This window comes from Lissotriton helveticus, chromosome 7 (genome assembly GCF_964261635.1).
Source record: "Lissotriton helveticus chromosome 7, aLisHel1.1, whole genome shotgun sequence".
Taxonomy (NCBI): Eukaryota; Metazoa; Chordata; class Amphibia; order Caudata; family Salamandridae; genus Lissotriton; species Lissotriton helveticus.
The window spans coordinates 898,399,242-898,471,330 of record NC_136068.1 but is presented as its reverse complement, the minus strand read 5'-3'; the positions used below and the strand labels follow the sequence as shown (position 1 = coordinate 898,471,330).

General features: G+C 44.6%; 1 protein-coding gene across 2 annotated transcripts; it reads left to right on the top strand.

Annotated features, from left to right (window-relative positions):
- The first annotated feature begins 16,962 nt into the window (after positions 1 to 16,962).
- Positions 16,963 to 56,998, top strand: CCNG1 (cyclin G1). Of its 2 annotated transcripts, XM_078653405.1 has the most exons (8): positions 16,963 to 17,205; positions 21,856 to 21,960; positions 22,070 to 22,333; positions 43,416 to 43,669; positions 44,244 to 44,322; positions 45,926 to 46,024; positions 53,414 to 53,625; positions 55,550 to 56,998. In XM_078653405.1, the coding sequence occupies exons 3-7, from the start codon at positions 22,070 to 22,072 to the stop codon at positions 53,603 to 53,605; spliced, it is 888 nt and encodes a 295-aa protein (XP_078509531.1). In that variant the 5' UTR covers positions 16,963 to 17,205; positions 21,856 to 21,960; the 3' UTR covers positions 53,606 to 53,625; positions 55,550 to 56,998. The 2 variants fall into 2 exon arrangements, with proteins under 2 accessions (XP_078509531.1, XP_078509532.1); XM_078653406.1 differs by lacking the exon at positions 21,856 to 21,960 and having other exon boundaries at positions 16,979 to 17,205.
- The last annotated feature ends 15,091 nt before the right edge of the window (positions 56,999 to 72,089 follow it).

The following is a 72,089-nucleotide window of genomic DNA, read 5'->3' as shown; positions in this document are numbered from 1 at the left end:
CCTTTTGTACTGCTTTGGCCGCCATAAGTGTGGCAGGGTATGCTCAGACGTGAGTCCCTTGCTCACTTTGCCACTGGATTCAAGCAAGCTGGGCTGAAGACGGCTGTAATGCCAGAAACCGGTCCTCGGAAGCTTGTTTCCGGTCCAGGGAAGGCATGGCTTGGCAGTTCGGGCTGGACTGTTCCTGTCAAGGTTCGGCTTTAGACTTCCTCGGGGCTGAGTTGAGAGTCCAATACCCGGCCCTACTAAACTACCCCAATGCTCGATATGCAACGACACGAACAAATGAAGTAATTCAACGGGGCGCGGGAAAGGAAGGGAACAGCGGGGAGGGAGATCTGCAACGACAAAGAACACCAGATTAGCACACCCTATCTCCCTCACTCTAACAAGTATTCACAGTGCCCTTTACTAAAACAGTGTACTTCTCTTTATGCTTGAATAATACCTGTAAAGGAAAATACACAAGGCTTTATTCCTAGCGGAGACACTGCTGTGGAGGAGGTATGAGGACTTGTACCCAGCTGGAAAACAAAACATACACGGTATAACATATACTGGTGTAAGGTAACCTGATTAACTGTGGTATACCAGTAAATACCCTACACATACCCTGAATACTGTTTTATATCAGATTGTATGGGTATTACACAAGCCCCTCTCTCATGACCTCTCCTGTCTCCTGCAGAAATGAAAAGAATAGAAGAACCATAAATTTTGCTTCTTGTGGAACCTCCCTTGAATGCACCAAGATACAGGCTCCTATTTCTTGTACGGAACGCAGTGTTGACTTCACACCGCGATCCCCCCGAGTTATTGTGCCCTGTCTCAATAAAGGAGTCGTAGTTATACTCCTACAGGGCTAATGGAATAGCGAGGCTCAGAGTCCTGGTGTAAGTGAGTCCCTTCGCTTTTCCTTGTTCTCAGAATATACAGATATATGCAATAATGTTTGGCTACACAGCAGCGCCAGGTTATTGCTGCTCCAAACTGCCCTTGAAATGACAAACAGGGCTCAGAAACATTGGCTACGCAGCAGCGCCAGGTTATTGCCTCTCCAACCTGCCCTTGAAATGACAAACAGGGCTCAGAAACATTTATCACTGCTGGGAGCTGTCGGAGGCGGCCGGCCGGTGTGCTGTTGGGATCGATGGAACCAACGCCTCACACCGCCGCCTTAAAGCCCCTTACTCACGGTTCTGACGGACTATGAAAACAAGTCAGACACTGCCAAAAGGACCGTAGCTCCGCACTCTCTTCTGGGACTTCGGAATTATCGGCGTTGCACGGCCGTTAGTTCCGCTTCTTTATTTCCTGGCATGCGTGCGCACATGACGTCCTGCGTGCATTACGCGCAGCATGCCGGGAACTGTAGTTTTCGTGCTTCCGTCTCCAGCCCGGGACCCGTGCACACTGATTTACATCGCGGGACATGACAGTACATCCCCCTTCACAAAGGGGACCCACCCGCCTTGGGCTTCGCAGGAAACAACCGATGGAACTGAGCCACCAACCTGGGAGCCCGAACTGCCCTGGCCGGCTCCCAGGAATCCTCCTCCGGCCCATACCCCTTCCAGGACAGCAAGTACTGCAAACGACCCCTCACCCATCTAGAGTCCAGCACCTTCCGCACCTCATACTCCTTATCCTGATGCACCCAGATAGGCTGAGGCGATCTGCGCACAGGACACCTAGAGGGTTTCAAAAGCGACACATGAAAAACCGGATGGATCCGCATCTGCGCCGGCAGACGTAAACGCACAGCCACAGGGTTCACATGTTCCACCACTCGGTAAGGACCGATGAACCGGGGGTTAAACACGCTGGGCCTCTTAAACTTGATGTTACGAGTGGACAACCACACCAGATCCCCTTTCCGATAGACTGGATTGGGTCTCCTGTGCCTGTCGGCCTGTTGTTTGTACCTAGCTTTGGCCTTTGTAAGATTCCTGCGCGTATCCAAGAGAATTTGGCGCACACGCAGCAATCTCTCCCTCACCTCAGGTAATTTCACATTATCAGATGGTAACAGCATGGGGGTGAACCGGGGATGATGCCCATAGGAACAATAGAAAGGTGAGTGGAGAGTGGATGCGTGTTGGGTGCTATTGTAGGCCACCTCTGCCACCCACAACCAAGTTACCCAGGAATCGCTGCTTTCTTGAACATAACAACGGAGATACTGTTTTAGGGATTGGTTTACTCTCTCCGTCTGTCCATCTGTTTGCGGATGGAAGCTTGTGGACACAGACGAGGTGATGTGTAAGGCGGTGCACCATGTTTTCCAGAATCTGGCTGTAAACTGAGCCCCGCGATCAGATACGATATCACGGGGTAGTCCATGTAGCCTTACAACGTTCACCAGTAGGAGTTGAGCCAATTGGCCCGCAGAGGGCACCTGATCACAGGCTATGAAGTGACCCATCTTTGTTAGGAAGTCCACCACAACCACTATAGCCGTTTTGCCTTGGTCTTTTGGGAGTCCTACAATGAAGTCCACTGAGAATCTTTCCCATGGAAGGGTAGGAGTGAGAAGCGGTTGTAACAACCCTTGCGGTTGTTGTCGGTTTGATTTCATCTGATTGCAGGTGACACACTCCGCCACCCATCGGATCAAATCTGGTCTAATGGAAGGCCACCAGAATTGTCTTTGGGTCTTTTCCAACGTTTTAATGAATCCCATATGTCCCGCACACGGGGCGTTGTGACACCAGGAGAAAACCGTCTTCCGCAATGCAGCCGTAGGTATAAGAACCTGTGTTCCTCTCATGGGGATACCTTGTTTCATCTTCCACTCAGGATGATGCCGAAGCCAAGTGCGCCACACACAGGTTTGGGCTCCTCTCCGTACACCCGTAAGGAAATCGTTGGTGTGTGTTACTCCTATCACCTGTCCGGGTTCAATGATAGATCGAACAGGTTTCTCCAAAGGGAGTAGGTGGTTTTCTCTTCGTGTCAGTGCATCAGCTTTTCTGTTGTTGGTGCCGGGCCTGAACGTCACCATGAAACGGTATTCTTCGAAGAACAACATCCACCGAAGCTGTCTGGGGGTCAGATGTCTTGCCGCTCTTAAAAACTGTAGATTGCGATGGTCAGTATACACCGTGATCTGGTGTTTTGCTCCCATCAGCCAATGTCGCCAGGTCAAGAAAGCGTCTCTAATGGCAAGCAGTTCTTTTTCCGCTATAGTATAATTTACTTCTGCAGGGCTGAGTTTCCTCGACATATAGGCGATTGGGTGTAGAACACCCGAGGTACCCTCTTTTTGGGACAAAACTGCCCCCAAAGCTATCTCAGAGGCATCTGCCTCTACGATGAACGGGAGATCCGGATTGGCATGCGTCAACACCGGGGCAGAGGAAAATGCAGTTTTTAATGCGTTGAACGCACGCTCTGCTTCCTGGTCCCACACGAACTGGGTGTTCTTCTTTGTAAGTTTCGTGAGGGGTGCCACCATTCCTGAGAACCCTGCTATGAATCTCCTGTAGAAGTTTGCAAAACCCAACAGGCTCTGTATGTCCTTGACATTCTTGGGTACAGGCCATTCCACTATGGCCTTCACTTTTCTTTCTGCCATCACTTGTCCCGAGGGCGTCAGTATCACACCCAGAAATTCCACTGTTGTGACATGGAATTCACATTTAGTGATTTTACAAAAGAGATGGTGTTCCTTAAGAGCCTGTAATACCGATTTAACATGGGTTATGTGCTCCTCAGTTGAATTTGAATAGACCAGAATGTCGTCTATGTAAACGACCACATGACGGTCCAAAAAGTCTCGAAGCACTTCGTTGAGAAAGAATTGAAACGCGGCCGGGGCGTTGCAAAGCCCAAAGGGCATCACCAAATACTCATAGAGCCCATACCGCGTTTTAAAGGCCGTTTTCCACTCATCACCCTGCCTAATGCGTACAAGGTGGTATGCCCCACGCAGATCCAACTTGGTATAGATACGTGCTGCACGGACTTGTTCCAGGAGTACCGGGATCAAGGGCAAAGGGTATTGATTTTTTACCGTGATGGCGTTAAGCGCGCGATAGTCAATGCAGCACCTTTTTTCTCCGTTTGCTTTCGGAATGAAGAATAAGGGAGACGCTGCAGGGGATCTGGAAGGTCTAATAAATCCTAGAGCCAAATATTTCTCAAGATACTCTCTCAGGGTTTCTGTTTCTGGCAACGTCAGCGCGTAGATCCTCCCGTTAGGAATCTCAGAGCCTGGGAGGAGATCGATGCGACAATCATAGGTTCTGTGAGGTGGAAGTTCTTCTGCTTCTTTGTCGCTAAAGACCGCCCCGAACTCTGCATAACAAGGAGGCAACGTCACGTCTTTTTCTGCAGCTGTGGCTATGGTTTGCATAGAAGCTAAGGCGGAAGCAGGGTTCCAAGGCTTCATCATACAGTGTTCGCTGCAGTATGGAGAAAGAAACTGGACCGTTTTAGTGGTCCACCGTATATCGGGGTCGTGTTTCTGTAACCATGGGAGACCCAGTATGATGCCATACTGTGGGGCTTCTATGATATTGTACACCAGCATTTCCTGATGATGATTATCATAAACCAGTTCATACTCCTGCGTGTGGTAACGTATGGGTCCTGCGTGTAGTTCGTTTCCATCTACGGCGTAGACCGTCTCTGGTGTGTTTTTTGGTACTAGCGTCACTCCTAGTCTCCGTGCTTCAGTGGCATCCATAAAACAACCCGTAGCACCTGAGTCGATCATCACACGTACATCCTGTTGTACTCCATCTATCGTCATGGTCATGTACAGAAACAAATGAGTTTTTTCTGCTTCTGTGCTTGGGGAGAGCGAAGGGATAACATGCGAGCTTGAGGGCTTCCCTTCCTCCGCCTTCAAGCCGTGTAGTTTCCCGACTCTTTTTCTGTTACTCCGGCGAGGCTTTGGCCTCCCTTGTATCTATTACCTTTTGGTTTCACCGGACATTCACGCAGGAAGTGGCCTTTCTTGCCACAATAGAGACATAACCCTTGTTTGCGCCTGTGGTCTCTTTCGCTCGTGGTCAATGAGGCTCGCACTGCCCCTACCTCCATTGCTTCGTTATGAGTAGACTGTTTCTCACCACTACCAGTTTGTTCATAGGGCATCACGGTCTTGTCCTTTTTCTTATGTTCTCCCTTTCTTTCTTTCATACGATGGTCCAATCGCAAGGAGAGCTCTATAAGTGCAGTGCATGTACGTGGTTGAGGATCGATCTGTGCCAGCACGTCCTTCATTTCCTCGCTAAGACCTTGATAGAACAACGCGGTTCTCTTGGCTTCTGGCCAATCTGTTTCTGCCACGAGTCGTCTAAAGTTGTTGAGATATGTGACAAGATCGGCATCCCCCTGTTTCAGCTTCAGCAGCTCACGATCTGCCGTGAAGGTTTCAGCCCTCCTATCGAATGTTTTTTCGAATTCTTCTCTAAAATTGTCCCAGTGATACAGAAGGGGGTCATCCCTTCTGACTATCGGAACCGCCCATTGAGCAGCTTCCCCTCCTAAATACGATATAAGGAAAGCCACCCTTGCCTGATGTGTGGAAAACATTTTTGGTTTGCACATAAAGTGCATTTGAACCTGCGTCATAAACACCTGCACCTTTTTAATGTCCCCATGGTATCGTTCCGGTGGAGCCAGGGGTATTTGGGCAGGCATCTCAACCACCACAGACGTGGTAGGGGAAGAGCCACCGGTAGCTCCCTGGGTTGTGGAGGTTTGCGGCAATCTATCCACCCTAGCCCGCAATTGGGCATTCTCTGCCCTCGAGGCGGCTACCTCTCTGTGGGACGCGGCCAACTCTACTTGTACTAAGGCCAAAGCAGCCAGAACATCCTCTAAGGTTGTCATGGCGGCTCTCAACGCAGCCAAGAGGAGGTAAAATCCTTGGGCCGATAATTCTGTCAAGGTTCGGCTTTAGACTTCCTCGGGGCTGAGTTGAGAGTCCAATACCCGGCCCTACTAAACTACCCCAATGCTCGATATGCAACGACACGAACAAATGAAGTAATTCAACGGGGCGCGGGAAAGGAAGGGAACAGCGGGGAGGGAGATCTGCAACGACAAAGAACACCAGATTAGCACACCCTATCTCCCTCACTCTAACAAGTATTCACAGTGCCCTTTACTAAAACAGTGTACTTCTCTTTATGCTTGAATAATACCTGTAAAGGAAAATACACAAGGCTTTATTCCTAGCGGAGACACTGCTGTGGAGGAGGTATGAGGACTTGTACCCAGCTGGAAAACAAAACATACACGGTATAACATATACTGGTGTAAGGTAACCTGATTAACTGTGGTATACCAGTAAATACCCTACACATACCCTGAATACTGTTTTATATCAGATTGTATGGGTATTACACAAGCCCCTCTCTCATGACCTCTCCTGTCTCCTGCAGAAATGAAAAGAATAGAAGAACCATAAATTTTGCTTCTTGTGGAACCTCCCTTGAATGCACCAAGATACAGGCTCCTATTTCTTGTACGGAACGCAGTGTTGACTTCACACCGCGATCCCCCCGAGTTATTGTGCCCTGTCTCAATAAAGGAGTCGTAGTTATACTCCTACAGGGCTAATGGAATAGCGAGGCTCAGAGTCCTGGTGTAAGTGAGTCCCTTCGCTTTTCCTTGTTCTCAGAATATACAGATATATGCAATAATGTTTGGCTACACAGCAGCGCCAGGTTATTGCTGCTCCAAACTGCCCTTGAAATGACAAACAGGGCTCAGAAACATTGGCTACGCAGCAGCGCCAGGTTATTGCCTCTCCAACCTGCCCTTGAAATGACAAACAGGGCTCAGAAACATTTATCACTGCTGGGAGCTGTCGGAGGCGGCCGGCCGGTGTGCTGTTGGGATCGATGGAACCAACGCCTCACACCGCCGCCTTAAAGCCCCTTACTCACGGTTCTGACGGACTATGAAAACAAGTCAGACACTGCCAAAAGGACCGTAGCTCCGCACTCTCTTCTGGGACTTCGGAATTATCGGCGTTGCACGGCCGTTAGTTCCGCTTCTTTATTTCCTGGCATGCGTGCGCACATGACGTCCTGCGTGCATTACGCGCAGCATGCCGGGAACTGTAGTTTTCGTGCTTCCGTCTCCAGCCCGGGACCCGTGCACACTGATTTACATCGCGGGACATGACAGTTCCCATGAGGCACAGGGTCAGACTGATTTGCATATAGCCATGTCTGAACTGGGGTGGCAGAGTGGGCTAAAGAACGGTGATGGATCAAACCCAGATCTTTTGACTGGGTGTGAGTGTTTGATTGGTTCAGATGCTCCGTCCATCACCACCCCCTTTTGTACCGCTTCTTGCAACATTCAGCACACCACGATGTGGGTGGTGACATGGGTGGAATCCACATGGATTTAGTCGCAACCCTGAAGGATTCCTTTTATAAAGCAGTCACCACTAAAAAAAAAAAGCGGCAGGACACAAACCCGTGGTTCACCAGGGGATGTAGGGTTGCCAAGAGTGCACTTCTTAAAGCCCTTAAGCAAGGCGAAAAGGCATGTGTCATAGATGGCAAGCATATAAGAAAATCATTCATAACGCAAAATCAGAATGGGAAATTGAACAATGGCAAGCCATTAGGGATGCGTTCATCAAAAAAGATCCAAGGACCTTCTGGAATCTCGTCCACAGCTGGAAACCGGAGGGTAAATCCTCGATCGATCCAAACATTCCTGAAGAATCATGGGCTCTTTATTTTAAAGAGCTCTACTCTATTACCCAGATTAAGAATAGTGAACCCCTGTCCACCTTATTGACCACTGATTGACATGGGGCACGCCCCCCTGTACGCTAACGGAAGTTCAACTGGCACTAAAAAGCCTACAACAGAATACAGCGCCAGGCTTAGACCGGATCCCAGGCGATCTGTTCAAAGATGAACAGATCTTATGGGCACCTTACTTGCTACTACTATTTAATGATATCTGACAGGGCTCACCATTACCACCTACCTGGACAGTTGCGGAGATAATCCCCATATATAAAAAGGGTTCACCGCTTGAACCGTCCAATTATAGGCCCATCAGCCTTATCGACGTGAGCCAGAAAATCTTTGCTCGGATTCTACTACAACGTTTGCAGGCCTGGATTCAATTCCAATACTACTAATTGCCCCCACCCCATGATGGAGGGCAAGCCTTTGGATAGGGTCCACACCTTTGAGTATCTAGGTCTAACGCTGAACGACAAAATGGGGTGGGCTCCCCAAAAAGTAAAGGCAAACTTGAAACTAATGCAAGCTGCAGGGGGTATTTTAAAAGTACAAAAAAAAGTGTTGAAAAAACAATAAGTGCCCCTCTTGAAATTATAAGTGTTCAGGCAAGGTCCTCGTCCCTTTATGGGGCGGAACTCTGGGGTCATACAACATCAAATGACCTAACTTGTACAGAAAATAAGTTTATCAGGCAAATCATGTCCCTCCCAAAAAATACGCCGCTCGTGCCGCTAAGGCTGGACCTATATATACGTCCAATTTCCGATGTCATAGCCTCGCAGCCCTTGCTGTACTGGAGGAGACTTTGGAGTACCCCGGAGTTGGCGAGCTATAAGCACGAACTAATAGTAGTTCTAGGATCTTTAAGTGCTGACAAGATTCCCTGGCTATCATTTGTTAGGCACTCTTTGATCTCGATCGGGCTAGAGAACCTCTGGACCAACCCCGTGGACTCTAGCTCGGTTATTTCTAAGAAAACACTAGCCTTAATAATAAAAGATTACAATCTTACCAAAGTTCTTGGTGCCGCCAAAACTCCAAGCCTAACCTATGAGTTCCTTGAATTTAAGCCCCACTATGGCTTCTTGACTGAGTTAGATGTTCAAGTCCAGCCCAGGTTTTGCGGAGAGCGGAGAGCGCCTGAGCGCGCGAAAGGAAAAAGAACCAGCAGCAGGACGGTAGCGGTCGGCGGAGCTCACGCCACGGACCGCGAGGAAAAAAGGGGAGACCTGCAACCACTAGCAGAACTACGAGCTGAACTCCGGATTTAGTGATCTGCAGGAGGTTCGCAGAAGCCGCAGGCAGAGCGGAGGGGAGCCGAGAGAAAAGCGGAGAGCACATAAGGACTCACGGAGAAGAAAGAAGTGTGCGGTGAGCGAAGAGAGCGGGTGGGGCCACTGGGGGGGGCGATTAAAACTAGCCAGTTTTGCTGCCGTTCCTTGAGTGCCCCACTCGCGCGCCCCCCCCCCCTTCCCGCCTCACACTTTCCCTGCTCCGCTCTGATGCATGCTCTGCCCAATCTGGGCACCACCCCGGCAGCCATACAGATTATCACACAAACCAGGATTTAGGCACCAGAACAGAGCGCAGATCAGAGAGCAGCGAACAGCGCACAGCAAGCTGCAAGTAGTGTGCCGAGGTTCCAAGGACAGCTCAAACATCAGCGGCACTCCTCAGGCATTGAAACACAAGCTGTGCAGTGGTACTTCTGTCAAGGACTGTGGCTCTAGGCACAAAAACCATCTAGTGATAAAAGCGGAAAGTGGAAGAGGAGGATAGAGCCAGACCCCTGCCTGAACCTGGGAAGCGGGAAGTGGGAAAATGACTAAGGGAATTTTGATTAAATCAAGGAGGCTGGGCCCTGATGAAGACACACCCAAAAATTATACAAGGGTTACAAGAAGCGCAGCCCAGCACTCTAGACAAGAATCTCACTCAGTGAGCCCCCCTCCGCAACCCCCCCACCAAGGGCTCATTACTCACTACTTCCAGACGCCGGGCAATTCACCACTGTCACTGCCTCTGCTAGGAATGCCAGTGGGGGGAGGGGCAGTAGAGTACCCTGAGACCACGGAGCGCAATCCTCGGTCACCGCGGCACGATCAAGGGACAATTGAGCCCCCCGTCTGCAAAAATCCCTCATCTGGAGGAGGAAGTCATTTGAGGCCCGAAGAAGGAGATCAGGATCGGGTGCAAGTGCAGGAACCAGGGGCTCAGGGAGGCCCCCCAAGCGGGCGCAATGAGGGGCACAGCAAAACACAAAATGTATGGAACAGCGACATCGACTCAATGAGGGATACTGCAGACAAACTAGAGCAGCACATAGCAGCGGCAGGGATCTCATGGAGGCCCGCTGAAGAGACACAAAGCCCACTTTCAACGAAAGCCCTGATCCACTGGCACCAGGAGGAGGAAACACCTGTCAAGCCAAAAGTCATCGAGGATAAATATGCGCACTGCACCAGCCAGAAATCCTTTCTAGGAACAAGTACAACGGTCACTGCAAAGGAGCTTCAGAAATTTGAGTCGCCAGAGACAGGAGATCTCACCGACTCGTTCCTAGAAAAACTAGAGCGAACAATTGAAAGAACCTTGGACCTCACCCCCAATCTCATCGGCAGAGGGGTTGCGGCAGACAACCATGCCACAGATCGATCAGGAATACTCTCACCATCAGGCCAGAAGGACCCAGTTGAACAAGAAGACACCCCCCAATTGATAACCATCAGAGAAGCGCAAAAGTCAATCGCCAAGGCCCTGATATGGCAGGCAACCAAAATGGAGGTCCAAGTTGATCTACTTCAAACAATAGCCCAATGCTTGGGGAATCAGGGCCGCAAGCTGGAAGAACTGGAGGCAACCATCAAGCATAATCAGGCCATCATAGCTCGCACAAGCACATGTGCCGAGATAATAGAGAAGTGGGCAGAACTGCCGGTAATACTGGGGGACATAGTGGCCCTAACCAAAAGTAGAGGTACATCACCAAAGATCAAAAAAATGAATGAACAAACAGCAGAGGGCAATCATGAAGAGGTGACCAATGGAGCACGCAGCCAAAAGCGGGAATTGGAAATCAAATCCAGAGAAAATGAATCCAATAACCCGGAGTTTCCGGCCGCCCCAGGAAACATGGAGGCAAAAGAACTCTCAGCAAGTCCAGCCATGAAGGGAATCGAAGGGCCGAAAACGCCCACGGAAGGGGAAACAGGAGCTAAAACAGAAGCCCCTTTAACACGAAGGGAGAAGAAAAAACTTAAGAAACAGCAGAAGAGAGCAAAGCAGAAACGCAGATCCATTTTGCCAATAGCGCAGAATAGTCATAGAGCTAATGAGACAAGAAACTTATTGCCATCCTATCCGATTTTTAATTTCAAACGGAAGCCTAAGAATAAATGCTCACTGATAGAAAAAGAAATGGACAAAGAAAGGGCAAGAGACGGCATCCCGCAACAAGACTCTGTTCAAGAGGATCAGGAGAACCAGGCGGTTCAGGAGTCACCACCATACCCAGCAGGGTTACCATCAACCACCGCACAGGTGACACCCAACAGGGCTTGAAGGGGCAAGGAGGACGCATCCACACAAATAAGGCCCGATGACCCTTTGGAACAAGAGGACCACAAGGGCAACACGGAACAAATTACATCATGGCCATTGGAGCAAAAACGCTCAGCGAGTAGGCTGGGAACCAACAACATGGCAGAAATCGAACAACATTGGCGATCACCGAATAACCCCCCCCACAGCTTGAGAGTATGCAACCAGTGTAACGAGGGGTCCACACAAATGAAAAACCTCGAGGAAACACCCACATTTTATGAGGTCTTGCTAACTCCCAGGTACCACATGGAAGGCACCCATGACATCTTAAACAGAAATAACACTCTCCGGCTTTTTGCCCACATCAATTCCTTGTGTCAGATAACATCGGAAAACATAGAGTGGGTAAAGTTCAAAAGATTACCAGGTGACAGTCACGGGGACTCAACGTTACTGGGCTTCAAGGATCAAGCACTCCAACGGGCTGTTCTGGGAGAAGCGCAACAACTCGCAAGCTGGGGCATTGATACATCAGAACCTAAACAACCCAACTATCCCTTTGTGCTTAAACCCCAAAATAGGGGCCAGGGAGCCACATCAATTCTGAAAGGCACCAGCAATAATAGAAAACATGGGGAACACATCAATGAACGCCTTATCACTCCCATAATCATTTCTGTCCTTCAAAGCAACAATCTGCGTCGAGTACTAATTGGCCAACCAAAACATGCTGTAAGTGGGGCCAATTGGCTTCAGCAACCCTAGCCAAACTCTAGTACTCAACAATGAAGGAAGGGTAAAGCTGGTGCAGGCAGACCAATACAAAGGGCAAAAACCTAACTCTCCTCAGGAATTAACCCTCATATCATGGAATATATCAGGGTTAAACAAAAAAGTAGGGAACAAGGAAGTACAGGACTACCTCGCTAAAGGGGATATAATATGTTGCCAAGAAACCTGGTCAATGACATCAACCCCCCTAGAGGGCTTCCACGAACATCGGAAAAATGCAACAAAAATAAACATCTTTGGACGCCCATCTGGGGGTCTTTCCATCTTCATAAGTCATGCGCACAAACTTAGAACGACGGAAATAAGCGTAAATTCCTCAGACATGCAAGCAATGACGATCACCGGTTTAAGGGAAGGTCACCGACCGCTCAACCTGCTGCTCATAAACTGTTATATCAATCCAGCAATGACAGCCGCCAGCATAGAATCTTTCACCAACATGCTGGAAGATTTAATCCTAAAATATGAACATTTCCATGTAATCGTCGCAGGTGATTTCAACCTGAGAAGTCTGGAAGGAGCTTCCAGCACACCAAAGAAAGGGCACAAGGCGTGTCCACTGAGCTGCCTTCTCAAAAATGTCAAATTCAAATCAACCCACTTCACGATGAAATCACGCTCACCCTCTTGGTGCCCAAAACCATCATTTCGAAACATATCTACCATCGACTACATCTTAACCAACGAGAAATTGGCTGACAAATTGAAAGATTTTCAGGTCGATGAAAGAGGAGAAAGCGATCATAGGCCTTTACGTGCCACATTCGATATAGGAATGGAAACAGCAGAGCTCCAGAAATTGATGGGAGAAACCACAGGGGAGGAACAATATAGAGCCATCAAAAGAATAAAATGGACAATCAAACTTGAGGGGAAAATGCAGGAGTGGGCAGCAACGCAGGAAGTCAGAGGACCGAGGGAGATTAACCACAACACTCTTGGGCACTGGGAAGCACTTACGGAAGACCTGTGGCAGAAACTGGGTAAAGAGCAAGTCAGAAAAAAACCTTCCTGCAAGGCAAAACAGATACCAAAAAGCATAAGACAACGCAAAGGCACCCTAATGAAGGCACTAAGGAAAAGGAAAAATAAAGGCTCACCGGAAGAGGGGGCCAACATCAGCAAACTGAGAGCTGCCTACAGGAGGGAAGTAGGCGCACACAAGAGGACAGAAATGGAACAAAAATGGCTGACAGTATTTGCCCTGTTAAAGGAAAAGAACAACGCCAAATTATGGAGGTACATAAACCATCTGAGCTCTCAGCCCATAGGCAAGGCCAACAACATTGGAAGCTACGAATGGGAAGAGTATGTAAGGGGCTTATATAATAAAGAAACACCAACCTCAGAGCAAACCCCTCCTAAGAACACCTGGGAAACAAAGATCGACACAGACACTCTCCCCGGGAATATAGACGAAGCAGGATCAATGATACCTGGGAGAAAAGGCTTCACAGAGACTGAAATAACAAGGGAAATAAAGAACATGAGGAATGACGGGGCGCCAGGCCCAAATGGCATACCAGCCCTGGTATTTAAAACAGCTCGATCATTCTTCTCCTCAATTCTCACCCCTCTCTATAATTACACATACTCAACAGCATTAATCCCACAAACATGGAAAGGTTCAATCCTTTTTCCAATCCACAAGAAAGGCGACCACTGCAATCCCGCCAATTACAGGTTAGTGGCCCTGCTGGATGTAGAAGCCAAAGCCTATGCTAAACTATTATTGAGGGAATTAGAAGACTGGGCCAACAACAACGAAATACTACCATTCTATCAGACCGGCTTCAGGGCTAACAGTGCAACCATTGACAACATCATGACCCTGTCCTACCTCTCGAAACGTGCAGTGAAAGACAGGCATATGCCACTGTTTTGCTGTTTCATCGACTACAGCACAGCTTTTGATAGAGTGGACAGGGGCAAACTCTGGGGAAAACTGTCAGGTTGGGGAGTTCCATCAAAGCTACTGAAAGCCATCATATCCCTCTACGAGGGGACCTGGGTACAAGTTAAGCTAAGCCCCACAGCGTTATCTGCAAGAGTGCAAACCAACAACGGTCTGAAGCAGGGCTGTGTTTTAGCCCCTCTACTATTCAATCTTTACACTGCCGACATGGGGGGAGCCCTGAAAGAGGCAAGCCTAGTTCCACCTAAAGTGGGAACGGTAAGACTGGCAATCCTTCAGTATGCAGACGACACCGTAGTGATGGATCACACAAGGGTGGGCCTCCAAAGAGCACTAAAAGAGCTGGGGAAGTACAATAAGGAAAATCATTTAACGGTCAACCAAAGCAAAACAAAGATAATGGTATTCGGCAGATACCCTCACAAAAAGCAGGCGCGCTGGACCTTGGGTGATCTTCAAATTGGCACTACCACAGCCTATAACTATCTTGGGGTTTGGCTGCATGAGAGGGCAACATCGTCAACTCAAGCTAAACATCTAAATGTCAAAACCAAGAGCGTACTCTTATCAATGAGACGCCTCATCCAACGTCTAACTAGCCCTACAGCGGAACCCATGCTGAAGGTCCTTAAGGCTAAACTAATCCCGGCCATCAATTACGGGCATCTGGCATTCCCAGGAGACCTTGACAAACTCATATCAGCAGCGCAGGTCAAAGCACACAAAATCGTGCTGCAAACACCAAGGTATGCAAGGAACATTAGATTACGGCTGGAACTAGGGCTCAGCAGACCAGAGCTGGCACTACAGGGGGACCTAATTAAGTACTACATTAGAGTCCTGAAAGCACCCCAAGACTCCCTTAAACATCATTTGGAACCAATCTTTAGAGAAAAGGACTCCCCCTGGCACATCAAGCTGGGTATAGCAATAGAGACCCTTAACATTGAACCACAAAGCCTGTGCCTAACAGAAATCCCGCATAAGACCTGGTCAAACATCATGAGACGGCAGGTTCGCTCTATTTCGTTCGAACTGGATCTAAACGCTCTTCGCCAGAACACCCTTACTAAGGCACTGAACGAATCTTATATCATGGGGAAAGCCCAACCATATCTAAATGAAGCACTAGGGACCCAGGCCCGTCGGAAAATTCTTTTCATGAGACTAGTGGCCTTAAGAACAGCGGACCTCAATCCTGAATGGGCACGCATAGCTGGTGCTTCCTCTTGTCGCCTCTGCAATTACCAAATGGAATCCTGGTTCCACTTACTATGTTGCTGCCCCAAATTAATCAACGAGCGACAAAGGATGCTTCGCCCTATCTTCAGAAACCTTGGCATTAGGACATGCAGGGAGGCATCAGACTGGTGCTTCTCAGAAACAACAACCCACTCCCTCGCCAGAGCAGGAAAATTCATTCATCACATCAGACTGGCCCTAGGTGCGAGTGCCTCACCACAAGTACGAACAATATAGAGCCAGAAACAGGCAAATGATGTGCTTCAGCAATAATGCAAAGTCACTGAGGAGCCAGCCCGATGATCTTCGGACGAAGCAAAATCAAGCTCCAAGAGCTTAAGGCAAAAAGGGACCTGGCAATACAGGACCGGACTGCCAGAAACAGGGTTTGAAAGGCACGCAGTTCGGTGGGGGTGGGAGGCGACAGGGGAGGGCAAAATATTGGGGGGGGTGGGAGCCAACTTTTTTTTTTTTTTTTTTATTACTTTTTTTTTTTTTTTTTTAGCATTTTACTTTATTTTTACTGTAATGATTTTAAATAATTGAACAGTCAACAATAAAAACTACTGTTTCAAACTACGACTGAGTTAGATGTTATACAACCTACTCTAGCCAAGAAGCTATTTTTACAATTCAGATATGGGACACTCCCTCTACATGCTTTTACTGATAGGTGGATGGGAGGCCCCCACCGTCCATGCCCTGGTTGCAGGAAGGAGGAGGAATCTCCTCTTCATGTCTTACTTTTCTGCCCCGCATATGCTGTAATTCGGAAGAAGTGGGTCATTCAGTTATGTACAAATCTGGGCATTAGAAACTACCTTGCTTTTTACAGGATTCTGAGAACTGATACTAGTCCTGTGATAGTCGCTGTAGTTGCAAAGTTCCTGTTCTTAATGTGGCAAATGCAAAGGAAATTGACTAGCTGAGCTATATAATCCTTCTGTATTAACTGATCTCGGGAATGAATTTGTGTAAACATGTAATTTTTTATGCTCTTTTAATGATATTTAGACTTAATTTAAAATTTTACAAATCTTAAGTTCTCCTTTCCCATTTCTGATACACCGTTGTGTTGATGTATTTTAAACTAAAAGGATTGTGAGGAAATGTATTTCTGATTTTAAAAAATATGATGATTGACTATCTGGAATAAGTATCCTTTTTAACCCCTCCCATGCTGGTGACGAACCCCAGCCGTCACGCCCCGCGGTGGGCGTGTGCGGATGACGGCTGGGGTTCGTCACGGCCCCGCCCTGTTCTTTTGTTTACCGCACAGCGGAAAAATCGCGGCCGCAGCGAAGGGGTTAACATGTATGTGCTATTATGGTTATATCCAACCAAAATAAAGCTTTTTGGAATGGAATGGAATTACCAAAACAGATAAATAAAAGGCATTGTCATTTACAATGCCAATAGCCTAAACTCTCTGCCCTATTGTATTGCAAATGCTTGTTTTTATTGCACTTCGTCTGCTGATCGTTATTATACAACATGAGACCTAAGGTTTTCAAGTGAAGTGCTCTGCCCCCATTTTGCACAGCTTCACAGTAACCTTACATGTGCTTTAATGCACTTCGATCGCTGGTCGTGGGTATTTACACAACATGAGACCACTGGCTTTACAGCTAAGTCCGTGGGGAGCTCCATTCCAAGATGGCCACTCTGCAATGTAGCTATACTGCTTGCCTGTTGTAGTCTGTTTTCTATTTCGATGCCCCGCCCTCCAATATAACCTTCCTGACACGGCCCTCCCTTTCCCTGTCAACAGCAGGGCTGACAAGAAGGTCCGAAGGGGAGGTGGCTGGAGAGGATCAAAGAAGGATTTTTTTTTAGTTTGTTTTTTTAATTCGCAGTTTGTTTTAACAGCTTTTTTTTAACCCTTTTGAAGAATTAAGCTACTTGTATTTCTGCTCTCGGATTCGAATCTCCATCTGAAACCGAACGGCAGCTGTCAAGAAATCTCCGCTTCGTAACAAGGTATGTGATTTCTCACCAGTGATTTGGATTCAGGGTGGTCCCTTCGTCTTTACCGAGGGCGAAGTAATTATGGGCTATCTCAGTTGTTTCAATTTCAGAGGAGTAAAGGCTCTTATCCACTAAGACCTGCAAGTGCCGCCCCGCCCACCATTTTTGATGATACTGCTCACCAGTTATGTTTTATGTTTTGACATCTCCCCTCCCAACCCGCGTTATCCTTTATACCCCCGTTATGTTGTATCTCTTCGAGTGAGCGTTCGCGTTATTCTGTTTGTGCTGGGTGTTGTCCCCTTTTGAGGGAGTTGGGTTGGGGGCATCGTTCTCCACTGTTCCTCAATTGGGTAATTGGATATTCCCTGGACTAGCAGCGCTCTTCTGTGAAATTATGACAATCAGCCTGCCAGGGCAATTTAACTTCTTATACAGACAGTTCATATGAATGGCTATTTTTTCTTAGTCGCAAAAAAATATGCAAAAAGTTTTGATCTTAGCCTCCAAAGGGAGGCGCGAATACTTAGTTTACATTACAGTTTGTGGACTGTTGGACCATTATTATTGTGTGTGGTTCCAGTGTACTGAGGTACGTAGTCTCTGCAGCTGGGAAGGTACTTGGCCGTGTGCAGCCTTTTGGTTTAAGGTTTGGTTTCACGCTATAAACGGTAATCTGGAGTCGCTGGAGCCTCTTGAACGCGACTAGCATTTAACCCTCAGAACATGCCCAGGCATAACACTCTGCAATGAATAGAGACGAGCAAACTACCTACCCGAGGCCGCTGGCTCTTAAACGGCGGCAGCTCGCAGTAAAGTATTTTACATTATTTAGGTATAGTTCATGTGTCGCATTCTGATGGTTTAACGAATCGAATGAATGTATTAAATATTTATTTAATTTTCTAATCTTGAGTAGGCGCTGTAACTAGTTAATTAACGTAAATGATTATTGTCCCTACGGAATATTTTACATTTGTGTTTTTAGGGACCTATAAACCTTAAAAGTGGCGTCTTTTGAATGCGTTCTTGTATTTGTAATGCTCTGAAAATCGCCACCACGTAGCCTCACGGCACGTGTGTTTAATAAATGAAAAATAGACATTAATTAAAAAAAGAACATAAAACGTCCCGACAAGACTAATAAATATAGTAATAATCCTGGCATTCAACTGAGCAGAAAATCCATCTAGAATTCAGTGCCAGTCGCAAAATGTCTTCAGATTTTTGCAATTAAAAAAATAATTTTAAGTTTGAAACTCCTTAGGGTTAACAATGTCTACTAAATTGGAGCAAGCCTGTTTTGGTATCACCAACACGTTAATTACCGTAATTTGTTTGCATAACACCGCTTTTGAACTGCAGCTGTAGAACTAGCGTATCATGTCGGCTCCAAAAATTAAGCCACTGACATATTGAGAGCGACATGTACAGACATGTTCTCATCACAGATTACATTTTTTAAAGGGATTAATGTGCAACGTGACAACCAAGTTAAACCAATGATATTTACTACTTATGACACATTGTGTACACGCAGAGATGTTCTTGTAGCTTTGTAACTAAAGTGATCAAATTAATACGTTTACAGGTAAACTTTAATGCTGCTTTGTTTTGTGATTTAAGAGGTGACCCTAAAATAGTTGGTGTTAATGGCCTTAAATTATACCTTTTGAGTTTTGAAATCTAATGTAAACAGGTTGAGAATATGTATTTTTATTTAAAAAACGTAAATATCAAATTAGTGTTTAGTTTACTTGTTTCTAGTGACTTGAAAACTCATCAAATGCTGTCATTGGGTTTATTTAGACGTGTAGGTTTAAAACACCGAGTGCACAGGTAAAAAAGGTTGACTGTTCTTACGTTCGTAAAATGTTATTGTTTCTTTCCTAGACTTATCCTTGGCAATACCTACCAAGCATTGGCAACTCAAATCGTTTAGGCTTTTGTGTATCAACAGCTGTTGCCACTTTACCTGGGTACTGGTAGCTAGTGCTTGCGTATCACACAGTGAAGCTTGCACTTTTTGCTCTGTGTTGTATGCTAGTGATATTTGGTGAATCCCTTGAATTGTACAAAAGCCAAACCAGACCTCCGTGCCAGTGTTACAAAGTGTATGCCAAATTGGCTATTCCCATTTGGGAAGTACCGACTTGCTTATAAGTCCTTAATATATGGTTTCCAGGATACCAAGGGCATGTAAGGCAGTGTCCCCACATAAGGCTGCAACACTGATTATGGCACTCTGTGACACAAAGGCACAGAAAGGCTCCCAGCCTGCCACTGCAGACTGGAAGGACCGTGTTTACACTGCCAGTTCCACGTTGCCATTCAAATAAATGGCAAAGCCACCCCTTCCCTTAACAATATGCAAGTCTCCACTAAGGAAGGCCTAGAGAGCCCCATGGCATGGAGCTGCTTATTGTTAAGAGGGACATGAATGTGTATATCTGTGCAGCAGACCCATCAAATTATCGTTTTGCTGTGGAAAAGTTAGTTGCCCATTGGCTAATACAGGGTTGTAGCTGGGCCAGCTAAGTGGCTAGTTTCTGAAAGGGACTACCTACCGGGGTACTGTAAGGTGTCAAATTAATCTTGGCATGAAACCCTTACATGATGCTCAGGTCAAATTGAATGTCACTGTTAAAGTAAAGCAACATTTAGAAGGTTGCCATTCTGTGCCCCAGTAGTCTCACACAGGCTACAACCCACAGACCGCTTTGTGCCTGCCTGGGCACTTGTGTGTGACTCCATGGCTTAGGATCAAAAACAGCTTGCTGCAGGGTGAGGTGTTACCTACCCTTCGTAAGAAGCCACTCTAGGTGTTTGCCCAAAAGGCAAGCTTCAAAGGGGAAGCTGCCTTTGATGGGCAAATGGTGACTGTTTTTTGTTCAATCAGGTACATGTATAGCTCCACTTATTACCAGAGAAGGTATTCAGGTACTGTGCTGCATGTATCTGTCTAAGAGCCAGGTATTGAGTCCCTAACTGAAGTGTATCAGCAAGGGTGAAGTGCAGAGGTGGAGGGTTTTTTCAAGACTTGACAGCAAGGTGGCAGAAGAAGCATCCTCCAGAGTGGCAGTGATGGATGCATGGTATATGGGCGAGTTGAGCAGAGATTCCTGGGAGGATGGTGGCAATTCAGGCCGTGGTTCATGTAAGCGGGTCTTTGGTCGCAAAGGGTTTTGTAGGTGTGGGTCTGAAGTTTGAGTTGGCTTCTCTTCTGAATGGGGAGTCAGTGGAGGGCCTTCAGATGTTGGGGGATGTAGGGCCTCTTGGGTAAGTTGAGGATCAGTCTGGTTGCTGCATTGTGGATCATCTGGTCTCTTTTCATGAGTAGGGTGGTGGTGCCGGCATAGTGTTACTGTAGTCTAGCCGTCTGGTAATGATGGCTTGAGTCAACTGTTTCCTGATGCTGATGGGGAGCCTCTTGAAGACTTTGCGGAGTGAGGAATTGCCACAAAGGCAACCCAATCAACTGCGCCACAACTGGAGCATCCTATGAGCATCTTTTCATCCTGCATCCCCAGCTTCAGGACCACTCCATTATAGTCTATGGCGGTCATGCTGTAAAGGCTGGAACTAGACTGAAAAATGTATGGTTGCCATGGAACTGTACAAATCTACCCCACTGCTCCCCCTCTAGCCTCCCCCACCTTCAGCCTGTTCGGTTTGATCACCCAACCAGGGCCACAGTAGCCAAACTAACTATCACAAACCTTTTTGAAAAGTTTCCAAACTTTTTGTTGACCAATGCTTGTTTGCGGTTTATATTACGTGATGAAACCTTTTTAAAATCTGCACCTCCCGAACCTTTCAGAGGATTTTACTCATAAAGGACCCAAAAATTCATAAAAATATAATCTATTTTTATAAATAGGTTTTTTTTTTTCGTGTTGTGACTTTATTTTGTAGTTTGGTACTCTTAAATAATTCTCACCAAGTTTTTAGGCCAGCCTTGCTGCCCAAAAGCCACAGCTACCCAGGTTTGAGCTTACAGTTGTTCGAACAAGCCTCACTGGACCCACAACCTTTTTTGCATGTGGATTCCACGATAAGACTACCTAGCTATATCCTATAATCCATGCAAATTCTCACTGCCCTGAATATGGTTGACCTAAAAATGGGTGCTGTGCTGATTGTACCAAATGTATTCCAGCACTGTAGAGTCAGAATTGCAAGAGTGTTAAATGACATTCACTACGTTTGCTGCCTGAAAAATTGTGTTGAACGTGCTGATTGTTGTGCTTGATGTCCCTGAATCTGCATATGTTTACTGGGCATTCAGCACCATTACCTCTCCTAGAAAACGAAAGTAGGTGTAACCTGCTGTTTGTGTGGGTGTGGTGTTTATCGCATTAATCGTGATGTACAGTAGCCTGGGTTACTGCATATATCCGTGTAATTAGGCTGACCTTTATCTGGGTTTAAGTGAAGAATCTTGTTGCCATGCTTGTGGTATTCAAAGTAGTTTGAATGAAAATCAGTAAAAATACCATAGTTCTTACTAATGCCTTATAGTGCCTTTGACTGCAAGTAAACTAATCCTAAGACATAATGGCTCTTAGATGGGGACTGAAGACATTCACATGTTTGCTGAGCAGCAGTATTCCAAGAGTCACTTCAGGGTTCAAACCTTTTTCTTCCCTTTGCAATCTGTAGCTTTCTGCAACGTCTCTGGTAAATTGAAGAACCGAAAATAGAAGCTCACACTGCCTCTGGACAATTGACCATCATAGATTTACTGGCCTTTTCAAATTAAACAATGTGAGTAAAGTTGTGAAGTCTTAGGAATGCAAACTGACCATTTGTAATCTATAATCCAAGGAAAATATGCTCACTTGTTTTTTTTTTGTTTTGGTTTTTTTCAATATAGATGATTGAAACATTGACAACATCCGAAGCACAGACCCTTCTCTACCAGTTAAATGAATTGCTGGAACAGGAACTTAGATGGCAGCCTAAAACCTGTGGGCTGAGACTTATTGAATCTTCTCATGACAATGGCCTTCGCATGACTGCCAGGCTAAGGGACTTTGAAGTCAAAGAGCTCTTGAGCTTAACCCAGTTTTTTGGGTTCAGTACTGAGACTTTTTCCTTAGCTGTTCATCTTTTAGATCGTTTTTTATCCAAAATGAAGGTAAGTTATGTTGGACTACGTACGTTCTACTCTATGTATGTTAAGCTTTATTCTTTTTGCTGGGAGTGAATAATTGCTAAATGTTGGGAGCACTGTTCTGTCTGCGGAGAGAAGTAATGTGACATTATGCACCAATGGATGTTATTACTGCAGCCAAAATAGACAAGTGTAGGAAAGTGGAGTAATATGTGGTATGGCTAGATTGCCTTACAATGTAATATTCTCATAATACCCCAAAGATAATACTTTGATTCACACACATACATCCTTAGTACAGTACTGGTAGAGCTGCAAAGAGCAGTCTGGCTTTACTAGAGGAACACATGGTAAGACTTTGAGAGCACCAACATAGACAATAAGTAATTGACAAACCTTGCTAAAAATCCAAAACCAGTTTGTAAAAATACTGTAGTTTTATCTTGTTAGACACCAAAACGAACTGAATAACATATGTAGAACTGGAGTTAGACTTTTGAAGTAATATTAAATCGCTACTGTAAAATACATAGACAAAATACTTTTCCTGTCATTGGCAAAATGCACTAGAGACAATCGGTCACTTGCAGGCTGAGTTACTTGGCACCCTTATAGGATGTGAGGTCATGTGAGCTCCAAGACTAGGCCGCAATAGTCAGATCAGTTTTACCTAGCCCTTGGAGTTCGGTTACAGAGTTGTGATGGCTGTCGTTGGTGCTGAACGGGAGCTGCGGGTGGTGCTGTTTTTACTGCTTTATACAGCACTGCAACAAGTAAAATAAAAAAACTTAACCGGTACGCAGCTGCTGACATCGTATGATGGGTGTGCAATATTCTGTTGATGCAGAGTCTGATGTGGGTGTCTTTTACTGGACTGGTGACCAACAAGCCTTGGCAGCAGTAAGCACCCCAAAAAGCTTTGGGGACTTCACTAGGTCCGGGGGAGTAACATATGGGCTGGAGACTTCGGGCTGGAAATAAAACTCCTACAATGCATAGAACTGCTTGGATTTGGGTGGTCCCTCGCCTCACCCATTGGCCATTATCTTTACATCTGGTGAACATTTTTGCCCTCCGTTTGCAGGGAACTAGGACAATGAGTCCAGGGGAGACCGAGCGTGCTTCTGGCTTCCACCAAGTTCCCTCTTTTCGTGAGTGTTCAGTTTTGGCCAAGGATGTGGGTCGTTAACTCACTTCAAAGTCTGTTGCCTCCGGGACAAGGTATCCCTAGTTTGTTGTAGGCTGGTGGGCAAAGTCGTGTTTCCGGCGCCACCGGTCTCTGCTTGTTCCTTCCATGAAGTAAGTTGTTCAGATCTGAGGCTCTGGTGTCAGCGGGGTGTTTCTTAAATCGTGGGTTATGGGGAGTTCGAGGTGTGGGAGCTAGGAGCCAATGGGCAGATAGTCCCTACAGTTTGCTCTTGAGGTGACCACATCCAGTGGTGTAGGTCACCTTTTCTCTCCAAAATCCAGCTTTCTGCCTTTCTAAAGATGGCGGATCTCTTAGGTGTGCAGACCAGGCTGTCCACCCTAAAACCCAGTGGGTGTGTACATCTCCCACATAGCTAATTTCCTGCCTTTCCCAGGTGCAAGCGTTCTTAGGGCAAGGGGGGGGGGAGCTGTTTCCTCCTCAGGGGGACAGTCCAGGTGCATATTGGGAGTTGGTATAGCTTTTGAAGCCCACCACTCTTCTGTACGAATTCACTAGCTGTCTGGGGAGGATGGAGGTGTGACCCCATCCTTGCCCAGCCTTTGGATTCCTGGGAGTGATGACACTGCTTGGCATTCGGTCAAAATCTTGTCTTGGCAGCAGCAGGTGTGGGGAAAGTGAGGGCTGGTCAGCCAGAACACAATAAGGCTGGGGGCAGCCTCTAAAGTGCCCTCTGGGTGTATTCCAGGGCACGAGAATCTTGTCTGGTGTGAGAAGGCACGTTGTTTGATACCAAACATGATATATTTTAGTGATGCCATCACTGAGCTGCTTATCTCTAGGGTACCCAGTTGGCAGCCCATATTATCTTATGGACAGATGACGTATATAGTGGTTTCCAATGGTGAACACTACTATAGGGACGTATAGGCTTGCACTTACATGTTCATACCTTAAATATAATGCATCATGGGCTGAGGAGCCCTTCCTTAGGGGTGTCTTACATACCTTAAAGATAGTGTTTGTGACGGTGCCACACATGGTGAGGGCATAGTTGAGTTTGTGCATTTTGCACTGCTACTGCAGTCTACAGTGGCAGACCTGCTGTCAGTATGGGTCGACCAGGGTGGCACAAACTCATGTTGCAGCTCTAGTGAATCCTTTACCACCAAATGCCCTTGGTACTATATACTAGAGACCTATACAGACCCCCCAGGATATAGCGGCATGGATTAGCAAATTTAACTACACAAAAATGGAAATTTAGCGGCACAAATATGGAAATTTTGCGGCATTTTAGGTGGCCATTTTTCCTACAACAAACATATCTTAGTTTTTTTAGTTATTTAACAACATGAAGCTATGTATATTTGGTTTATTTACAATGTAGACCCTTTTTGCCCCTCGAGCGTGTGCTTCACAATTATGGGCTGGTGCGCATTCTTTTTATATTTCAGACCCTACCATTAACCCCATTGCCAGCGATCCTCCGTAACCTACAACTCGTCATTAACTGGTTCATCTGGAAAGGCAAGAATCTGCGTCTTCACCAACAACAACTTATCCGACCTAAATCGGAGGGAGACAGGGGGCTTCCCCTGATCCCACGGTATTTCCAGGCTAAACAGTTATGCTTTATTATGGAGAACCAAGAACGTGAACTCCCGGGGAAGGTGGGTGGTCTAAAAAAAGGTAAACATTAAAATGGAGCCCGGAGGACATGAGGCCGTCTGCCGCACAGACAAAGCGGACCCATGGAAACCGGGTTGGCGGTAGACCAGGCCTTGGTGGTAGCCCTCGAAGAGTTGCAGCCTAGCATTGAATGGCGCGTCCATACTGTGTGCTGAGATGGGAGGGGTGGGCGGGGCCTTGAAGGGAAAGGGGGCCCTTCTGGAGCCGGTGAGGCCCATCTACCTGTCAGCCGATGCCCGCTCTCCTGCTGCGGTGGGTTAAGGCTCACCGCTACGGTAGGTTTCATTACTGGCTGCCGCTAGCGTTTCCATGACCATTAAATGACATCACTCGGGTCGGAGGCTAAAGATCGCTCGCCATTCACGAAGCGAGAGGCTACGTGTGTCTGGCTGCATGTGTGGATCAATCCCTCCCTCCTCAGCCCCCACCCGTCTCCCATCATGCCCAGAAGTGCACTCCCTGAGGGAGGTGCAAGTCTACGGGACAGCAGTCTCCAGCTGATGGAAGTTTAGAATGGGCGACAGGTGGCACGTGGTTTCGATGTTGCCCCTCATTTTCCAGTGTTACTTTATAGAACCAACACGTTCCTTCTTTCTTCTACAGGTAGCGCATTCTATAAATTAGCACAACTGTTGTCATTGCCAATGCTTGATGGCCGGTGCCCTGCGGCCTTGTTGTAGTCCCTTTTCTGTGTCTCCATCTGAACGTACTGCTTTAACATCGAAGCAGAAGTATAAAGCGGAAGAGGAAGTACAGCAGCCGTGAGCCCTTCAAAGTACTGGTGCTTGAGCATTGAAGCGGAAGTACAGTGCGGACCGGACCGGAAGTGCAGTGTAGAGCAGACCGGAAGTACAGTGTCTGTGTGCCCGCGAGTGAGGAGTCTCCGGAAGTGCTGCTGCAACCGGACAGGAAGTGCATAGACTCGCTGCTGCGTCGCTGGTAGAGCGGGGAAGGAAGCGTGGTTCCATTTTGTGGGGTGTTTTTGAGGTGCGGGGCGGTGAATGAGGGGGCGTAGGCCCTGTGTGGCCCCCTGCAGTGCTTGGAGGCAGAGGGTGCCTCTGTTGGGTGGTTAACGATGGCGCCTTCTTATACAGACCCCTCAGGGTATAGCGGCTTTTGTAAAAATGCAGCGCGATTTTTACAAAAGTGGTGATTTCGCGGGCACTTTTGTAAAAATTGCGACATTTTTACAAAAGTGCCGATTTCGCTTCAAATCGCGATATCCTGGAGGGTCTGCCTATAAGTGGGTAAAGCGTCTGCCAATTTGAGATTACCAAGTTGAACATAACTGCTTTAGGAGAGAGCACTGGCACTGGGGTCTTGACAGCAGACTCCACTGCACTATCAGAATTCGAACCATCTGTAGTTTGAGCAGAAAGAGGGGGTGACTGTACAAAAAGCTGCACTTGCCTACAAACCAGGCTAAGAATTTAGGATTTTAAAATGTAACAAACAGGGGTGTGGAATTTAATAAAACATCTACTTGTCCATGGGGCAGGCTGCTTAATAAATCTACTTGTCCTGTAACAAAATCCACTTGTCCCCTTTGTGCCATTTAATGCGGCAACAAATTACGCAGCAATCTCATTATATAAGAGTTCGGATATAGCCTCTCTGATTATGCCAGGGTTCATACCATAGTAGTGTTTGATTACTAGCAATTCCCTTATGCTGCTATGTTTCTGCAGGTCTACATACTGGGGCTGAAGGTAGTGGTAAGCAATAGTTCCAGGGTTGGAATGCCCTTTTTAGTCTGTGCAAACCTACTTGCGTGCATGTTTTAAGGTTTTTCACCAATTCTTCTCTAATCATTTCCCTTACTGAGAACGGTTGGAAATTTACTACTGACAGTGGCAGACTTAAAACTTCCAGGGTGGGGAAAAAAGTGGTTGGAGGAAAAGTGAACTTGAAAACTTTCAGATTTTCATACAAGCAAATCTACACCTGCATATTTGCTCATGCTAAAATGCAGTTCACAAACATTTTCTGGGAGTACTATTTCTTGGCCTACTTCTGTAAATTCTTGTGAATTCATGGAAACTGTATGCAAGGATATATACCCTGGATGCACTTTTGAGACTTTCTTTAATAATTGGGTCTCTAATTAGGCCTGGCGTTAACCATGACCTTATGTTTTGTTTTTTATTCTGTCTCTCTCCGTCTGTCTATCAAATCGCGTCTCTGTAAGTGACAGTATTTTGCTCTTTTAGAAGGAGCATATTGGCACACAATGTAGTTTTTGTTCAGTGCCCAGAACCACTGTGGCAATGTGTGCTGAGAAACAATTTTTTTGTTTTGCTTTTGCCAATGCTTGTTAGAATGGTGAGGACCCAGCAGCTCCCATACTGTTATGGTTTTACAAAAACCATGCCTAAACAAGTCACGCCTTGACACAACCAAAAGCCTGACTACCAATTTCAGACCCACTAGCTTTGCCAATGCTTTATTTTTGTTTTACATATTCATATTTAAACTGGCTTAACTGATATTCCATTCTGAATATTTTTGGGAAATACTAACATACATAAACATGTTACTAAATGATGCTGCAAAGATACGGTACCTAAAATCTTACAGTAAAATGTTTTCTTTTCTTAAATGCATTTTTTTGTGAACGTTTTATTTTGAAAGCAAAGGATCATCACTCTTACTTTCAAGCTCTACAAATATTTGCATATAATCAGAGCATTCTGGGTGCATTATACAGAGCCTCATATTACTAAACTTTGAAAATGCGTGCACACTTTTATACTGGAACCACCGTCAGTAGTGCAGGCTGAGCTTAAAACATATACTTTTAGTGCTCACCCTAATAATAAAGGCTTTGCGTTAATGAACCATATATACAAGTTTTAACAGCATTAACACACATATTACATATAACACACACTTTACCTTAATTGTAGAGAATGCCCTTCCCTGATCCACAATGTGTACTGTAAACTGGCAGCCAAAGGGTTTGTGCTGCAGGGGGTTGGGCCTACTTGTCCCAAGGACAAAGTGCACATTAAAACTTGCTGCCCTTGACCCCAAACAATATGTCCTGGGCGTCGGGCTATAGGAATTTCACATCCCTGAACAAATACTATGCTGAAACGCTTATTAAAAAAATACCTTTTGGGGAAGGCTGACTTTTAAAAATAAATCTTTAACTGTTGCGCAGATCATAATCTTCATTTTCTTGAAAAACTGCATTTGGAGGTTGGCTGATCTGATGTACTATCTCTCCAGGTAACTACTTTTTAGGTCTCGTGACCTGCGGTGCACTGCGTAGCAGTGCTCACGCAAGTCGCGTGAGCTTTAGTAGGTAAAAAAGGGGAATGTGAGCTGACCTAGGAATCTCACACCCTCGTGCATGTGCGGTTCCTTTTCAGCTCCCCATTGGCCTTTGCGTGCGTCTTATTCTAAAAGGCTGCATGCAATTGGCCCGAAGCACGCGTATAGCTCCTCCCATGGCCTATTGGTGTCTATTACGCTCACCAAGTGCGTAATAGACACCAATAGGCCGTGGGAGGAGCTATGATTGTGCCCACACAGGCGTGATGTGCGCGCCACTTGTTTCTGTTTGCACTCATGCAGCACCTACGGATACCTTGTCAAGTTCGACTAATGCAATTTTTTTTCGCTTTTGTTTATAAACAAAAAGAATTGGTTAAAAGGCAAAGATTTTGTATAACTGCGCGTTATTTGTCTAAAAGCAACATACAGCTAAAAGCATAACTTTGTAAAAGCCAAGCCACTTCATGTCCGCTAAAGACCCGATTTAATACACGCGCGTTTTCTAAAATTAAACACAGCGAGGCATCGGGTGCGTGATTTATAGGATATTTAATAAGACTGGGAATGGTGAAAAAAACGATAGTGGATTCTCGATGACGTGACTTCTAACCTGTGCATTTGAAGAGCAGGAAAGACTTTCGTGGCGGTCTGTGAGTGCCCAGTGCTCGTGAGGTCTGCGGATGTGTGGTTACTAGTGAGTCTGGTAAAACAACATCCAGCGCTCTCAAGTGGAACTATTCGCAGAGATGAAAAATGACAAACGCTTTGAAAACACATGATTAATTCTGATTAAATACGTTTATTTTAAAGCTGACAGTGCTATTTACAAATATTTAGGTGCATTTCTCAATTTTGGTTCTTTTGGTAAAGTATCTAAAAAGCACCGCAGTGTGCGCAATGCACCTCTGAGAACAAAGCTATGTACAATGGAGACGTGTGCGCGGGTTCTCGTCCGTCGTCTGAACACTGGACGTTTCCTGTGCTCTTTGGGGGGCACGCCCCAACCCCTCAAGACTGCGAAGTTTGTGTGGTCTGTTTCCGACCGGACAGTCTGCAAGCTCTTGGTAACTGCCCACAAAACTAATATCTAGATGTGCATTTGCGTGTGGCGTCCGCATCCGGACAGTGTCTGCCCTCTGTGTATAGCATTCGGACTCAGTACCAGGACAGTTTGTGCCATACACTTGCTTGTGGCCACGGCACGCCAAAACTCATGTGCATTTTCAGCGTGGCCTCTGTACACGGACAGTTTGTGCACACACTGTCCATGTACTGTGTGGATTTCGAACCAGTGACGCTGCGTGTCTCCTGTGGGTGATTTCCTACCCTGGACAGTTTGTGTGATCTGCAGGAACGATAGCGAGAACCCTGTGTGTGTGTGACATCCGAACCAGAGCGGTTTGTGTGTTTGGTGTTTCCCACCCGAACTAGACTCTGTGCTGCAGCACAACCAGCGCTGTCTGTGTCCTCCGTGTGTGACATTCAAACTCAAAGCAATTCCTGCATTCTCTGTATATGGCACCTGAACTTAGATAATGTGCATGCCCTCCGTGTGTGGCATCCAAGCTTCAGGAAGTTTGTGTGCTCTGTGTGTGGCCCCTGTATTCTGTGGTGCAGCATCACATTAGATCGCCCCTGGATTATGCGCAGACTCCTGTGGATCCGTGGGCAGGTTGTATTTTTTCCAGGACTGGCACGGATTTGGGTGGCAATGTGTGGTGCGCACCGAGCAGCCCTCCTTGTATCTTGAGTTTTAGTGCAATAATAAAGGTGCCCTTATCCACCTTCCTCTGTCAGCTGGCATTGTATGTGGGTAGCACATTCCTTATTGATACTTGCACACACATGCACGCCTGTGTTGTGAGGGCCTCACGGGATACATGCGCATCTAACACTATATAGTCTCAAGGCGAGAGCGGCATGTCCTGTTCCCTGCCCCAAAGCAGTCTGTGTGTATGTGATGTGAGAGTATGTTCGTATGGGTGTGTGAGAGCACGAGAGTATGTGTCTGTGTGCATAACCAGAGGCGCACACTGCACCAGTGCATGCGCCTCTCCTTTTTATTTAAAAGGATTCCCAGCTCGAGGCGCACAACACCACACGCGAGCACAACACCACACACAACACCACGCGCACACAACACCATGCACTGTCAGTGCTCAATTTCTCCAGGCACACACACCACCAGCCGTCAGTGCTCAATTTCTTGCTCATTGCTCATTGCACCATCAGGATTCAAGCAAGCTGGGCCGAAGACGGCTGTAATGCCAGAAACCGGTCCCCGGAAGCTTGTTTCCTTCCCAGTGTAAGAATTGGCTTTTGTAGTTTGGTTTGACCTGTTCCCATCATGCACTGGGACAGGAACAGACTAATTTGCATACAGCCAGGTTCTGAAACTGGGATGGTGCAATGAGCTAAAAAACGGTGTTGGATCTAGCCCTGATCTCTTGACTGGGTGAGAGTATTCTGCTTAATTCAGAGACTCTGTCCCTCACCACCCCTTGTTGTAAATAATTTTGTCCACCCTAAGCGTGGAAGGGTATACTCAGACATGAGTCCCTTGCTCATTGCACCATCAGGATTCAAGCAAGCTGGGCCGAAGACGGCAGTAATGCCAGAAACCGGTCCCCGGAAGCTTGTTTCCTTCCCAGTGTAAGAATTGGCTTTTGTAGTTTGGTTTGACCTGTTCCCATCATGCACTGGGACAGGAACAGACTAATTTGCATACAGCCAGGTTCTGAAACTGGGATGGTGCAATGAGCTAAAAAACGGTGTTGGATCTAGCCCTGATCTCTTGACTGGGTGAGAGTATTCTGCTTAATTCAGAGACTCTGTCCTTCACCACCCCTTGTTGTAAACAATTTCTCCAGGCACACATACCACTAGTTGGTATTTGTTCACCCCCTCTGTGTTTTCCCATTGTTCTCTTGTAATTTAAAAAAAATTGTAATGTGTGTCCTTCCCTGTATATGCCAGCCCACCTCCCACGCCTGTCATGACATCCCCTAACAGTGACATCCCATCTTGTGTGCATATCTGTCTGCGTGTTTTTTGCTGTGTGCGCGTTTCTATATCTGTCTGTGTGTGCATCTCTATGTGCGTGTTTCTGTCTCGGTGCACATCGGTCTCGGTGTACATGTCTCTTATCTGCGTGTATTTTTCTGTGTGCGTCTCTATCTGAATTTCTCTGTAAGTACGTCTCTTCTGTGTGTGCATCTTTGTTTCTATGTGTCTGTCTGTGTGTGCGTCTATACGTGTGTCAGTCTCTATGTGCGTGACTGTCTGTGTGTATGTTTCTATGTGCGTGTCTGTCTCTGTGCGTTTGTCTCGATATGTGTATCGTGCATGTGGCTCTGTTTGTCTCTGTGTATAGGTCTACTGTTAGCCTCACTGGCAATGTAAACATGGCATGGGAACGCTATAATACACATACTTATTCCACAGATGCTTACAAGCCTGCCATTCCCTAACACACAGTACTCAAACCAACAAACATATCCAGCTAAATATAAACCATGCCAAATTCTCTAATGCGAGACCTGTTGTATCGCAAATGCTTGTGTCTAGTAAGGACGTGGGTCTCTTACTCTTTGTATTTTCTTTGAGGTCTTGCAACATACAGATTCAGCGGTCTGTGCTAAACATTAATAACATTGCATACAGTACTGCATAGAGTGGCCGTTTCTCATGATTGAATGGCTTTACTGTCTGTCTCTGCTCTTGAATGAATTGCTTCCTCTTTATTCTTGTTTGTTCTGCCTCCGGAGCATTTCTTCACACTTATTTGTTTGGCTGAGTTTGTTTTTCCACTGTTTAATGTCATTGAATTTTTATTTTGTCCTATATTGAGCACTTGGAGAACTTTTTCCCCTTGATTCCCGAACCACTACCACTCCCTGTCACCCTTTAAGTTTTGATGTCAGAGATGCTGTTGACTCCTCTATGGTGCAACAGATTTCATGCGTGGTGATTCCGTGGGTGGTGTTGCACAGTATTTTGCTTGCCCTTGTCTTCAAGCCCTCTTTTTGATATCCGTTTCCTGCTCCACTGTGGCTGGCTGGCTCTATTGGCTTTGCCAATGCCACATGCTTTTAAAATGTGCTGGCACTGGTATTAGCACCGTCTGCCTTGAGCTGCTTATACTTTCTGGTGGCCACCACATTGCGTGGCACAATGTGGTGCCAAAATATGGTGGCCATCTTGAAAGTGGGCAAACATTAGTTTTCTATACTTTCAAGATGGCAGTCACACAATGTATCAACTATCTTGGAGTATAAAAACATTTCACAATGGCTGGTTGCTAATTTTGGCTTTCAGTGCTAGTGCATTTTAAAAGGCTCCGGTAGTGGAAAGCCAATAGCAGCAACCAAAAGCTTTGGCAAAGTGAGCCTGATTGGCTTTGCCAATGCTTGTTTTTAATGACTTGCTGACACAATGGATCTTATGGGCTTGGAAAGTGTGATTAATTGGAAACTGATATCCCTTAGGGCACACTGAGGTGGTGGTGTAATCCTCCTCTATTAATCACAAAGTAAAACAACGGTCATGTTCAAGAATTTATTTGCTTCTTGTCGCTGATATTTGCTTTTAGTCCAAAATCAATATGGTTTCAATACAAAACCATAATTTGATCCAACTTCAAAGTTATACATGGTTAAATTGAGCTCCAATGCATTTCGGGCAACCGCCCTTCATCGGGGAGCATCTAAATCAAAACAACATATGAAGTACCGTGAGAAAGTGTATAATGTATTAGCGGTATAAAAAGAGAAAAGGGGAGAGAAAGATATGAGTTAATACCTTAACCCAATGGCTAATAAGGGATGTTCGAATCGAGTGCTGGTGAAGGAAATAAATATAAACACGAGTGAAAGACGTCATGGTGAGGATCAAGTGAAAAGATTATGCCTAGAAAGGCAGAAAAATCGTCCGGTAACTGCAAGGTCGAAATGGATAAAAACAGCAAAAGTGAAGTCGATGCAATATAAAGCGGTGTGAATCAAAAGTGAGCATTTAAAGTGCCGCGTGTGAACTAGCAACTAAAGCCGCTCAAACGCTGCTGAGTATAAGTAAATGGACGTACAGGAATCTACATACACGAGTGTTCATTAGTAAAGTAACAACACGGAATCGGGTTGTTCATCGGGGTGTAACCTAACTAATGGTTAGCGAACCGAGTATCCTAAAGCAAGCCGGAAGGTAGTGCGGTCATGTGATCGGAAAAACGTGGGGATCGAAAGGAGACTGGGAAGGTATGGAAAATGTGAGAAAATATCTCTGTATTACATTGAAGTAAAACATTAAGTATCCACGAAAATACACTCATGGTAATAAACAAAATATTAAACAGAATATGATTTGATGTAAAAAAGAGAGGTGAACAGTAGGTTCAGAAAGTGAGGCGAAGAGAAAAAAGGAGATGCATAGAAAATTTGTGAAACCTACACGGTCAGGGAGAAGTTCAGAATAAGAAATCCCATAAATCTGGATTAATAACAATTTACAAGTAACATGCAAACTCAATGCGTTCATTGAGTCCGTAGGGTTTGAGTGAATTAAGTCTATAAATCCAGTGGTTTTCACGTTGCAGTAGCATCCTTTTATTGTCTCTTACCTCTGTTTTTATCAACAATTTCTAGAACCATAAATTTAAGTTGAGATATTGTGGTTCATTTCAATGAAATGGCTTGCTACAGAAGATCTGAGACTTAGTCCTGATATTTGATTTATGTTCATTAAGGCGAGTCTTGATTTTGCGTTCTGTCTTCCCAATGTATACCATGCCGCAAGGGCATTTTAGTAAATGAGATTGTTAGTATCGCAGGTAGCTGTTACATTCAGAGATATATCATATTCTTTCATTGGGTGTGTTACTTTGTTGCCAAGGATGATATTATTGCAATTGTTACATGGCCTCGTTCCTCGTGCGGTGGGGCAAAGTTCCTTAGGTTGTTTAAGTATTTCTCCCAAGTTTTTTCCACGTGTGTAGGCGAATAGAGGTCTAGGTTTAAACATGTCCTTAAAGTCTGACTCTAGTTGTAACATTGGCCAATGTTTCAGTATTATGTTTTTGAATGTCAGACTCACATTAGAGTACTTTGATACTATAACCATACGGTCATTTTCAGTCTTGACTCTGGAAGGTTGTAATAAATCCAAGCGTTCCACTTCATTTACCTTGTTTTTCGCAATATTCAGGATCTGGTCTGGGTAACCTCTTTCTCTGAAGCGATCAATAATTTCTTCTGTCCTGACTTTGGCAATATTAGGGTCGGAGGTGATACGTTTGACCCTAAGTAATTGAGATTTAGGTAAATGTTTTTTTAATGATGGTTGGTGAAAACTTGTATAATGTAACATTGTTACGATCAGTTGGTTTACGAAAAATGTCTGTTATAATTTCGTTGTCCTTCAATGTGATAAGAACATCTAGAAATGTAATAGATTTTGAATCCATTATCCATGTAAACTGAATGCGTTGATTGACTGAATTCAAAGTGATGAGAGCTTGCTCAAGATTCTCTCTTGTATCTTTCCAAAGGATAAATAAATCGTCGATGTAACGTACATACAATTTCAAGTCATTTTTCCAAATTGGGTTGGTCCAAATGTTAGTGTTTTAAAACTCACCCATGAAGGTGTTAGTGTATACAGGTGCTGCGCTGTTTCCCATGCTCGTGCCCACTAGTTGCACATTGCTTGGGGCACAAAGTTTAGCTGGCTGTTCTCCCATTTCTTTTAATATGAGCGATCATCGTGTGGAAGTTGTTTTTTATTTTATTTCTTCTAACGTGTAAGTCTTCCTATCGAATGTTAGTGGTTTCAAGGCATGTATTCCACAGAAAAGGTCTTAACTATGTATTTACTGTAATGCGTGCTCCATTATTTGTAGGCAGTTTCGCTTCCCTAAATAAACAACATTAAACGGGTGGCATTTCTGGTTTAAAAGAGAGCTTCCAGGGCAGTACTGCTCTCAGAGCATTTGTCGGCACAACTGACAAGCTCACCCTTGTAGGCCTATCCTTGATGCAGGTATCTACCAATGAATCTTCCCCAGTGTGTCATAATAAGCATCGTAAAGGCAGAACCCTGTCGGCTCAAGTTGCTGTCCACACTGTATTTTGTGTTCTGCTATGTGATATTTATTTAAATGTATTTATTTTTTTACTACTCTGCCTTGTGGTTTTTTTTTTGGTTTTTTTTCAAGCATCATCAGAACCTATTGATGGCTTCTTGGCTGACAGATAATACTGGGTATATTTGGAGGATAGTTTCTCATTCCCTTGGTTGCCCCTCCTCTCCACAGAAAATAGCGGCTTTCTCCAAGTTTACCAATTCCCTCTTGTTTGAAGTCTATTTACATCCAATCTGGTGGTTGTTTCACACTCTTGGCATAGCTTTCACAATACTGATAAATAGATGCTCTTTAGGCTTAACAGCTATCCGAAACAAGAGCTTACATTCGGGACATGTTCCAAAAAGTTGAAGCGTGGATGAATTAGAAGCTCGAGTAAATGGGGGGGGAGGGGGGGCAGATCAGGCTTGATGTAGGAGGATTATGTCATTTCTCCTGTTGGGGTCACTCATCGATTTCAAAATGTCTATGGATAAACAGGAGGCATTTCACGATTTGTTATACTGAGGGATTCTTCAGCTTTTCTCCACTTGTAAAATAACTTCTAGTTTCAGGGACACTCTAGGATTAAAGTTGGACTGTGCCAATGTTAATTTTGTAACTGGGACTAAATCTACACAAATTGTTGCAAATGTTGTTGCAGGTCAGTTGTCTACCATTCCGAAAATGCATCTCTCACCCTTAAATGTCCGTTGAACTTTACAGTGTGTAAAGTGTAACTCTTAACTCTAAACTCTAATATCAACCCATTTCATATCAGAGCTCTATCTTTAGAGCCAGCTTAAACCTTTGGTTCAACCAGAACACTTCATTGTGGTGGGAAATTAATTTTGAAGTCTCCCAAATTAAGTGAAAAACTAGGAGGGCTGTGGTGCTAGTTTACTGCAAAGGTGTATGCTATTTGTTTTTACCGAACATGCTTCTTTACAAGTTCGTCTGTGCATCCTTTTAAGAGCAACAAACTAGATACAATCCTTACAAAGAAGCGGCACCTGAAACTTGTAAATCCATTTAGCTCCACATCTTAATCCAACTAATTAGACTAGAAGAATATAACAAATAATCTCTGGGGAGCCTTAGGATTCTGAAGAAAGACATTAATTCAGGCACTGTTGCGTAAGAATGTGTGACAGAGGGAGGTTGTAAAAGTTGACGGAAATAAAAGGAGCAGTATCAAGAGGCACTTGAGGTACATTGAGGATGGGCATAGTTAGTTGGGGAAAATCTAGGCAGGTATGGACTCCCACACTTTTGAGCTGTAAGAGGTCGCACAGCTCTGCAGAGAGATTGAGTAGCATCCATGTGTTTTTTATTTTTTTTTTTTTATTTGCGGTTTTGTCTTTTTTTGTAACCAAAATTGAAAGGATTAACGCAGATAATTGAACGCCAGTTGTAGTTGAAATTTCTCGTTCAGGAAATCCTTCTGTAATTGAAAGTAAGGCAACTTTTTTTGGTGTTACGGAAGGAATTTACTAGGCTGGCACCAGGGTATTCATTACAACACGAAAGAAAACACGAAAGACTGCAGAGCATCTTTTACCAAACCAGGCCTCTCAATCATACAAATGTTACCAGACCTGCAGCTCTGGTGATTTAAATACACTCTGCCTAAATGTAATACTCCTCACCCATAATTTCCTCTCCAATTATGTGATCCTGAGCAAATATTTAAATTCACATAGCTGCCATTTTCTTCACACTTTCACATATGAGCACCAATACGCACGGTCAGCTGTACGAAGCTCTTGGCTGATTTATTAGACAAAAGTTTGCTCCATATGAAATGCAAATCTAGCCACATATGATATACGCCTTGTCTCTTCGTTAATTAACAGCATTGTCATCAAGGCGGGGGCAGAAATGTTTCTCAGTTCATGTTAAGTGTTCTGATTCGTTTTACTCCTATTTAAATCTGCCTTTGCATCAGACTTCTGAATTACAAAAAAAATTCCTGATATGTTTTGAACCGTTGGACTATTAATTTACAAGATATTTAAATGTTGTGTTGGAAATACACACTGATGGTCAGACGGCTAACTTTACAAATTCTTCTAGCTCCAGTAAGAGAAAAATAAACACCATATTGCAGGATAAGATGAGCAGCATTAGTAAAAAGACAAGCTGGCATTTGACCTCTGTCCTTGATCAGACGCAAATGCTAAATCTTTCTTGCTCATTCACTTTCTGAATGAGCAGAACACCTGTTTCTTTCCAGCTCAAGTTCACTTGCCGTAACAGACGAGTAAGTCCTAAAAATAGCTGGACCTGATCAAATATGGCTTCCCATAGCGAGTGGGCAAATAGATATGTCGCGGCCTGCGCGTCTTCAATTTGGGTAGACCTGGAAAGAGGAGGATCGTTCCTCTAGCCCACCGAATTGATTTTATTACCCATGCCAGTTGAGAATGCTGTCTGGGTAGATGTTTAGACTGAAATTCCATCTCATTTGGGACATTAACTCGTTTAGTTTACAAAGAAACTGAAGTTTGTAGGCTATCCCTCTGAATCTCTTGAACACCGATGCATCTTTACTAGGTTTAGTGCAATGCAAATTAAATTATCCCTTTGAAAAAAGTCTAGCGCGTTCTATAGCTGTCTGCCCAATACGAAAGTATCTTATAGGCTAGAAACAAGCACATACAATGCTAGTGGTGGTAGGAACATGCAGACTTATTATATGTATTGTTTAGCATAGCGTACACCCAAATGGAATCCTACCCTTTGTATGTTTAAAACCACTCGGACCATTTTTCTCTAATGTTAACTCAGACTGAAGAAACCAAATCGCCCAGGTATTTGAACAGAAGGCAGCTTGAATGGTAGCTTAGCACACGCACACCTTTTTAAAGCACAGCACACTCACCACCACACCACCAGACCTCTGAAAATACTGCCTTTTCTAAACCTTGCTTGCCAGAGTCGAAGCGTGGGTATAGCTGTAGCATTCTGCTGTATGGTGACATAGGGATGAACAAGACTGACTTGTAGAAAGTTACCCTGTTATTACACCCAACTAGAATGCTTAAACATTAGTGAGTGCAGAAGGCAATAGAGTGCAAATGGGCATATGCACTTACATTTACATCTGTTTGGCTGCCTGGAGCTTATGGTCTGCTGATACCATACCTTGACTGTACCTATTAATTGCACAAGACTTTCCGTCATGACTTCAAACTCTTTAGTCCGCCTCAATTGTTTCACCGTCTAAATCAGTCAAAGCATGCCAAAGCCATTCCAGTCCTGAAGGTAAACTTATTTTTACCTTTCAACCATCCAATTAGTCTAAACCATTTGCCACTCTTGGACATCCAGTCTTTGCCAACTTTGGTTTGGTTATTAACACCACCCTACAATCAATCAACTCAGTCATCCAAGAATGCGGCTTGTCCTTAAACATTCACGATGAATCTTGACATAGACTTCCCTGCTGTCAATCATAAACCATGGCACCAATTTAATCATATTAGGACCATACTTTTTACATATTGCCCAGCTCTATTGAACATGCCTGAAATCTGCATATCTCCTTGGTGGCCTGATGTCTCAGGATACCAAACCATTCAATTTATTGTGCGGTTTCTTAATCTGCTCATTAACCCCTTCGCTGCTGGGCTGTTTCCCCCGCTGGGCGGGGGAGGGGTGGCGCGCACAGCGCCCCGGTGCTCATGACGAGCTCAGCTCGTCATGAGCCACGGTGCTCGTGTGCTTGTCATGACTGCGCCCGTTTAATGGAACGCTCAGCACAGCAGGGGAATCAGCCCAGCAGGCGAGCGTTCCAACGGTCCTGAAGAGCTCAGCTCGTCATGAGCACACGAGCGCCCTGGCTCATGACGAGCTGACCTCGTCATGAGCACAGGAGGGGTTAATGGACCATTCTCCATAAATAGGGCCCCTTGTGTGCTGTTAAAAAGTTTGTGGAACGGTTTACTGTTTCAAGGGATACTTAGCAGAATTGGGTGTTTGTTTTTTGGCGGGTTTTAATGTTGTAAAACCTGCCAAAAAACAATCTGGTTTAATGCATTCTTCAACCATACAACGAAGATTCTAACAATGTTGCTCATGGTATTGCCATCTCTGTTTGCACACAACAGTTGGGCATTAACCACCCTGTATCTAAATGCTGTGTGACTTGCACATGGACAAATCGTTCCAGATCTTTTTCTAACTATCTGGATGCTGAAGTCAGTGGCCAGAACTTGTTTGGACTCCTTTTGAAACCATTCCCTATTGTTTCTCAAGTTTGACACTTTGGATTGTGCCCCTTGTCGTGATTATATGGTGGTGATGGATTCTCCCCCAGTCCCCCCACACCTCCCCCCCCCAAAACCAAATCCAATATTCACTTGCCATCATAATCCTAAGTGAAGAAGACCCTTTAAGAAGGTTGAGTGCGGCCTGCTAGAATATGCCACTTTAGTTCACATGCGTTTACCACGCATGCCATTACAACGCGGTTGTTACAACGACCATGTTACCTCTCATACCATTAAAATTAAAGTCTGAATAACGACTTGCTGTAGGGGGGTGCTGGATTTTGGAATAGTATAATTTACTATTCCAACTCTAGTCCGTGCAACAGTAGGGAAGGATTTTAAATGCAACACCATCTACCCCCTACAGTAAGTTGATGTTCCGACTTGAGCTGTAATGGCACACGTGATTTTGCATTCGTGGTAAACTAGGTTTACCAGCCTGTTATAGCCGTCCTAGCAAATACCTAATTTCAGTGACCTATACAATCTCCTACTCTATCCCTTTTATATAGCTCCCAATGTCCCAATCCCTTGATTGATTTCTCGCCCTATTCTTGTTTTGTTGCCATGCATCCTCTCCTTCGTAACCAGATCTCTGCTGCTCAGTGAGTGATGTCCTAGAATGTGAATGTATGCATTGAGAGATCAGTTTGAGAGTGGGCTGGGCTGAGCAGCAGCAGGCTTCTCCTGGTGGGGCTATGCATTTACCAACGTATCTACCTGTAATCTGAACATATTCTTTACAATAAAATCTTCCTATTTTCTACATTACCGGCTATGTGACTTGTTGCCTAGGAGGGTATACACTGGCAACGTATGGGGAAATTCAATGGCTCCTAAACATGTACTTCAACGTGCTTGTGTTGGACCATGTGAGTTACTGGTGATGGGGCATGATTGTCGCACCCAAACATTGCCTTTGATTGGGCATTTGAGTTGCACCCAAACGTTGCTTGTGATAGGTCAATGTTGTAGGCATTTCAGTCGTTCGCCTGTAACCTCCCTACCTACGCTCAACATCCAATGAGCTGTAAGGTTTCTTCCAGCAAATGAGCGAGGCTTTCCTGGAGGAGCATCATAGTGTGAGCTGTCCAGTGATACCATAGCAATAATGTGGGCAATAGGTTTTGAATTTGAATTTGCAGAATAGCTCGTCCCTCACACTGAAAACACAGGCCCAGAAGAGTGAGACTGTGCTTGTATCCGTAGCCTGTTAACAGCATGTACATCTCACTGGCAGCACGCTTCTCTAGGCTACTTTAATGAGCTCAGCACTTTCCACAGAAAGGAGCGAGCACCGTGAACTTAAAAAATGTCAAACAAGAAATTCCTTGCTGCTCAGCTGTTGTAGCAGTATCATTCAATAAAACCGTATTCACAAACCAAGTCTCACGCGAGCCAGGCTTTAAGAAATACATTCAAATGCATGGACTTCTGCACTGCTCAAGTTAGGTGTTGCTGTTCACTATTGCATAGCCACGCTTGCAGCAGGCACCCAACATGAGGCGGAGTAAAGCTTGTTAGTCTTATTCACCATGCTACCTTATCGGCTACATGACGTCTGCCTAGGAGTTGATCTCGTTATTACAATATCTAGCGTATACAAAACGCGATTCTCTAAAGCCTTATACTTTCATGTAGAGATTGTTTTCTCAATTAAAAAATATTCTCACTCCGACACCTTTGCTTCCACCGTTCAATCCTCAGTTTCTGCTACCCCGTGTACCCCAGCACTTATTACCATTCTACAGCATTTAATTGGACCTTGCTTACCACACACCTAGCAAATGGCCTGTTCCATGGAGTGACCTTGAATCAAAACCAACTGCTCAAAGTTAAGCAACAGTGACATGTCCTCGAGTTTTTGATTTTAATTTTTTTTTTTTTTTTTTTTTTTTTTACTTTTACCTTGCTGATTTCCACCACTTCTGGCGTGCTGCTAATTTATAAATGCCAATCATTCTGTTCTCCACACCTGTTCCTATGAAGCTTAAAACTGCCACTAATTCTCAATTAACTCTGGGTTTCGAGCGAGCGCTCTTGAGCCTCTGTTTAATTTCCAAGTTGGATGACGTCTGGCTGATGAAGCCTTTTTCCTTTGGTTCCTCTTGAAGTGAGCTTGCTTAAGTTTAGCATACTGTATGGGCGAAGGAATATTCACCGTGTTAGAAAGGAAATGCAAAAACTTAATTAAACACCAGTTATACCTGAAACATCTACAGCGTTTTGATACCCCCAACACTAGAGCCATCTGGTATAAGACCCGATGAACTATTGAGGTCCAATGACTGTTGAGCAAAGCAAATGGTTCAAAGCAGGAAGCCAAAAAATGTTAAGCAAGACCAGTTGTTAAATCAACACTGCTTACAGTAGCTTGAATGGTCTGAGGCATTCCCGCTAAAAATTCGCAAGTAATAATCCTTCATTAATGCCTTCATTAATGCCTGCTGATCGGATCCAGTAGTTGCACGTCTTCAACCCGAAACAACTGCTCCCCTGCTACACACGAAGGTACACTTTCAATGAATAAAACTTAATGGCATTCTAATCTTGCTAAAAGCTGCATCTTCCCGAGTGGTGAACAGCAGAGAACTGTCTGAAGCTAGTTCTATCACTGGCCATGGCCAGACCTCAATTCGGGCCTGTTAATTATAGTTTGAAGGGATAATGCATCATAAAGTTTGTAACAGTTCTTTCTTTGTGTTGTGGGGGATATGGGGCTAAATGTGATTGTCCAGTTGTACTGTGTTCTGGCAGGGGGTGTCCAGCGAGTCCATTGGGCAAAAAAACAATTGGTGTTCCACCACTCAGCCAGTTTATCCTAGACTCACTTCAACAGGGTTATGTTGATTGGTAGCGAATGGGCTTTAAGTGCAAGTCCAGCATATCCATGAATTTAATTGATGGGTTTGTGCTGCCTTTACTGTCAATTGGATCTTTTTTTTTTTTCTCCTTATTAAGTTCCGTGCTACCACATTTCCAGCTCCTGCCAATACAATTGTTAGTTAATCTTTAGAACTAGCTGTATTTAAAGAGTTCAGTGGGCCTGGATGTGCCGAGCACGTGGCTTAGTGATGAAATCGTAAGTCGAACTAGAGTTGAAGGAATGGAATATTTCTACGGTATACCTTATGGTTGCGCTGTAAGATGGGACTGTTCTTAGTTTTTCAAGGGGTCGTTATGTAGACGCTTCGTGCATACATGTGATGGAGCATATTTGTTTTGAGGAATTATTTTAGTCTATTCACTTGACTCCTATATTGTAAAGGTGATCTGCTGTGACACCTTGGACCCATTTTGATCCACTCTATCGCCTTTCTCCCTTGTTAAATTAAAGACTTAATCATTTTATTAATCTTATAGCGATGTATACCAGGAAACTAACACGCTTTTTGTGTATTGAACTTTAAGTTAAGGAGCACCTATCTAAAGCCCTGTAGCCAGAAGGTTTGAGTTGGCATGACACCCAGAACATTTATTGTACTATGCTGTGAATATTTGGTTATTCAATCCGCCCCAGTTTACTTAATACTGGCATTTTTTGCTTCGCCATTTGGTGTTTGTAAAGCACCTTAATAACAAGCTTGTTTTTTCTTTTAGGTACAGCCAAAGCATCTGGGTTGTGTTGGCTTAAGTTGCTTTTACCTGGCTGTCAAAGGAACAGAGGAGGAAAAGAACGTGCCTTTAGCCACCGATCTCATCCGAATCAGCCAGTATAAGTTCACAGTTTGTGATATGATGAGAATGGAGAAGATTGTCGTAGAGAAACTGAGTTGGAAAGTTAAATCTACAACTGCATATCATTTTTTACAACTTTATCATTCACTTGTCTACGAGAATTTAGATTTTGAAAGGTAATGCCTTGCTGACTTATGCAGTTGTATTTGTTTTACTGCTTTTAGTGAGTTTGTGTGCAGCTAAGCCTGTGTTAACTGTAGAACATTTCATTCGGCACAAGTTTGCTTATTTGCACTTATTCTGATGGTCCTCTTGTCCACTGTTGCAGTCCCTGTTAATACTTGCATATCTGAAGGGTAAATATTATGTTGGCGGCCTGTGGATCCATCTGACCTTTTAAAGATTGTGCAAAACAACTTCCTCAGTATTTGCACCATAAGGGTGTTGGATTACTTCGCTGGCGCAAGTGAAGGGTTTGTAACCCAAGTGTTATAGTTACCATTTAAAAAAACACAAAAAACCCCACCAAGGTTCTAATAACTAGGGATTTATATTTGTGGGTGTGTGCATATATAGATATATGTAGCCTATACATTAAGTGTGCATATGGTTTGGTATATCAAGTTTCAAATAAACCAATTAATGACTTACCTTGTTTCAGTAGTTTATAAATGGAAGTGCAATCGTTTTAGAACATGATTTATTGTAGTACTTGCCGTTTGATTATTTGTGTCTTTGTGTATTTTTTAGAAAAAAGAACTTCTGCTTTGAAAGGCTTGAAGCACATCTTAAAGCTTGCCACTGCAGACTACTTTTCTCCAAAGCTAAGGTGAGTAAAGCAGTCCTTTTTGAAATCAAATCATTTTCAGGTGGTGGCTCGTACCTCCTATTTGTATTCAAGACCCAGTGGAGAGTGAAGTATAAAGGTTTACTTGTACTTTTTTTGGTGTGATTATTTCCCTTCACAGATCTCCTCTTTACCAGCACCTTAGACTGCATAACTTCACAAAGCAATGCATGTTCAATGAAACGATATATTTAATGCCAAAGGCTGCCACACTTCATGATGGACTATGGAAAGAAGTCTGTTTCAAAACGCACTCACTACCCCGCCCCCCCCCCCCACACACACACACACACACACACACCTACACCTGGTGGCAGGCCTATTGCCGGGCTAGTTTCCTTTTCATAGGTGGACTTTGCTGCTGTCCATGCACTAGTCTCTGTATGACCATGTGAATTGCCCATCCCCGGTACGCAGCCTCTCTGTTGCCTGTGAGAGCTAACACATTCTTCAATCCTGTACATCACTGATTGGTCCCAGCTCTGTTAAAACCTCTTTAATTCCAGTCTTCTCGTTCTGTGTACACAATCCATTGGCCATCTGTCCACAAGAGACAAGGGTCGAAGCGTTGACAATTACTCCGTGGGAAGACTGAAACTACTGTTCCTGTTCAAACTACATTCAGCTTTGGCCCTTGACACAGTGACCACTTGCTGTTTTTACTCTCTTCTCGGCATTGCACAGATGGTTTGCAAAGATCTGAGTGTAGGTAATCCTAATAAGAATGTTTCACATATTTGATTGGTTAACTACTATGCAAAATATGCCGTTATGAGAATTGAATTAAAATGTTTTTTGTAAATGTTATCCCCTTTAGTATTTTATAAGCAACGCTTGAAAGTCAAGTGTATTTATTTTTTCTCACTTTTGTGGATATGATGTGACCTATATGCCGATAGAAAAAAGATAAACCTAATTCCTGCGGCGCAATTCAAATCTAGATTTAGTAATTTATTACTATTTCAGAGGTAGCATTAGATAAGGAAAAACCTTCAGACTAGTATACTCTGACAGCCTTTTTCAATGGCCTCTGGTTTGGGTAGAAATTACATCAAACACACAAGTGCTGGAGGAATGCTTGTAATAAGCATAACCATCGCTTGGGGTAGCATTCCAACTCCTAATTTTAGTTCACGATGACACCTTAGCTTGGACCAAGTCATATACAAATCTATCTTGACTGTCCTTCAGTGGAACAGTCGAGCCTGAACTGCCAGACTGTCCTCACTGAACCAGAACACAAACATACTGAGAATATTTTCGCCCTGATTGGGGCTGTACGGTTGGGTGTAGATTACCCTGAAAACCTGAAACAAAAAAAATCAAATTTGGTGGGACAAGGAGGGGAGGGCATTTTATGTGTAGGATGCCACAAAGAATGGTGGCTAAGAATGTTGCCTATGTCTTCAGTTGCTTATGGTCTGTAATTGCATTAGAACGAAATGTCTGACCAATTTTCGCCCCACCTCCCTATGTCACTCAGTTTTTGCAGTACTTCTGGTATTTTGACAAGCAAGTGTTACAAACCTGTTTGCTTTGGTTTCTGAAATCTGAAGACCAGTGCTTGCTTGTGTTTTTTTCTTAGCCCTCTGTGTTGGCTCTTTCCATAATGGCACTGGAAATTCAAGAGCAGAAGCTACATGAGTTGACAGACGCTGTAGAAGGCCTCCAGAAGCATTCCAAGGTAAGCACTGACCGTATCCAGTCAATTAAGTGACAGAAGGACTTGCAGCAGGAGTTACTCTGGTTTTAATTGGCTTTTTAGTGTTTGGATGTGCTGCAGTGGGAGGCTATTTCTGCACATCTGTATCACTGTAAGAAATGGTTTCTGACTTGCTGGGGTATGCCCATATGCCAGGCAGAGCCCACCACTCTAGTCGGGGCAAGTCAGTTACACCCAAATATAACCTGTACTCACCTTCTGGTAGCTTGGCGCAGATGAGGAAGGCTTATCAGAAACCATGTGTAAAGAATTTGTGAAACACAATGAATAAACCACAAAAGACCCCACATAATATTATATAAAAAATATAGTATAGTGTACTGAACCTCCAAGAGCAAAACGACATGAATTTAAATCCTGTGATAGTACTCACCATAACCATGCAGGAATCAAAACATACATTATAACATCAGGGTTTGAAAATAAGCAGCTAAGTTAGATTCATAACTATAAATCATGATGAACACAGGGTGCAGCACACCTGCACTCCTATTAGACTTTGTGGTAATTTGGCTCCAAATGTAGGGCATCCAAGCGCCTTATGCCGATTTACCTTCAATACAGTAATTGTTTCTGAATGTGTCACATTCTGATGGGACCTCGGTTGATGGCTCACTCCGAATTGCCACAAATAACAATTGCCAAAGGCAGGACCCAAGGGGGGGGGGGCACACGCTGGGAAATCCAGCAGGGAGACCTCACGCATTCCCCTGCATGAAAATAAGCAAGGCAGCTGCCTGCTAACACACAGTGCAGCTATTGACCAAGGCCCTCTTGTACAGCAATAATGCCGTCCTGAGGCTGTAGCAACTCCAGGGCCTCTCAGACGGCTGTCAATGTAAAAACTGAGCTGCCCGTGAACACATTGGGCGACTTTGAGAATTTAGGCTGCTCTGCACACCCTCTCTATACCCGGGTGCCACACTCTGCTACAAAAGATAGTACCATGGTGGCCTCTGGCATGGCTCTACTCCCCACGTCCTGTCTGACAGTCATGCCCTGCTTACTTTCTGTTGGCAGCTGGAACTCCGGCAGCGCTGTAATCTGCCAACACAAGGTTGTAACCCATATTGGTGCAGTTCGGACTTCCACTTTTGCGTTAGTCAACCACATGCTGTTTGACAAAGAGAAATGCTCAGCACGTGCTGACTTCACACTTATAGTTGCTGGACTCTAGGTTACAAGGCAGTGATGAAGCAGAGTCTTGCCTGGGCCGGAGATTCTTAAAGAACAAGGGAATGGTGTCAAGCTGTGCCTTTGGAGAGCATTAGCAGTGAGCACAGGGCAAGGTGACAGGCAGCAGGCCAGCACATCTAAAATTAGTTGCAGAATGGCGGCCCCTCCTTCTGCGCAGCAAGCAGTAGGCCAAAACAGCAAAGCCGTCCACATGACTGGCGGTTTCTACTGGCAGCACAGCAGTCCTTTAGCACTGTGAGGCATATAAATCAAGCAAGGTCTGGTTACAAGTCCAATCGGAGTCTCAAATCTTGGCCAAATCCCTTGTACGTAAACTCCAAGCCCAGATGATATCATAGTTAGCAATAACCGTCGTTCAGTGAAATGGGCGTACATGTTGGAGCATGACTAATTGTTGGCAAACGTTTATAGTACTTTTGCTAACATTTTTGGCACATATGAGGTTGCACAAGTTGAGAGCACATTCCCAGATTCACACATGGGGTTTTTCAAAGCACTTATCCCGTTAGTTACCAAAAAAAACAAAGACTGGTAGAGATAGTAATCCCCAGTTGGCAGGGAAATCCTGGTATAACCAGGAATGTCGCATCTCAAAGGCCGACTTAGTTCATGCAATAAAAAATAACAATATGTTGATAGTTAAAGAGGCTAGGCTAAAATACAGGAGAATACAAGAGAAGGCGAAAGCCTCTTGGGACGAAGAGATTTGGTACAATATGCTAACTGCGGCGGAGAACAGTGACCAAATGTTATTTTGGAAAATAGTGGCCAAAGGAAACAAAAGAGAGGATCGAGGGAGGTCTTCCTTGATGAGACCACTTGGATCGAGCATTTCACTAAGTTGTATGATGCTCCCTAGGAAGATTGTTTTTTTCCTGAGGCTGAGTTATTGCTGAACCCAAGTGAAGATACATTCGATTTTGACCTACAGGAAACTGAACTGGCTAATGAGTTAAAAATGGGAAGGCCCCCGGATTAGACAAAATTCCGGGAGATTTATACAAACACGAAATCAGTATCTTGGACCCCTATATTAACAGTTTATGTAATGCTGTAGCTGCGGGTGCAGATTTTCCGGAGACATGGAGGGGGCGGGGGGGGCGCAGAAATCATTACAATTTTTAAAAAGGGCGACAGGAGCGATCCTGTGAATTATGGTCCTAACAGTTTAATTGATATTTTACAGAATATTTATGCAAGGCATATTTTAAATCTCATAAATATCTGGATGGAGGAAAAAGCGGTGCTCTCAACGTTCCAAGCAGGGTTTAGAGCCAAAATGAGTACTATAGATCAGGTCCTTAGGTTTTGCTGCTTGTGTTGGGAAGTATGTAAATGTAAGAAAGGGCCCTCTATATGTAGCCTTTGTAGACCTTCGGCTGCGTTTGATTTTAACCCCTCGAAAACTGTTATGGGAGACACTTAGCTGTCCAGGGCTACCAGCCAACCTTTTAGAGCAGGTTATAAAGCTGCATGAAAACAATTATGCTATAGTTGGGTGGGGCCCAGGAGGGGAGCTAACAAGACCAATACCGATTAAGAGGGGGTGTGTCAAGGATGTGTGTTGGCACCCATACTGGTTTTGTTTGTCAACGATATACCATCTTTTTTGGAGGGCTGTAACAATCGTTCTCCAAAATTGGGGGGGCGAAAGGGTCCCAGCCCTCCTCTTCGCTGACGATACCATACTCTTATCCCAAACACCCAAGGGCCTACAATGTCTACTAAATACATTCCAAACGTATTGCAGCAAAAAAGCCCTTGAGATTAACACCAACAAAACTAAGTACATGGCTATAAACCCACATAAGACCTTTAAGGAAAACTTGACTCTAATGGCCAAAAATTGAAACATGTTCAGAATTATAGCTGTTTGGGTGTTTCCTTGGATTCTAACCTACTATGGAAAACACAGATAGAAAAAAGTAAAATAATACTTACGCAAAACATGTTACCAATCATGAAAAGGCATGGAAGTAGTCTTAGCAAAGCAGTTTCGCCAGCTTTAGAGGTTTTTATGTTCAAAGCACAATCAGCAGCATTATACAGAGCTGAACTATGGGGACCCATGTCCAAAAATTCTTTGATGAAAATACATTTTATAGAGTGTTTCTAAGACTACTTGTCAGGACACCACTAATGCCACTTATTTTAGATCTGAACATGAAACGCACCGACCACCGTGCGATTCTGAGACCGTTGATGCTCTGGGTTAGACTTTGGTCGACCCCTGAGTTGTCAAATTATAAGGATAGTCTAAAAAATAATGGAACTGGATTGTTGTAATAGCATCGCATGGCTTAAACATGTTAGAACTTGGTTAAACAAGATTGGTCTAGCACATTTCTGGGATGATCTGTTAATTTTAACCCGAAACTCTAAGACAATGTTAAATCATCGTTTTGGGCATATATGGTACACAGCGTGTTAAATGAAAAAGTAAATGGATCATTAACGAGCAACTTCCTTATGTTTAAGGATAGTGCACATAACTAATGTTTTTTAGATGAAGTATACCCACCACTTGCTAAGACACTTTATATGAAATACAGATATGGTATATTGAGGATAAGTACAAGTGTAGCAAGGTGGTCAAATGATAGTAATCTATGCACTTTATGCTCAGACGAATTTAAGGAAGATGATTTGCACATTTAGTTCTTTTGTTTGGCTTATGCGGCCCCCAGAAAAAGATGGATCAGACCTCTCTGCTTACATATAGGTGTAAGATCATACAAAGAGGCAGGAAGGATTCTAAAGACTGATTCCAGTCAGGTCACTATTTTTGGTATTAGTAGGTTTTTGTTAGCTATACATTTTATAAGAGCCAAAGCGGGTCTGAGACTTTAGTAGAAACTCCTTTTTTGAAATCCAAGAGTTGCCCCATGCTAAAATATTTTTTAATATATTAATGAATACATAGTGTACATATAAAAAATATTTTAATCATTACTAGTGTTAGATCGTCCAGAATAATTATGGATTTATTTTTAATCTCGTTTTTACTTGTACATATGCCTTTTTAATCTATTTAATCAGGTTTTAAATGTAATGATGATCGCCCCCGCAATTGTCTTCCTGTAACATTATTGAACTGCACTTTATTTCATTTGGTATTTGCAATAATGTTAATCCTGTTTTAATGCATATGTATGTTTTTTTAATGCATCTTTTATGGTACTAATGTACCGAAATAAAGATTATGAATGACTAAGAACTCCAAAATGTCTTGTTCAAGAGGTGACTGGAGTGTTGTGCAATTCTTCCAACCCAGCCCTGGCTCCAGGCATCGGTAGGTGATAAATCAGCCCTTTGTGTGAGGGAAGGGCACAGCCTATACAAATGTAATTATGAATACCCCCTCCAACCCAGGAGAGCCATCCATATACAGATGAATGCCAATTTAACCCTGTCACACACCACCCTTCATGTGTGATGGTTGTCTGGAAAGTACAAGCAAAGTGCAGCTGTCACCCAGTCCCAGACATGTATTGGAGTCGGGCTGCAAAGCAGTCATGAGCACAGAAATGCCTACTTTCTAAAAGTGGTGTTTTCTAAAATAGTAGTGTAAAATCACCTGCAAGCAGTTTTTATAGCTACCATTCTTATCATGGCAATGCTACTCCTTTCAGATCAGATATTGCCACTTACAAGCATATAAGGGAATTCCCAATGCTAGCCTATGAAAGGAGTAGGCCTCACAGCAGTGGGAAACTAAATCTGCGGTATCGCAGTGGTGGCCAAGGAAGCCTATACTGTCAGCCTGGGCAAGGAGAAGATAGCGGGCTGCGAAAGTGCTTTGTTTAAAATCAGTCCTAGTTGTAATTTCACAATGTCTGGTCTTTTAATTTACAGACCCCCCCCCCCCCCCGGGCCCTCTGGTCTGTTTAAAGAAGATCTATTGAGTAAAATTGGCCAGTAAGGCCGCAAATTTTACCATATTGGGGCATCTCAACCTTCACTTTGAGAAGGGGGGGGGGGAGGCTGAGATCGCCAGTTTTTTTGGCAGACTTAGAAGCCTTCCAGTTGTCGCAACATGTTCTTGAGGGTACACATGTGGCTGGCCACTTGTTAGACCCCATGGATTTGGTCCTTTTTAGAGGAGCGGTCCTTCCAGGTCTCAGTACCATCTTTCCATTTCCAGGAATATGCCCTGTGCCAGGGGGTATCACCGGGTTCTATTTTAAGCCCTCTTTTGTTCATTCTCTGTGAGACCCTTGGCAGAAGTGGCAATAGGCAGGGGGCTGTCCTTGGTGTTGTATGCTGACGACACCCAGTTGGTAATTGCCTGTTCTAAAAACTGTAGTGCCAACTTGGAGAAGTTTAAGGAGGATCTGTTGGCCATCTCAGATTGGATGATGGCAAACTGTTTCCAGTCACATGCCAGTAAATCTGATATTTTACTGTTTAGAAAGGATTGGGAGTTATGGTCTGAGCAGTCGTGGCCGGACCAACTCCAACCTGCCCCGTTACCTAAGGAGGCTGTGAAGAACTTGGGCTGGTGGTTCGACAGCGGATTGACTTTTGAGAAGCAGTCCAAAGCTGTTGCCGCTGTCTGTTTTGGGCTCTTGCGAGGGTTGAGACCCTTGCTTGGTTTTTTCCCTCCTAGAGTTCGTCAGACTATTGTGCAGGCGTCCATTCTCTCCAGGCTTGATTATGGTAACTCTCTATACTTAGGCGCTAACAAAGCCATCATTAAACGCCTACAGAGGGTACAGAACGCGGCGGCGCGTCTTCTGGTGGCCTTAACTAGATCTTGCTCGGTTGCTCCCCAAGCTTCATTGGCTGCCCATCAAAAAGCGCATTCAGTTTAAGGTATTGTGCATTTCACATAAGATTTTGATGCATTCTGGGCTATTCTGCCTGTTGATGCCCTATGTGCCTGGGCGTGCATTGTGATCTGCTGACCCAGCGCTTGTTTGTGTTCCTCCAGTCCGGAGAGCGACGGGCAGGGGGCCGCTCTTTTCGCCTTTTAGCGGCAAAACTCTGGAACTCGCTCCCAGCTCACATTCGAGATGTTCCTAATCTCTTAGTGTTTCGTAAAGCCATACAAACCTGGTTGTTCCCAATATTTGATGTCTAATTTCTAGGTTTGGTCTCTCCTGCTTCTGTTTTTGGTTTCTGGTTGCGCTGGGACGCCTCGTTGCTAAGGCAGCCATGTGCATTACAAAGCTTAAACTAGTTCTGAACTGCCACTCTGCCATTAAAGGGTTTCTTGAAGGTAACTACTATATCATTACTGAGGGAGGGACCACAGTCATGTGTTTAAAGATCAGTAGGGTGTATTTGGCCATCTCAAACCTGCACAACAGTGGATGGCCGTCTACTTCAAAGTGATTTTAACACCTTTTACAGGGAAGGAACAAAGTGTAAATCACTTAGTCATACGTGTCCAGCAAGTGGACTCTTACCAACTCATCCATTTTTTGAAAACTTTTTTTGTGCCCATTGTCGGTCACATTTGAATTCGGGGGGCTAGCAAGGTTGTTGAAAGCTGTGATTGAGTTGGAATTTCAGCTAAAAGATGTAAAAAGACTTTACGAACAATATTGGCACCACGGTTTTGAGTGGGCACTAAATTAGTGTTTGCCCAGCCTGAGTTATGGATTTAATGCCATTTTATGGGTATAGTGATTCATGCAGCATCGCGTTCTGAAGTTGCTTCTGAACACTTTGATGGCAAAACTGTAGATGTGGTTAATTCTTTTACTCCATTTCATAACAACCCTGTGTAGCAGAGCTTCCTGTCATGTAGATCTTGCTTACACAGAGGTTAGTTTTCTGTCTGGCCTCAGACAGCCTAGTGCCCCTGGAATGCACTGAGACTGAATGGTACACTGGGTAATGCAGAAACTGAGCTTGTGGTTTCTATGGAGGCATATATGCTTTGCTAGGTAGAAGCATGTGTATATATAATTGGTTATTTCACTATCCAACTTGAACATACAGAAAACTGCATTGAGATGGAACCTGACGTTTTTGTGAACATGGGAGTTGGTGCTTTGGCAAATGCTGTAGCTTATGATTATGATTGCTGCCTTTTGGTTTGACTGTGTTGCACAAGTTGCTTTGGTTGAAGGTCATTGCATATTCTGGTCTTGGATTTGTTTTTAAGTTTTGCGTCATCCTTTTATTTTTCTTCCATCACTATAGATAATTAGCCGAGATTTGTTAGTTTGGAAGGAGATGGTGTCAAAGTGTTTAGCAGAATATTCATCTACCAAGTGTTCAAAACCAAATGTCCAAAAACTGAAGTGGATTGTGTCTGGGCGTACAGCACGACAACTACGGCACAGTTTCTACCGGATGGAACACCTTCCAACGATTCCAGAGAGCAGCTTCTAGCATGCTCTGACTCCAATACAGTAAGTTACATATGTATTCTAGCTAACAATTTTTGTTGAAATAAACCGCAAAGGTCTAAGTTCCAAACTTGTAGTCGTGGAAGATAACTGGTAGAGGCTATAGTGACTTCGGCTATAGCCGTGCCACTGATTTTAACGTATTGGTAAAGCTAGTTCCACACAGTGTGTGTAGCACTCCAGTGCCACCAACAACTTTAGAGGAAACTTGCTTTGACGTTTTAGTCTTGGCCGGTTTGAGCAGGAGGTCAGCCGGAGCTTTACTAATGCACACGCCCCTCAAGTTGCCAATGTCCTGGTCCAGTCTAAAATAGCCAGCAGTAGAAATTGCCGGTAAAGTAATATGGTTAACCTTTACCATGCTCATGACGAGCTCAGCTCGTCATGAGCCGTGGAACGCTCAGGTGCGGGGAGAATTCCCCTGCTGTGCTGAGCGTTCCACGGGAGCCGGTGCACCTGTGACGAGCTCAGCTCGTCATGAGCACAGGAGCGCCGTGCCTCATGAGGAGCTGAGCTAGTCATGAGCATGCAGGCGCTGTGCTCAATCCCCCTCCCCCAGCACAGCGGGGGAATTGCCCCCGCAGCGAAGGGGTTAAAAAATGTTTTCAAGAACATTCCACCAAAAATAAACGGATTTGCTAGCTCCCACAATATAGCATGTATTTTTAGAATGTAAAATGGCTGTGCAATGTGGTTCATGGATAGCCTTTTCCTACTTTTTAAAATGGTACACCAGCAAGCTGGTCGAGCAGACATTGAATGTGTGCTTCTAATCCAGATATTGCACCATCAGAAAGGAACTGGGCCTGTGCAGCAACCCAGTTGTCCTTTAAGTGGGGGTGCTCTAGTCCAGTAGCTGAATCAAATGCTTCCATCTTTAGCTGTAAACACCCACATAAAGCTTGTACAGCAGTCCCTTTTGACATACTTGGTTTTCTTTTACTTTTGGCCTGAAACTCATAGGTTTGGAATAAATCTCGTTTTGACTTCTAGTCGGAGACCGAAGAACGGGGATTATAAGTCATGCAATAAAAGACATTAAATTGTATGTATCCCTCCTATTTCACCTGCAAAAATACACTTCATTTACAGTTTAATCTGGGTTTTGAGTAGGTTGTAAGATTACGTTTGGATCAATTGCAGTTGTTGGAATTAAAATGGTTGAATAGAAAATTGCTATTGTCACTTTGCTTTGAGAAAATGAAATGTCTTTCTCTTAAGCATTCAACTTTTTATGAATCTGTACTCTGCAGGTTTGTGTGGAAGGTTAGATCTGTCTGCAGTTCTGGTTGCCATGTTTTTATCCTTATGCCTTACCCATGAAGGTCAGGTTGTCTGGAGCTTCTACACCAAGGGGCCTCTCACCCGTGCTAAAATTAGAAAGCAGATCACTGCTTTTAACAATCCTCCGGTTACCTGGCTCTCAACCAAGAGTGAATGTGCTAAGTCTCTGCCTTTGGATAAGCTGCCTTTCCTGTAGTAAATGCATGTGTTGGTGCAGTGTAGGCAAGTTTGAGCTTTGAAGATTCATAATATCAAAGCAGTTCTAATATTCTTTGTCTGCCGCAACTTTAACTGTACTCTCCTTGTAAAGGGGAGGGTGGGGGTGAACAAGGTGGGCTGGAGAAGTAGTCTTCGTCAAACCAATCTGCAATACCACCACTTGTGCTGTCCTACTTTTGTTCGTTTTTCTGCACTGCCCCTTTGGTAGCAGCTATCATTTGTGTGTGTAATTTTGAATTGCTAGCTTCTCATAGCTTTTATTTTGATAACTAAAGATGTACTGTTTCATCTTGTAGCCTTCCTTGTTTCTTATCTTTAGCGGCTGTCCCAATCCACAGTAGTATTCTTGGCTGGTCAAATGTGTACATATGGTTGTGGAGTTCACCCTAAATTAACGTGTAACAATCTTTTTTTTTTTTTGCAGATGTGCGAAGAAGAACATTATGCTGGCTTATTGTATTGAGCTTTGGACTATGAAGTATTTCATTAAAACTGTGAAACCAGAGAAGATAATGGTGTAGCTCAGACGAGTGTTTTTATAGCTATATATTTTTTCAAAAAATGTTAAGTTCAGGCCTAAGAAATGTATTTATCCAGAAACCTATATCATATTGATGTAGAACTAAAATGTGATCTGGAAATCTTTAGCAGTAGGTTGGTTTAAGAGCATTTAAAAAAATTTCCTTTTGTACTGAGCTACATCTTGCTGGGTGGGGAATGTTTTGCCCTTGAACATGAAGGACATGTTATCACATGTTTCCTCATTGTCAAAAGTTTAATTTTGAAGTCCTGGACTTAAACATTTTTTAATTTATTTGCACTTTATGTTCGATTTTAACCTTCAAGTTAGGATGACCTTATAGGGCAAAGCCCTACTGAAATTGATCACCATTTAAATGTATCTCCAGTTGCTTAAAGCAATAGTTTTTTCGGTGTATTAGAAGTTGTACAATGCACCTTGAAGGATGCCTGGCTAGAATGCACATGTGAACCGATTGCTTTAACACCTATGTTAGGCATGTATGCATTGACTTTTATATTGGCCATTAAATGCAGGTAATGGCCCTGAAGGACCTTTTTGTGACAGCACCTGCTTTGCATCATCCTAATCATCAACTGCTGGTTGTAGGGTATCTGTAAAGGGTAACCCTGAAGGGGGATGTAAAAACACCCATCCAACTTTAACCCATTAATGTTTTTTTGTTTTTTTAAACCTGTGCTCTTCATTTGATGTACAAACAGTAACGCAGTTGTATTTAAATTCCTGCCCTTGAATGGGAGGTCCTTATTTATAAATACTTTCTGCTAGTTTGTACAGCAGTCAGTAGCTTCTCATTTGTTAGTTTGTCACCGAGCTAAATCTGTCACCCAGGACTGGTTGTATTCATTAGAATATTCTAGTTGCAGAAGGTGCAAGCTTTTAAGGACCCTGCAATTGATCTGCAACAGTCATCCTTTTTGGAGCAAAAACAATTCACACTTTGAAAATGTTGTTGCACTTGGTGGATTCCAGAAAAGAGCAAGGATGTGTTTTAGCAGGCTAAATGTTTGAGTTAATGGTCACCTTTGTGTTGTGAGATTTAATGCTTGCTCTTAAGTTAATTACAACAGACTACTTATTAACCGCTGCTGAGTTTACTCAGCACTTTTTAGCCATTTGTTTCCAAGGCTTTAGGGTAGTCTGTTATGCTGTGGTGACTTTGGATAATGTCAGATGCAGTAGACAGATGGTTATTAAAATGAGAAATTACATGTGGTGATGATGATGGATGGATGTGTTAACAACAAACCGTATTTGACACTGCGTAAATACAAGCTCTGTAACAAGAATTTAAGAACTGTACCTTTCAATAAACTAAACTTGTTGAAAAGATGATGTTGCAGTTGTAAGCTTATTTGGGTTGTTAGGGGTATAAATAGGCGAGGGTATACATTCCTGATAAAGGCAAAAGAAATCAACCACCATAGCTTTGCCCTTCCAAAGCTTTTGAGCACATAACGCTACCAGGACTATAAACTGTAGTATTTTTATTCATTTTCTTCATAGGAAATACATGATAAAGAGCTAAACTCCAACTGAAGTTGAGGCAATTAACCTTTATTCTTGTGAGAACTGTCCAAGATCTTGAATAGATGCAAGGCAAAAGCTTCTCTGCTGAATTAACTGGATTCTTACTTTCTCCCTTACGAGTGCAAAAGTGAAAACAAGCCTTGGGACTTTCGGAGCAGAAAGGCATACACATCTCACTAGAACATAGGCGTGCATTGTAAACGCGATTTCATAATTGTGTAGCTGATGCAGAGTTCTAAATAGATTTAACATTAATTGCATGTTTACACCCGGTCTTAAATAAAAGGTCAACTTCTAGATTTCCCATGGTCTCAAACGTAATGCGTCTCTGCAGAATAATAGATGCAATGTCTCGTCCTGTTCTTGGCTTAAAACAGATCCTTGGTCTTTATAGCTGCCTAACTTGCATACGTAGTCCAAGCTAAAAATGGCATCAAAACTTTCCCAGTTTGTGGAAGATTGGACCACTTGTGAGTTTGTGCACCCCACCCCTACTATCCTACTATTAACGTTTCTCCTTTATAACCGATGTCTGTTTGGATTAGTGTTCATGTGTAAACTTTGACTGGTTTCCTGTAGTTTTCCCCCTTCTAGTTTGTTTTCAAACTAGGAGACCTTGATATACAAAACAGTAGTCAATTGTCCGTTTGTAGTTTGAGGCAGGGTACATATACAGCAACAGACATAAACTTCACACCTTAGCATACAAATCATTTGGTGGAGGAGAGGAGTTGAGCCATATATAGCAAGCACTTTAGGTCACTGGAGCTGTATCATTTCTGCTGTTAAGAGAAGTTCAAAATTATTCCATATATCCCTAGACTGTGATGTAGCGGCAGTAGAGCTTTATTTAAGCAATTTCTCTTGCAAGTTGTGAGATCCTTCAACCAGTTTGCGCAGCACTGCTGTGCCATCCAAAGCATTGCAACGTTGCATTTACGTAGCAGTAGGGCAAGGCAAACCAATCTGCAGAGGGGGTTTAGGAACCTCATGAGTATAGAACAGAAATCCTACTCTAGGTGTGATCGCAGGTCCGAGGCAGTTATTAACCTCCACTCCTTGATGGGGTTTTGCCAATAGGCATCTATCACAAAGCAGGACCGCACCATGTGGAGGAAGTTTGCTTTCAAAATCTTAATCCTTCAGCTTCAAGTCCGTAGGTGTAGCATATCGGACCATACAAGTCAGAGTGTAGAAGGTTGTGTGTGTTTACCATCTGCCGAAACCTTTTGTTTTGCAACAATACAACCATACTGCATCTTTAATAGCGTGCCCAACTACTTCTTGCATACTTGTGCCCAATTTTGGGTACTAGGCTTCGCTATAATCCTAGTTAAAATTGGCCATTCAGGTGGCTCATGGGCGGGGGGGGTGGCTGGGGGGGGGGGGGGGGGGGCTACCGCTTTCAAAGAATAACATTGATAAGTTAATACATTCAGGGAATTAGGGCAGCCACCATTTAGCTATTCAGTGAATGGCAAAATGTGATTGTTTATGAACAAGGGTCCCAGTGGGTCTAATTTTTGGTCACACAGCTGCCCAACAATGTCCCTCATATTGGCCAAGGAAAATATAGGGTTTATAAACTGGGGTGCTCGGCGAGGAATACATTTCTGTAACTCGAGCTTTTGTGACCAGTCTACTCCTAGCCCATCTAGAGGATCTGACTGTTTCTTTAATTGGCTAACTAGATTCAGCAGATGGTCGCCTGTAACGAACTCTGAGCGGCCAAGACCGCCTACTACGGCCTACTACATTAAGTGAAAGAAAGCTTATGAATACTGTTAGGCTGGCTGTTGATGGAGTGGGGTAAGGAGAGCATCTATTCTTTTTTTCGTTTAACACTACTCTGACGTGTTTATGATGCAGATTGGTATATGAAGATTATGAAAACTGCTCTTAAAAACCAAGTAGGCAATGCTACATCGCATTATTTACTTTTACAAACGACACCTCAAAGATGTTATAGAAATTTACTTGCAAACACAAGGAGATGATGGACGGAGAGCTGAAACTTTTCAGACACTCTCCCCCAGTCAGAGTGCTGTGTCTGAACTGGGGTGGCAAAGGGAGCTAAAGAACGATGATGGATTCAACCCAGATCTGTCACTGGGGGTGAGTGTCTGGAAAGGTTTAGCGCTCCCTCCATCTCCTTGTGTCTGCTTTGTTCCCCCTAAGTTGGCAGGGTATGCCCAGACGTGGGTCCCTTGCTCATTTTGCCACTGGATTCAAGCTAGCCTGGCTGATGAGGGCTGTTAGCCCGAAACAGATACCAGGATGCTTGTTTCCGGTCCAAGGAAGACATGGCTTGGCAGATCGGGCTGGACTGTTCTCAGGAGGCACAGGGTCAAGACTAATTTGCTTAGAGCTGTGTCTGAACTGGGGTGGCAAAGTGAGCTAAAGAACGATGATTAACTTAACCCAGATCTGAGACTTGGGGGGGGGGGGGGGGGGGGGGTGTTGGAGAGAAGAGTGTCTGAAAAGTTTCAGCTCTCTGTATTTTCTTGTGTTTGCGTAGGAATTGGCTTGTCATCACTGGAGAAACCTTGCAAATCCTGTCTTGTTTATTTAGGTGTCATGCAAGCAACGTATGAGTAATTCTAGGCACTTATTCTGGGGTTTCTAAGTCTAATGATAAAGCCACATTACAAATGCAGCTGATTTTTAAGTTTGACTTAGAGATGGCTTTTGATGTGTCAACCACCTCACTTAAACCTAAATATAAGTGCATGCAGATAGGCATCTCATCCCTAGAGGGGCGTTAGGTCGGCCCGCTTCAGTTATTGGATTTTCAGCTGTTTATATTTTGCTTGGGCCACTGGGTCAGCCCACTTCAGCCAATAGCACTATTGCACGGTGAGTGCATTTTGCTTGATCATGTGCATGCACATCCCCTTAAAGTGCATCTTGTTGCCAGGACTTTTGTGCTATTCCTTTACCACATTTTTTCTCTATTATATAATTTTTAAACAGTCTTTAGTTTCAAGTATGCTTTGGGTTTCAGTAATTCAAAGTGTGTGTGTGTGTGTGTTTATGTAGGTGTGTGTGTTTATGTGTGTGTGTGTGTGTGTGTATGTAGGTGTGTGTGTGTGTATGTAGGTGTGTGTGTGTGTGTGTATGTAGGTGTGTGTGTGTATGTAGGTGTGTGTGTGTATGTAGGTGTGTGTGTGTGTGTGTATGTAGGTGTGTGTGTAGGTGTGTGTATATAGGTGTGTGTGTATGTGTATATATATATATATATATATATATATATATATATATATATATATATATATATATATATATATATATATATATAATAATTTTTTTAACTTAAAAAACAATAGGTTTCAGGGACGTTATAGTTAGGACATTTGACTCCTAAAACCAGAGAAATTCGCCAGTTAGTTGAGCTAACTAAAACTCGCGCGCCCGCAATGCACTGCTGATGTCACATCTTACATCACTCATGACCTGGTCCGTGACATCACTCATGACATCATCCAGTGAATGTGTGTTTCTGTAAAGTTTAAATATTATTCATATATATCTATGCCACGGTCTATTCAAGAATGAATGCATTTACAAGTGCCTAAAGGGATTATTTAGTAGGTGCGTAAGTGATTGTTTAAGGGAGTGATTGAGCGTGTCGTACTGAATGCATGGGTTAGTGATTAAACTGTTAAAGTCCGTATTGGTGTCTAAGCAACTGCATGGGTTGGTGAATAGCTACATGAGTGTCCTATATGGGTTAATATTTTGCTGAGTATCTGTATGGGTGTCGGGGCGTGTAGGAGTCTGCATAGATGTCTAAGAGTGATTCTGTGGTTGTTTGCATTTAAAAAGTGCATCTGGGAAGGGCTGTATGGGTGAGTTAGTGTGTGTATAGGTGTATTGGTGAGTGAATGAATGTCTCAGTGGTAGATCTGTAACTAACTACATATGTTAATGCACTATATGTGAGTGTTGGAGTATATAAAGGAGTATACGTGAGTAAGTTATTTGAAGAGGGGATGTATAAAGAGGGGGTGTATAAATGTCTATCAGTGATTGTATAAGACAGTAAATATGTGTTAGTATCTGTATAAAGTGATGTGGTATGTCCATAAATAACGGAGTTGGTGGGTATAACTATATACATTAGTAAATGGGTGTATGTGATTGAATTTTTTGCATTACTGACTAGGTGTGTGTAACTATGGATGAGTGGCAGAGTGTGACTGAATGTATAGAGTGCATATTATAGTCCTGTATTGATGAGTAACTACATGTATAAATGACTGGATGTGTGTGTGTAGACTTAAGAAATAGTGAGTGGTATGTAGTATATGGCTTTCTTCTGTGTATGGTTTCAAAAATAGTAGCCTGCATTTTAGAATGGGTGTATCAAAGTTTATATTAGGGCATCAGTATGTGCATCAGATTATCACGTGGATGATGTCATGAGTGTCGAGCAATGTCATCTGGAATGTCATCGTGATGACCCTGACCATGTTATGAGTGATGTAATATGTGAGTATAAATTGTGATTTAGTGTTTATATCTGGCTGTTCAGCAGTGGAAAACAGCCCTCTGGAAGTGTAAGTGGTAGATGTACAGCTCAGTGATGGCATTGGACATTACTCTTTCTTAGCAGCACTGGCTATACTTCCCAGGGCTTACAGGTTTTACACTGGCAACAACACAGCTTATTGAGAAGTGTTGACTGGGCACATAAATAACAGGGCCTACAATGTCCACATTGGGCACACTGCTTATTGGCAGTCTTGCCGGGGTGTACGGTGTTAGCAAAGTACTCCTTGATTATTCCCTGCAGCTACATCAACAGTATATACATTACTCAATGCATATGTAGGAAGCTGGCTTTTTATATGATAAATAAAAAATATGATATACTTTGTAAAGAGCCAAGGGGTTCCTGTAATAGTGAACAGGGGCTTGCTATGCAATCCCAAAGTGCTCTATTGGGGGGTAGTGTGGTCAAGCAGCCTTAAGCTAAACACGGAGTAGTTCAAGACATTTGCAAATATGCACAATGATCAATAAATGACAAACTACTCAAGGAGATCCACACCAATTTATAAAAATATTAACTATGTTCATATGTTTAGGCATCAGAAAAATTGTTGAGAGAAGTATATTTTAAAATATTAATTATTTTCATTATAGAAAAGTGAACTTTGTGCTATTTCTGAGTTTTGCAATGTTATCCTATGAAAGGAAGAACAAGTTCTGCAAACCAGTATCATTCAGTGACTTACAAGATCAATTTCCAGATTTGTGGTGGGTAAGGTCCAAGGCAGCACCAACAGTGCACCCCCAGTGGCATGGGGGTGGCAGGGTGCAAAACCGCATCTGGAGCCCAATAGGTGTCTGTTAATCGGTCACTGCAAAAAGAGGCTGCATACTTTGTCTGGAAGGCCTGAACTAATAGGGGGGTTCAAGGTTTTTAATGCTAGCGGTTGTAGGGACACCTGGGGTCCTCTTCTCCACAGCCCAGGGGAGACTGATTCAGAGGTGTCTTTAGGCATCTGGTTTCTCTTACTGGGTGAAGTCGACAGGACCTGTGTGCAGAGGCTGCAGGCAACATCTGAGAGTCCATAGGGGTGAGACCACGATGGAATCTAGTTGTGGAGGGCAAGCAAACCTTGTTGGTACTGGTGACCCACTTGAACTTTGGCCGGAGATGACGAGTGCAGTGGTGGCTTTGGGTGTTTCGGCAGTCCAAGAGGCCCCAGAGTCTTCTCTTTTGGTGTCTCTGCAGGATACAGACAACAGTTACACTGTTCTTTGGGTGGGGTTGGTCTTTATTGAAGGCAGACAGTCCTCCCAGGTTTTGGAAGCGCACAGTTGCAGAACGAGTAAACTTTAGCACAGGGTCGTCAGACATGACTGCAAGGCTGGGGCCAAGTCGGGTGATCTCTTCAGTTGCACTTTGTGACCTTCGCAGATTGTTAGGATCTGCTTATCTGGTGGCAGGGGCTCTCCTAAATTCTGAATTTAGGGAAGTGTAGGATAGTAGCCAATGAGCTACTGACTCTTGAGGCCACCACACGCCCTATATAACAACTTCCTGTGGGAAGTGGGCAAAGCCCAGTCCCAAAATTGTATGCCATAGCAAACATGGCTACTTCTGAAAAGTTGTGTCCACCTCACAGTGGCCCACCTTATGGGGTGGTACTAGCCTGGAGGTGGCGCGCCTCCCTGACTAGCTAATATTCCCATCTGACCAAGTGCCAAGGGAGCTCTGTAGAGGTGAGCGGGGGATTCCTTCTCCTTAGAAGGGAGCCAGATTTGCGTTCCAGAGAGGGCAGCTTCTTTGAAGGGAGCCAGCTCAAGGAGGCTTATCAGCATGTCCTCCTGTGGGAGAGGGTGTTCCACCCTCTTCCCAAGCAGGCTTTTGTTCTGGGTCTCCTAAGAGCAAAGGCTCTATCCCTAGGAGGTTAGAACAGCGTCTTGAGTGGCAGGCTGGCAAAAGCCAGTCTGCAAGCACACCAGAGGCTGGTAGGTTTTCAGGGGGCACCTCTAAGGTGCCCATATTGGTAAATCTGACACTGGCATCAGTGTGGGTTTACAAATACGAGTTGTTTGGTACCAAACCCCTATTTTCATTGAAGCCATCATTTCGCTGGGGAACTTGTTTTCACCAGTGTCCAGCACATGGTTTAAAATGGCTTCACTGGCAGTAATGGAAGGAACTCACCAGCACAGGGGCATATCTACACATACAGGTATGCCCTCACATCTAGTACTAAGCAACCTGCCTTACGGCTGTCAGGCCCCCTGTAGGGGTGACTTACTAATATGACATGCAGTGCTACATGACATGGCACACAGGGATGTCGCGTCTTCCCTTTTGTCTGCATCAAGACACGCAGCTTGCAATGGCAGCCTTGCCTGTGCTTGATGAGGTATCCCTTAGGGTGGCACAATTTGTGCTGCAGCCCTTAGGAGGGCCCTCTTTAGTGCCTGTGGATTCCTTACATTTTGAATATCCCAAGCGCCAGCATTCCGCAGGAAAATTCTTTCCTAGCTCTCCCACGTTGACTAGAAAGTCACAATGGACAGGCTCCTGCTCGCGGCACCGTATGTCGTCATCGGAGCCACAAAAGGACCTAGTCAGCGTGCTGACGTCAGTTCCATCCATTTTTTCTGTGCCACCGAGGCAAACGGGCAGACTGACACATTTTCAATTATATACATAGCATATCAAATATATATAAACATGTAAAATCACAAATGCATAATCAATAAAGACAAAGAGAAATAGCAAAGGAAAACCATTTCATTTGGTAGAAGCAGGTGGACAACGGGGAGGCTGGTGGGACCTTGAGGAATCTACAGGCAGATACTGTATCCACCAGAAAAGTGTTACCGAAGGTAAGTAACTTGTTCTTCTGATGGATACTTCTGCCTGTGGATTTCTCACCTTTTGAATGGATTTCCAAAGCTGTACCTCTCCAGGAGGAGGGTGTCCACCTGACTAGACCAAAAAATCTCGCAAAACAGAGCGAGCAAAATGACCATCCCTTCTAACATGAGTCCAAGCAAAAGTGTGAAAGGAGGTCCATGTTGCTGCTTTACAGATATCAAGAACAGGAACACCTCTAGCAAAAGCAGAAAAAGTAGACTTAGCTCTGGTGGAATGAGCTCTGTTACCTTCTGGAGGGTCCTTCTTGGCCAGGGCGTAGCAAATCTTGATGCACAATAATCCACCTGGAGAGAGTCCTCTTGTGCACTGCCTTGCCTTTCATCTTTCCAACATAGCCCACGAAGAGCTGATCGTCCAGCCTTCGATCTCAAGTGTGATCCAAATAAAAGCTGACAGCCCGCTTAGGGTCCAACTGATGCAGTCTCTCTTCCTCCTTGGAAGGGTGAGGGGGAGGATAGAAGGTGAGTAAAGTAATGGATTGTCCCAAATGAAAAGGGGTAATCACCTTGGGAAGGAAAGCAGCCCTGGTCCTTAGAACCAACTTAACTGCATGAATTGTCCGGAAAGGAGGTTTCAAACTAGGAGCCTGAAGCTCACTTACCCTCCTAGCTGAGGTAACGGCTATCAAGAAAACCGTTTTAAAAGAAAGAAGCCTCAACGGGCAAGAGTGAAGAGGCTCAAACGGAGAACCCATTAAAAAAGTAAGTATGAGATTCAAATCCCAATGAGGCATAATGAAAGGTGTGGGAGGAAACTTATTCGTAAGGCCTTTAATGAACCTCATAACAATGGTAGACTTAAATAAAGATGGCTGGTCAGGCAAACCTAAAATGGTCGACAAAGTCGATAAATAACCCTTAACAGTAGCTACAGCACAACCTTGCCGTGCTAAAGAAAGTGAAAACTCCAAAATATTAGACAAGCGGGCCTTCAAAGGGTGAACGTCTCTCCTTCCGCACCACCACCAACAAATCTGGACCATCTAGAAGAGTAAACAGACTTAGTGGAGTGTCGCCGGATGATATAATAACGTCCACGATCTCTGGCGGGAGAGAGAAGGAACTCAATTTGCCCCGTTCAATCTCCAGGCATGAAGGTGCAGGCTCTGGAGGTGGGGGTGTAGAACCTGCCCCTGCAACTGCGAGAGGTCTGCCCTGAGAGGGAGATGGAGCGGAGGGTGCGATGAGAGGTGAAGATCTGTGTACCACACCCTTCTTGGCCAATCTGGGGCGATCAGTATAACTTGGGCCCAGTCTTGGCGAATCCTCCTCAGAACCCGAGGAATCAAGGGAATGGGGGGAAACTCGTAAAGGAGTTGTGAGCTCCAATCTATCTGAAACGCGTCCCCAATGCTCCCTGCATCGGATACTGGAGACTGCAGAACGGGCAGTGCACGTTCTCATGAGTGGCAAACTGGTCCAACCGAGGAGATCCCCCACATCTGAAAGATGTGATGGACCACCTCCGAATGAAGCCGCCACTCGTTATCGGCCGAGTAACGCCAACAGACTGTCCCCACGAACATTCAGCACACCGGCCAGATTTGCAAGCACACAAATCCGTTGGCCCTGAGCCCAGGACCAGAGTCGCAAAGCCTCTCGACAGACAATACGACCCTACACCTCCCTGTTTGTTGTACCACATCGGGGTAGTGTTGTCGGTCAGGATCTGAACCGACTGATTGCACCGGGAAGGAAGGAAAGCCTTTAGTGCCAAACTTATCACCCGCAATTCCAGAAGGTTGATGTGAAGCAACCTTTCCTCTGGAGATCAAAGACCTTTGACCTCCAGATCCCCCAGATGAGCACCCCACTCTAGAGGGGAGGCATCCGTGATCACTGTGGCCACTGGCGGAGGAGACTGAAAGGGCTTTCCTTGGAACAGGTTGCCCTGCACACTCCACCAAGTCAGCTCCGCTGCAGCTTCTCTGGAGATTCTGATGTTCTCCCCGAGATCTCCGTTGTGTTGATACCACTGCCTGCGGAGGCACCACTGAAGTGTCCTCGTGCCAGCGTGCATGGTTGACCAACAGAATGCAGGAAGCGAACAGACCGAGCAGGTGAAGAACCTTCAGACCGGAACAACAGCTCAATCGTGAAATAAAGGAATCATTTCCTGTATGTCGAGAATCCTCTGTGGAGGCAGGTTTGCTCGAGACACAAGTGTCCAGTATTGCCCCTATGAACAGGCTGGGCTGAGAAGGCACCAGGTGAGATTTGGGTACATTTATCGAAAAACCCAATTTGAACAACAGATGAGTTGTCACTTGCAAGTGGTGCAAAACCAACTCTGGAGACTCTGCTTTCAACAGCCAGTCATCCAGGTAGGGGGAAACAGGAACCCCTAACCTTCTGAGATGAGTCGCTGCCAATGCCATCACTTTTGGAAAGACTCGAGGTGTGGAAGTAAGACCAAACAGGAGTACCGCAAACTGGTTGTGCTGCGATCCCATCTTGAACCGGAGATACTTCCGATGCGACTTCAGGATGGGATGAACAAAATCACATCCTGTAGCTTGATGGACACCATCCAGTCTTCCTGTTGCAGCGCAAGAAGAACCTGAGGCATGGTCAACATTTTGAACTTCTCCTGCTTTAGGTAAAGGTTCAAAATCTTAAGCGACCATCCTTTTTGGGGAATCAGGAAATACCGGGAGAAGCAACCCTAACCCCTTTCCTCCTCCGAAACCACCTCTATCGCACCTTTCTGAAGCAAAGTAAGAACTTCCTGCTGTAACAGCAGTAAGTGGTCTTCTGAGCATCCACCCTGGCGAGGAAGGTAAGGATGAGGATACTCCAAAAAGGGGAGGGTGTACCTATTCTCTAAATGATTCAAGACCCAACGATCGGACGTGATCAGTCCAATCTTGTAGAAAGTGGGGCGCCCGACCTCCAACCAGACCAACATGTTCTAAGATGGGGGATCTAGAACTGCTTTCCTGTTGAACCAACAGTGGCGGGAGGGGAGGTAGAGGAAGAGGATGGTTGTCTGGCTGCACCCCTGAGGTCTCTTTTATTCTTACCTCTGTACGACTGGTACAAGGGATTCTGCTGTTGCTGGCTCTGCTCCCAAAACCATGATACCGCTTGTAGCTGTATCCTCAGGACTGCACCTGAAGACCCAGAGACCTTGCAGTATATGATATGATGGATTAATGCCGCGCACAAATACTCAAGAGTGTCCTGGCGCGCAGAATAACAGTGACCTGGTGGAGCGAAGAATTTAAAACTGCTGCTTGAAGAGGAAGGTTTTAAGGTCCTGAGTGTTCCGTAATTCCAGGGGCGGAGAGTTCCATGCCATAGCTGCTTTGACGGATAGAGACTGGCCCCCCAGCCGCATTCTGCAGAATCGTGGGATCGCCATCAGTCATTTGGTGGATGAGCACAGCGATCTGTTAGGGACATAGAAAGCGAAGCGCTTCCTGATGTACATTGGTCCAAGATCGTGCAGGGCTCTATGCGCCAGGGTAAGAACTTTGAATTGCACTCTCTGAGCCACAGGAAGCCAATGCAGATTGTGTAAATGCTGTTTTACTCTAGATCTTCCAGAGATGATAAACAAAAGTCTAGCCGCGGCATTCTGTATGGTCTGTAGTTTTGTTTGCAAATATCCAGGAATACCTATATACGGAGCATTGGCATAATCTATGCAGGAGAGAATGAGCACGAACGAACATTTCCTTGGCCGGCCTCTGAAGCAAGGGGAAGAACCTTCCTAGTGACTTAAGGGTGCACCGAAAACTGCAGGTCTCCTCCAAAGCAGACCCCAAAGTTCTTTGCTGGAGCGCCCTCTGAATTAGGTAGAGGTAAGTCTGAAAGCCATAAAGTTTCTCTGAAGGCAGGCAGAAACTGACCATATAGGAGGACTTGTCCTCGTTGCATTTTAGTTGGGCATGGGCCAACCACTTAAACACAGACGAGAGACAGTTCTGAGCAATCTGTCGACAGGTCAGAGGCCTTCCAGGTAAATAGGAGCTGGGTGTCAACAGCATATGCGATTATTTTTGCACCCAGTTCCTCAGCCAGAAAAATCAGAGGAGTCAAATAGATATTAAAGATAAAAGGGCTCAAAGTAGAACCCTGAGGGACTCTGGTGGACATTTTCTTTGCAGTCGATGAAAAAGGAGGCATCCAGACCTGCTGGGTGCGCTCTTCCAAAAAGTATTTCATCCAGTCCTGTTGCAAGGATTTCTGCTCATACACAGAACTGTGCACAGAGACCTAGGACATTAGTGAATTGTGGTGTGCCAGAAACTCACCTTAGTACCTAGGAACCCCAAACAGGTAGCAATCGGTGTCACATTAGCTCTTTGTCTTATTGCAAAGTAACCAATAATTAGACAACCAAGAACATGCGACTTAGGACCATCTCAGGAATGGTGGGAAGTGAGTACACTCTTTTGTTATACTCTCATACCAGTCACCAACAGGAGTATAAAAGACACAGTAAGGTTAAAATATTTATTTTAAAAACGTGATCTCATGAGCAGTATTTTAGTCAACATAAGCAGACATATGATTATAAATAATATGGTCGGCATGGTTACAACTCCATAAAATACAAAAGGAGGAATCCTATTACAATGATAGTGCAAACAGGTGATATAGCGCCTAGTTTTAACACCCTCCCTATATAGGAACTATGTATTATAAACTAAAGAAGGTCTTTTGGGCTTGTTTTGGGGGACCCCATTCCTTTCCGCTCAGTAAGTTTAAATTACATTTGGCTAAGCTAGGCTCTCTGCATCCATGGAATCTTCCAAGTGTATGAAATTATGGCAAGTGATGATAAAGGCGCCAGAATCTTGCTTGACTCACTGCTGCCAAAATGGTGTGTCTAGAATGTGTTACACGGACATGCTGATACAGGCTCACATGTTATAACCTTGACGGCTCAGCACTCACTGTACAGACTGGGGGTACGATGTATGTCTAGAGATGTCGAAAAACAAACCTTTTCTCAAGTATAGACCTTCGTGAAAGCTAACTTGCAAAAACAGCTGTGCAGTGTTGTGTGCAAAAAGCAGCAAAAGGTAAAATGGCATTTAAACTTCTAATAAGCCATGCTAACATAACTTGCACGCAAAAGGAGGCCCTAAACCATACTACAGTCCCAGGCGGAGCCTGCGATGCCAATGTTTGAGTGGCAGGCAAGGAGTAATTGATGGGCACCGTATCGAAAGCAGCAGAGAGGTCAAGTAAAATCAAGGCCGCTCTGCGGCCCGCGTCCAGGCACTCCCTGATCGCCTCAGCCATTTCCACCAGTGCGGTCTTGGTACTGTATGTTGCCCTAAACGCAGATTGCGCAGGATGAAGAATACCAGATGTTTCCACATAGGCCTGAAGCTGTGAAAGACCACCTTCTCGTGCGGGTAGGAGAGCTATAGGGCGATAGCTAGCAAATTTGGGCGGGTCTGAAGGTTTTTTTTAAAGTGGAAGGAGCTTAGCCTGTTTCCAGCTCAAAGGAACAGCGGTCTGTAAGGATAGATTAATAATCTTATTGAACTCTGGATAGACCCCCCCTCAGCGACCCCAGCCAGCACTCTGGCAGGACAAGGGTCAGTCGGAGACCCCAACTTAAGGGATTTGAGGATGGCCAGGGTATCCGATCCGGCTATGGGCACAAAGTTCATAAATGGAGAAGCTGATGGGAGTGGGAGCTAGAAGGGGCGGGGGAAAAGAATCCCTCGGTGAAAGGGAACCCGACCCAAGACTGTCCTGGATGTTCTGTATTTTTTCGGCAAAGAAAGAAGACCGCTCCTCACACCTTTGTGATGATACAGGGAGGGCCGTTTGTTCAGCGCAGGGTGGCAGAAAGCTTCTTACAATGGAGGAAATCTCCTTGCTATTATTGTTGGCTTTAGCAATCCGCTCCACATAGAAACTACTTTTTGCCTCCCCAATGGCTGCATAGTAGTCTCTTTGGGCTTTGAGAAGAGCATTTTTGGCCAAGGACAATACTCCCAACACCAACAACGTTCCAGTGTTTTACAAGCCAATTTGAGGTCTCTAAGAGTGCCTGAGTACCATGGTTTAGATGGAATAAGTCTAGGTCGCCTGGTGGAGAGGGGTTTTAACACAGCACCAGCTCCTTGACTGATCCAGGCGTAAAAACTATCTACGGCTCCTTCAAGATCACAAGAGGCTGACGGCCATGACATTGAGAGAGCCTTAGAGAGGGCCGGAATGTCAATCTTTCGAACCGGTTTATTATGGGCCGGGACTGTAGATGACGGGAGTTCCCCATGGTCCAAGAGAACTGGACCAAATAATGATCTGACCAAGTGACCCGAAGGGGGTCAGAAGCAGACAAGAAGGCAAAGTTGGAACATGCCAAGTCGATTATATGTCCCCCCTTATGTGAGGGATACTTTATCCACTGGGTTAATTGTGCCAGATCAAACAGGTCCATTAGTTCCCTAAAACCAGTAGCCTCCGGGCAGTCTAAATGGATGTTAAAGTCACCCAGAAGGAGGAAATTTGGAAAGCGTAGGGCTCATGGAACGTTGACATCATCCAGGGCTTTCAGGAATGCTCCAGGAGGGCCAGGGGACCGGTAGACCAATGTGCTACCCAGTGTGTAGTGGGGCGATATGACAATAGAAAAGTATAGCGCCTCCCCTCCACTAACCCCACTGAAACCTTGCTGAAGAAGACCCAAGTGTCCCTGAACACCACTGCAATCCCGCCCCCTCTCCCGGTTTTGCGGTCCACTCTTGCAATTTTATATACCAAACGGATAGCAAGCTCAACCACCGGGGCGCATGATTCATTAAGCCAGGTTTTGGTTATAAGTAACACATCTAAGTGTTAATCCAAAAGAAGTTCATAGATATCAACGGCATGTTTAACCATAGAGCGCAAATTAATAAGTGCAGCCAGAATTCTTCTCTCTCTCTCTAAGTTCGAGGGACAGGGGCTGTCTGCTTATTATCAAAACAGAACTGGCAGGTGGGGCAAGTCCTGGAAATTCTCTGAAGGACTGCCCACTGATCTCCGCCAATACATTTAGCGTTGTCCAACGCCACCAGTTCGTTTCTACTAAAGGACCTCCGACGTCCCTGCTCCTCTAACGTTTAACGGGCAGCGTGGCTGGTGCTGGACGCTCCCAGGGTGCGGTTGGGCGCAGACGGGCTTGCCTTTGGCGCGCCCACTGCGCGTTCGCTGCATCTGGTTTAAGTAGGAAGTGTGGGCTGGGGGAAGAGCATCAACTAAAATGTTAACTGTCACACGGGCCCGCTATGACAGACGGACACTGCGTTAGCGTTTAAATGAAAAAAGGTAGCGCACACTCTCAAATTCCGAAAAACAGCTTTGCAAATCAGTTATTTTTTAAAAACAAGAACACAAGCCCCCCACGCACTAGCAGCGAAATGAAGGTCACAATTACCGGTGCCCGGTCGCTGCATCTGTTTTAAATAGGAAGTGTGGGCTGGGGGAAGAGCATCACCTAAAATGCTAACCTTCATGCGGGCCCGCTCTG

Bases quoted from the DNA above. Each gene is read 5' to 3' on its own strand.
- CCNG1 (XM_078653405.1), top strand. From the start codon at position 22,070: ATGATTGAAACATTGACAACATCCGAAGCACAGACCCTTCTCTACCAG. The intron at 22,334-43,415 runs GTAAGTTATGTT...TTTTTCTTTTAG, and splicing joins GTTTTTTATCCAAAATGAAG to GTACAGCCAAAGCATCTGGG. The intron at 44,323-45,925 runs GTGAGTAAAGCA...TTTTTTTCTTAG, and splicing joins TACTTTTCTCCAAAGCTAAG to CCCTCTGTGTTGGCTCTTTC.